The sequence below is a fragment of the Lithobates pipiens genome, unplaced genomic scaffold, assembly GCF_037356315.1.
Source record: "Lithobates pipiens isolate NorthernLeopardFrog02 unplaced genomic scaffold, aLitPip1_a1.2 Scaffold_30, whole genome shotgun sequence".
Lineage (NCBI taxonomy): Eukaryota > Metazoa > Chordata > Amphibia > Anura > Ranidae > Lithobates > Lithobates pipiens.
In genome coordinates, this window is record NW_027507791.1 from 1,204,167 (window position 1) to 1,276,255 (window position 72,089).

A 72,089-nucleotide genomic window follows, 5' to 3' on the forward strand; every position below is an offset into this window, starting at 1 on the left:
GGTCCATCGGCGGAGCGAGAGAAGATGATGAATGGACTTCGTGGGACATTTTTTATTTTTTTTTTTAAATAAAGGACTTGTCCCAAAGTGTGTCTTGTGGTTTTTTACCCCAAAACACCCTCCCAATGTTGAGGGCATGTGGTCTGGTATGGTTCAAAAGGTTTTTCTGCGGCCTGCCAGGTTGCGTGCTCGGATAAGGGTCTGGTATGGATTTTTGGGGGGACCCTCACACCATTTTTTTTTAATTTTGGCACGGGATTCCCCTTAAAATCATTTTTTTTTTTTAATTGGCACACGGTTCCCCTTAATATCCATACCAGACCTGAAGGGCCTGGTATGGAATTTGGGGGGACTCCCACACAACTTTTTTTTACATTTTGGTTCAGGGTTCCCCTTAATATTCATACCAGACCCAAAAGGCCCGGTAATGGACTGGGGGGGAACCTGTGCCATTTTTTTCAATGATTTTTATCTGTATTGCCGAGACCCGACAACTATAGCCACAATTACTTTTAAATACATTTTTTTCCTTTAGAAATTTCATTTTGTGAAGGGACTGTTCTAAACACGGTAAAAATGCACCACTTTACAGTCACTATAGACACCCTCCAGGTATGAAATTTAAAGGAATATTTCACGTTTATTGTTTCACTGTAAGCATTATTAAAATCGCTGCTCCCGAAAAAAAATGGCTGTCTTTAAAACTTTTTTTTGCATTGATACATGTCCCCTGGGGCAGTACCCAGGTCCGCAAACACTTTTTATGACAATAACTTGCATATTAACCCTTACAATTAGCACTTTTGATTTTTCACGTTCGTGTCCCATAGTCTTTAATGGTGTTCGCGAGTTTGGACTAATTTTTTGCATGTTCTGCTGCCAACTGAACCGGGGGTGTTTGGCCCATCCCTACAGGATTATATGTAATTCAATAAAAGTTTAATACATTATACGGATTGATCAATGTGCATCAAATTTATATACAGTATATGAGTCATATATACAGTGTACTTACCGAGCACATAACTGGGAACACTACTGTATACTAAATGTAGCGCACCCCCTAAGGAGCCGAGATGAACTGGGATACCCCACCCCGCACAGCCAGGCACCTAAGTTTCACAGTCCGTTTACAGTCAGGAAACAGTCCAGTACTTTGTTATTTTTGTTTTATTGAAGGGAAATAATTTGGATAGGGATTGGAAGAATTATGGGATGCCCACTCAACTTCAAACAACTTCAGGGACAACTTCTTTTATATACAGTCTATATACACTCCTCACTTCCTCTAGCACACTTGCTTGCACGATTCCAGCTGGCACACTGCTTGTGGATCTGACAAAGCACTTCATCAGATTTAGAGCAAAAGCCTGTTATAGCCAGGAAACCGAGGCCCCTAAGTGTGTAGCAAAATTGCAGTGGTCATCTTGATCACTCCTGTGGTTGCTGATCCTGGCACCACCTTATCAGGCACTGCCAGCCGCCTGCCTGCAGCTGCCCCTTTTACAAACCCTCTTGACTACTTCTCCCCAGTCCTCCCAGACTGACACTCTCCCAACACTCCTCCCAGGCTGATCACTCACCACCCCATCTGGCTGACTTCTCAGCATACCTCCTGGTCGTGGACATGCTGACCTGCTCTTGCTGTCCTCTCCTTGCTCCCGTGCCTCCAGAAAGAATCCTCCCTGTGTTGTAGAAAGTCCCTCCAGCACCCGAGCCCCAGGCCTGAGGTCACCCCTTCTCAGACTAGGGGGAACCCTCAAGGGCCAGTGACAGCCTCCTCAGCACTCCATCTCCTTCTTCCACCTGACTGCCCCTGCTGGCATGACTCTTGCTTATTTATGAAGGTGCCTGCCCCCCTGCCAGCTCATTTTCTGGCTGCTACATCTGGAAGCCTCTCCAAGGTTCCAGAAGGCGGGGGGGGGGGGGGGGTGTCAGAGCTCGGCTCAGCCCTATCTTCTCAGAACTGGCCGCTCAGCTGTCAGCTAATTGCCAGCTATTATCTCTCCACAGTTACTCAGCTGTTATGATATCCTGCTCATCAGTCCTGCCTACTTAAGCCGTTCATCCCAGTTGCTCTCTGCCTTCGCCTTGGTCAACATCACAGAAACTATCTCCTGCATTCCTGTATAAAGGCTTGCTTTGCTGACATCCCTTCTGGCTCCAGCTCCTGCTTGCTGTTCCACTACATTGATCTCTGACTTCTGGCTTGGCTGACTATCCATTTCGGTTACTGAACTTTGGCTATGTTTTGACTAAGTTTCTTCTTTTTTACTTTTATTATTAAACAAGTGTGATTTACCTGTACTTCCATCTTGGTCTGATTTCATGGTTTCTGACACAAGGTTTGACCAGAACTCCTGAAAAATTAGTGGAAGCAGCTAAAAAATGTGTACATTTCCCAATTGACTTGACTGTATTAGAGGACAGCTTGTGCAACTGTTCTAGTGACATCTGTTTTAGAAATGCCCACTCAAAGAAACCTGAACAGACAACAAACAGGCAGATTTATATGTAAATCTGAGAAGATTACACAACTATAAAATACATATATTTATTTATATATTTAATATATCAGATAGCTGCATTGATATCCAGCGCTTATCTGCAGATCCAAGCACTTTCCAGAGACAAGCGAGGAATACAGAGGGACAGGAAGTTATCATGCCCCTCCTCTCTCTGCATTCCTCCCACTTGTGTATGGAAAGTGCTTAAAACCAAAGATAAGTTCCAGCAATCAATGCAGCCACCTCCTTGCTAGCTGTGTTGTTGTTGGATGGCTGTGGGAGGAGCATCTTGTCTGACCACATAGCTAGCCTTCCACAGCACGTAGGTAGATGAAACAAAGTACTACATGTACTATGTCCCCTGGGAACAGAAATAAAAAATTGGACTTCTTCTTAACCACTTGCTGACTGTGCTTGTCACGGTACTACTTACAGTGAGCCCACAGGCGAGCAGGTGACACAGGATCCCCCAGGGCGTGGAGTCTAAGGGCCAGCCGGTATTCTGCCAGGGACCCCCTCACGAGGGTTTGGGCTTAGCTGCGTGCTGACCCCATTTCACGACCTCCAGGTTTACACTGCTCGCTAGGAAAGTACCAGAAGACACTGTTAGACAAAGATGGATGGATGGATGAAGCAAAGAAGAGCCGGATAGTGAGCCAAGGTTGGGGTGGGCTGCAGACAATGTAATCAGAACAAGCTGGGTCAGTACACAAAAGATCAGTTCACGAGAGGTCAGATAAAACAGGTTACATGAACGGAGCTCAGAAACAAATGTTGCTCAAGCAACCAGTAGCTGGTTTGAAAGGGATTTAAATAGAGAAGCACATGAGCGGCTGGACAGGAAGTAGCAGGAAGGAATAATATATTAGGCAACAGGTGAGGGGCGGCGACACCCATAGCTGCAGAGTGCACAGAGCTGAACACCAGCTAGTGGAACAACAGGTGCCAGTCGACCTACAGCAGTAAAGGTGAGACACAGATAAGCTCCACAGCTGATTTGTGACAGTGCTATAGCGGAATGACAGCTACAGTGCAGACAGCTAGTTCTGGGAGGCTGCCATATGACAGCCTCCCATGATTGCACCTGCTGCGGAGTGCGGGCGGTGTGCTCTGTGACCACAGTCCTGATTGTCCTGGTCCTGATCGTCAGTCCTGCCAATGTGTGCCCACCAGTGCTGCCAATCAGTGCCCATCAGTGCCATCTCATTAGTTTCACATATCATTGCAGCCTACCAGTGCCTATCAGTGCCGCCTACCAATGCCCTTCAGGGCCAGCTATCAGTGCCCATCAGTGCTACCTATCAGTGTCCATCAGTGCTGCCTATCAGTTCAGCCTTATCAGTGCCCACCAGTGCCTTGTTGTCAGTGCCCACCAGTACTGCCTCATCAGTGCAGCCTATCAGTGTACATCTATGCCCATCAGTGCCACCTTATCAGTGTCACCCAGTGTCCATCAGTGAAAGAGAAAATGATCAGTTTCCAAAATATTATAACAAATTAAAAGAACGTTTTTTGGGGTTTTTTTTCAAAATTTTCAGTCTTTGTTTATTTAGCAAAAAATAAAAAACCAAGTGGTGCTTAAATACCACCAATAGAAAAACTCTATTTGTGTGAAAAAAAAATGACAACAATTTTGTTTGGGTACATCGTTGCATGACCCTGCAATTGTCATTCAAAGTGCCACAGCGCTGAAAATTGGCCTGGTCAGAAAGCGGGTGAAAGTGCCCAGTAGGTAAGTGGTTAAAGGTCCTGCTGAAGACCAGACAACACAAAATGCCAATTGCCTTTTTTAGCCAGAAAAGTCCCCTCTGTATTTCTCTTTTAATTATAACACTTTGTTACAGAATAAAGCCCCAGCATCTGCCATTCACCGGTGCAATTGAAGTGTTCTAATTGACCACTAAGTCCCTGTCATTGGATGGGGATTGGACAGTTGGCAGGACTTACACCAGAAGTCAAAAAAAGTTGTATATACGTTTTTGAAGATAGTGTTTTATGTAAGATTCAAATCCTTGACAATTGCCAAGACTAGATGTTTTAGGGTTAGGTGGCGATTTAGAGACTTGGTAGACTTACTGATTGATTAGTTGACTCACTTCACAGGTACCAAGTATGTGCCCTATAAAGATCCTCTGAGGAGATGATAACATAAACTGAGAGCAAAATGAGTACGATAATATAATTCCAAACCGAGTAAGAAGTTAACTGAACAGTTCCCGAACACCTTCCGAAAACTATCACCAATCGCAAGATGGATTGTGGGCTGTAAATTACTTAATACATTTCACAAAGTGTTACTTTCTAATTTGCAAAATGTTAAGAAAGCAGCACGACATGCAAGGCGGGCGCATTGCTAAGAATTATAGTGCTTTTTGGGCAGGCATTTTTATTGCTTAATTAATATGAAAATTATTCTCGGCCTTTCCTTGGCAATGTGTCCTATAAAAATGAAAAACGACTTGTTGGGTTTATTAGGTGACAGAAGTGTAATCATCATAGGAGGAAAGCTATTACATATTAAGTAGGCAAAAGCCAAAATTGATCTCTCTTGCAAGCTGGTTGTGTGAACTTAGTGGCGCGTTTTGCTGATATAAATGTTTTCATTTTATTTAACAGCTTTTAATTGAAATTGAGGACTAGGACAACCTATATTACCTCCAGGGGTACTTACTATGGTTGCATTTTATTTACATAGTTGAAAGAAACACCCATTCTTTCAAAGTGCCAACATCTTCTGATAGCCCATTCCCCAAGCAAATTTAACTTACCAATCCATGCTCACCCACTGCCAACTGCAGGGGTCCACCGTGTAAGCTCTTGTGTTGGATAGTATTAGAGCCTACCCTCTTGGATGATGTCACTGCCACCTCCCACCTGACAGTGTTCGTGACGACCCATTGGACAATAGCCCTAGAAAACTGTCACATGTGCATAGCTCCCAACTGTCCCCCATTTCGAGGGACTGTCCCTGATTTGGAGCAATGTGCCTCTGTCCCTCATTCCTCCTCATGTGTCCCTCATTTTGGACTGATCTATATTGTTGTATATATAAAAACACTTTTTTATCTATCAAAAAGTGTTTTCCAGTGCTAAGCCTTTCATCTGATTTCTAAATTGCTGCATTTGTAATTTCCAAAAGCCAATATAAAGGAATAGTAGTGGTAAAAAAAGGCACTTGTGGGTTTAACCAATCTCCTTTTTTTTGTAAAATTCTCCTTTACGGGGTCGTGGTAATGGGCGTGTCCTATGCCTGCATACTTTTGTTGATAGGTGTCCCTCATTCCCATTTCAAAAAGTTGGGAGGTATGCATGTAGGAGGTCACATACTGCAAGCTCCGTTACGTTACAGCAATAAAGTGAGATTCTGTTGGAGTGGTGAGATGGCGAAGATACATGGATCTGGAAAGCCCCATACACACTATCAGATTTTCTGCTGATTTTTGTCTTCAGATTTACCAAAACCATGTAGTGCAAGGGCCTGGCCTGATTGCATACACATTGAAACTCCTAAGGTTTGACCTCATATTATATGGTTTTGGTAAATCTGAAGGAAAAAATCAGCAGAAAATCCGATGTGTGTATGGGGCTTAAGTTTCCCTTTCTGTAGACTAAAAGAAGGCACAGACATTCTACCCTTCATTGTATTCCTTTAATCCTTTCTCTGCCAGAGACAGCTTTGTATTTTTGTACACATGTCTATATAGCGATACCCTCACTTAAGAGGGCCGCAAGTTTGGTTTGGGCCCTGAGCACAACTCCGCCAACCCCCACCGGCAATCTGCTCTACCCACTCTGGCACAGTTAGTATCTAGCAATACACATTAAATCGCTTATACTCTAAATATGTGTGTGCGTGGGTGGATAACTCAAGCTCATAGACAATCTTTGAAAGTATATAACTGACTTTACTTGTTGTTTTATAAAAGGAATAACATGAATCGAACATTTGGTTTGCAACACATAATCAGGTCCCTGCAGTAACCAGTAATAAAGATAAACAGAGTAATCAGCATAATAAAGTATTGCTATGCAACTCTAGCGCTTCCCTTTTTCAGCTACTTCCCCGCATGGGTAAACTAACACCCAGCACTATCTACCTATGCAGTCAGGCCTGACTGATCTAGATGGAAGTCCAGTGAAACAATATTCGCTAGCAATCTTTCGGTGGTGCACTTGAAGAACAACTTTGTAATCCAAACGAATAATAAAGATAAAGTATCTGTCTTTAAACAGCTCTCACCACCCGGACAAGTCCAAGTCCGTTTCCTCCGCCGATTCGTCTAGGAACAGGAATCTACCGACCTCCGAGTCTTCAATCCTTCTGGTGTACTGCAGCAAGGATGAGAAAATGTCTCTCAGGTGCAGCTAGGCTGGCAGAGGGCTCTTTTGAAAAGAGCACAAGGCCCAGGCTTCAGGCCTTGTGCCTCCAGCAGTTCAGCACAGACCTCCTCTTGCTAGGAGCGGGGGGGGGTGTCCAAAAAACAACTAGGCCTCTCCCCCTCCTTATATGCCCTCCCTCATGAGTCTCTGGGGCATAACTCCAAACATCCTGGGAACCAGCGGGGTTCTGGGAACAGTAGTTTTATAGTCCTTAAAGAGACCCCGCTACATCTAAAAAACATTTTAGGCCTGAAGATTAGTAAAAAACCCCAACACATTATATATTTTCTGGGAAAAAAAAGAGACACTGGAGAATTAAATAGTGGTAGTTTCAGTTCTTTATGTCACACAATATTAGCGCAATGATTTATCATGCACACATTTTAACCACTTAAGGACCGCCTCACGCCGATATACATCGGCAGAATGGCACGGCTGGGCACAATCATGTACCGGTACGTGATTCTTTAAGTGCTCAGCCGTGGGTCGGGAGCGTGTCGCCAGCCCGGTCCTATGCTCCGTGACCGTGGCCGCGGGACCAGTGGACCCGATCAGCGCTGGCGATCGGGTCACAGAGCTGAAGAACGAGGAGAGGTCTGTGTAAACAAACCTGTCCCGTGCTTCCCTGCCTGTCTGTCACCGATCGTCTGCTCCCTTTTATAGGGAAGGGCGACCAGTGACGTCACAAGCCAGGCCACGCCCCCTACAATAAAAAAAAACACATCACGTTATACATAACCCCTACACTGCCCCTAGTGGTTAACTCCTTCACTGCCAGTGCCATTTACACAGGAATCAGTGCATTTAAATAGCACTGATTGTTTTATAAATGACAATGGTCCCAAAAATGTGTCAAAAATGTCCGATGTGTCCACCATATTGTCGCAGTCACAATAAAAATCGCTGATCGCCGCCATTACTAGTAAAAAAAATATATTAATGAAAATGCTATAAAACTATCCCCTATTTTGTAAACACTATAACTTTTGCACAAACCAATCAATAATCGCTAATTGTGATTTTTTTTCCAAAAATATGTAGAAGAATATATGTCGGCCTAAACTGAGGAAAAAAAAATGTTTTTTTATATATTTTTTGGGGATATTTATTATAGCAAAAAGTAAAAAAAAAAGCATTTTTTTCAAAATTGTAGCTCTATTTTTGCTTATAGCGAAAAAAAATTAAAACCGCAGGGGTGATCAAATACCACCAAAAGAAATCTCTATTTGTGGGAAATAGATGCCAAATTTGTTTGGGAGCCATGTCGCACGACTGTGCAATTGTCAGTTAAAGCGACACAGTACCGAATCGCAAAAAAGGGCCTGGTCCTTTGGCTGCAAATTGGCCCGGGGCTTAAGCGGTTAACCACTTCAATACTGGCCACTTTCACACCCTTCCTGCCCAGTCCAGTTCTCAGCTTTCAGCGCTGTCGCATTTTGAACGACAATTGCGCAGTCATGCAACACTGTACCCAAACAAAATTGTTATAATTTATTTCCCCACAAATAGAGCTTTCTTTTGGTGGTATCTGATCACCTCTGGGATTTAAATTTTTTGCGCTCCAAATAAAAACATACTGAAAATTTATAAAAAATATGTCACTAAGTATGTTTTCTCCTTCACTGATGAGGCTGCAGTGACAGTCATTGATGGGACAGTACTGATTGGCACTGATGAGGTGGCACTGATGATGGGCACTGATATGCAGCACTGATATGCTCTGATAGGCACTGATAGGCAGCACTGATGGGCACTCATAGGCAGCACTGATGGGCACTCATAGGTAGCACTGATAGGTGGCACTGGTAGGCACGTATAGACAGCACTGATGGGCGGCACTGATCGATGGTATTTATAGGCAGCACTTATTAAGAGGCACTGACAGGCATCACTGATGGGCCCTGATTGGCATCCCTGGTGGGCTCACCTGGTGGTCTCCAGTGGGCATCCCTGGTGGTCTCCAGTTGGCATCCCTGGTGGTCTCAAGTGGGCATCCTTGATTGGTCTGCCCTGATAATCAATGCGCAGACCCCCCCTTGCCAGGAGAGCAGCCGATCGGCTCTCCTCTACTCGTACCTGTCACTACGAGTAGAGGAAAGCTTATAAACAGCTCTTCCTGGTTACCATGTGATCAGCTGTGATTGGACACAGCTGATCACATGGTAAAGAGCCTACGTCATAGGCTCTTTACCTAGATCGGAGATACGGTGTGTCAGACTGACACACCACACCACGGATCACCACGCTAGTGGCTTATCCTTCTGGACATCATATGATGTCCAGTCAGGATAACTTAAAGTGGATTTAAACCCAAAATGTATTTTTTAAATTAAGGCTTGCACCTTGTACAGTACAGGATTTCTTGTCATCTGTACCCAGTCTTGCCACGAAGAGTTAAAGGGGTTGCAAACCTCTGTTTTTTCACCTTAATGCATCCTATTTATTAAGGTGAAAAAACACCTGGCAGTGACCGACCCCCCAGCCCCACCATTTTACTTACTTGAGCCCTGGAACTTGACCCACTGGGGACATGCAGTCCAGGGTTCTTGGCTCTTGATTGGATAGATTGATAGCAGTGCAGTCATTGGCTCCCGCTGCTGTCAATCAAATCCAATGACCCGGGGACAGGGTCAAGGCATACATTCAGCAGCTATGGATGCTGAATGCTGAACTCGGAAGTACGCCCCCTCAAGGTAACCCCCTCAGGGAAGCACTTCTCCTAGGGGGTTATTTGATGTGAGGCGGAGCCACAAGAGGGGACCCCAGAAGAGGATGTTCGAGGCCACTCTGTGCAAAATGAGCTGCACAGTGGAGGTAAGTATGATATGTTTGTTATTTTAAAATAAAATAAAAAAACCTTACAATCACTTTAATCCAGCTCTGAGCAGTCCTCTTATGTTTTTTCAGTGAGATAAAAACTGACAGACAGAGAAATAGGAGTCTGTTTCTCCCCCTTGCTATGAGTGACAGGTGATTTACATATCTCATGGACGAGCCTGAGAGAGACATTCTGTGTACTTCAGATCCCCTCAAACTTTCTTCTGCAGCTCTCTCAGGATTGGCACCTCAGCATGATTGGTCATGCTGAAGTCATGTGGTGACTTTTCTGGGTTTTGACTGGATGTTAGTGATCATAGCAGAAGTTCAGTTTAAGAAATACACAGGAGAAAATGCATGTTGACAAGAGGAGTGTAGAGGTGGACGGGGAGTCTACTGACATCACGACTACACCCACATAGTTCCGGACAACAGACCCACCCACAGGATCTGCTGTTTTTTGGGTCTCATAACAGACAGAGGGGAGACATTTGACAGGTAAGGATACATGCAGGAGGCATTGATATCCTTATAGATAACCACTATGGCAGTAGTTTAGAAAGGATGAAAGTGGGTTTACATTCACTTTAACCAATTTGCAGCTGTCATATTATATGGCGGGCGGGAACTGGTTAAGTAAAAAATACATTAAAGGGGTTTTAAACATCTGTCAGTCACTGGCCCCCCCAGCCCCCCGTTTTACTTACCCGAGCCCCATAATTCCTATGCCGGAGACGTGCTGTCCCTCTCTGCATGCGGTCCCGGCTCTTGATTGGATAGATTGATAGCAGGGCAGCAATTGGCTCCTGCTGCTGTCAATCAAATCCAATGACACAGGCACCAAGGGGCGGGGCCGAGTCCGGCCTTTGTGTCTATGGATGCAAATGCTGGACTCGGGAGCATGCACGCTTCTCCTAGGGGGTTATCTGAAGTGAGGAGGAGTGGCAAGACTCACTGAGGGACCCCAGAAGTCGAGGATCAGTGCCACTCTGTGCAAAACGAGCTGCGCAGTGAAGGTAAGTATGACATGTTTGTTATTTAAAAAAAAAAAAAAAAAGAGCTTGTACAATCACTTTGAGTTAACTTTAAGGCCAGACATACACAATACACCATATTACCCAAGAGAACACAAGAGGGTGCCCCTAAGTGTAGCAGTTTAAGAATTTTAAACTAAAAAAATAAATAATATCTACTCATATTTTGTAGAATAATAAAATACATATCATATAAACACAAGATTGTCATCTGTGGTCCTAGAAAATAAAAGACAGTGTCCGAGCAGTAAACTCCAAGATGTGGTATGGAACCAGAGGCAGCATAGACACTGAAGCAAAACTGTCAAAGATATGATCGCATGGGAACCTCTTGCATGACATTAGATGCTGGAGGCATGATGGGGTGACGTGGTAATGCTTTTCGAGGTGGTAATGCCTATTTGTCAAGCCTGCTCACCTTTATATCTTCCTCCCTGTAGCACCCTCTACCTTTTGGTGGGTACTAGAGTAGTGGGTGTTTGTGTATACTGCCAATGAAGGTAAATTTAGGCAGACCTAGCTGTGAGCTAGGCCTGTTTGTTTTTAATCTGGGGGCAGGGGAGTGGTTTAGTGTAGCAGCAGGTGACTGACTCTCTGGCACCTCCTTTGCTTCCAGTGAGAATGTTCTGGAAGAGAGGCAGGGCAGAGAGTGAGAGTGACATGGAGTGTATCTGTGAGCCCTGACCAATCCCGAACTAGGATTGGCAGGGGGCAGGCCTCCTATACTCAACGCCTGTTGTGGAAGGAGTTGTTGGGTGAAAGAACTGAGATGATGGCATGTTAGGCGGTGGTGGGCTTTGAGGGACCCCCTTTCTTTGTACCACAGGCCTGGAGCTCAGGAGCTGAGGGGACCCTTTCTTTACACAGTCATTGATAGGTTTCCTGGAACAGGAGCAGGAGGAAGACAGTGGGGAGCATGGCCAGCAAAAAGTCATTCAGGAGGGATCCATGCCGGGTTTGGTGAGTGAGAAGCACAGTGAGAAGCTCTAGGAGAGACATGCCAGGATTGGATGTGAAGCCAGAGGGAGAGACTGCAACCAGGAGGGTTGGCAGGATTTACATCAGACTTGCTGGGAGCAGTAGTCCACCAAGGATCAGTTAGCACAATTATCTTCTTCATCTAAAATGGTTGCTACTAGGAAAATGTTAGGACCCTTTTCAGAGTGAGGCCCAGCCATGTGCTAACGGTGACAGGAATATGGAACTGGACAGTAAGGACAGCAAGTGATCTCAAGTAGTGTGCTGGAGGAGATGCACCACCACCGATAAGAGAGGAGGTTTACCAGATGTAAGTGGGTCCAGCCGACACGTTTCAAATAATAAGTCATCATCTTGACCCCATCTGATAAGCCTCCTCTCTTATCGGTGGTGGTGCCATCAATCACATTGTCTCCATTTGAAATTTTACACCTGGGTTGGATGTTCCTGTCTGAGTCTTTTTTTGGATTATTCCTTACAATCTTGGACTTGACATATGTCTTTTATTTTGTAATAATTAAATGCACTTTGTTAATTTTGTGTGTTTATGGTTGTATATATATTTTTACACTCCAGTTAGCACTTTCACTTAGTGGTAATTCACTATTTAATCATCTTCATTGATAAACCACTCACTTGATAGAATATTAGCGCTACACATTTTTTTTATCTCTTTACATTGCTTTTTGTCTACAGCTGTGTTGGCAGCCATTATTCTTATATATTAATTTAGTCACAGCGTGGTATATCCTTTTTCTTTTTTATATAGTGAGCAATTGACTACTTGTCATCTATGTTTTTACAGCTCCTTCTACAACATGAGGCGTGCTTTCCGGTCCCGTGTTCCCTTGGGGAGATCTCAGCAGCTTGGCCCCTAAAGGTGTTGGTCTTGGTCTGGCGGTGGAAATTTACATGGTGGCCGCATTGGTATATTTGCTCTTGGTTTAATATGTAGCAGCATTTGCATTGTTCACATCTTTCCTCGCTCTTGATTGGTTAGTATGGATTTACCTACCTTAATCAGTTTGTAAACTCTCTGTAAATTGGATATATATATGGTACTTGTACATACTGTATGTCTTTACTTATAATTCAGATAACAATTTGAACCATCTTTAGACATCTCTGAAGAAGAGTTCTCGAAAAGTGTTAGATGCCATGTATTATGTTTAAACTACTCATACCGCTATGTCATTGTTATCATACTTATGTGTATATTGCCGCAAATTTGTATTATCAGATATGTTTTTTATCCTTTTGTATCAATAAATGTTACTTTATATTCACTATTTGATATTTTTTGGATAGTGCCAATATAGTCCCAACCCCAGAAGGTTATCCTTTGTAGTTATCAACACAACATGGTCAAGAGTAAACAGAAGAGCTGGACGCATCAGATTACAAAGCTGTAAGCAAATGTGAGCATCGGGGGAATGCGTAAGCACAAGGGGGTTGATTTACTAAAACTGGAAAGTGCTAAATCCGGTGCAGCTTTTTTCTTTTTTGTGAAAGCTTAATTGAACAAGCTAAAAGGTGACTGGCTACCATGCACAGCTGCACCAGACTTTGCCCTCTCCAGTTCTGGTAAATCAACCACACAGTGTGCAATATAGTAAATACATTAAAAAAAGATAATATAATATATTATATACACAATGCAGATTGCATATTAGTAAAACTTATGAAGCATATATGCTTGATACATGGTGTACTTAATTAATACATAATGCAAATGGATAATAGAAAAAAAATGTAATAAAAAGATAAATAAGCATGTTGCCACAACCAATAAATCTGCATAACTATGAAAAATGAATAGAAAAAATATATAAAACAGATAGGTTAAAAATATAAAATATAGAGAATGTAATAAATATAAAAATGGAGTGATACCAAATTAGTCCTACCAATCATAAATTGGGAGAAAAAAGTTTTCTTCATACAAAAAATACACATAGTAATAAATAGTAGATAAAAAGTGATGATGAATTTGTAGTGAAGATGGTGATAATAAACTCCTAGTGATGATAAATGTCCTCAAGAATTTCCAAATGGATTCAAGGATATGAACAGACAATATGCAAGATATTCATTCAGACTTTGCCTACCTGTATATAAATATAACTATAACTGATAACTGTCAAAGTAATGACCCAAAATGACCAACTATATGGGCAACATACATTAGGAGACAATGACAACAAGGCCAGTATTTATCCTTATAATGTTAAATCAAACAATAGTATTTATTATTTATTATTATCTATTATCTATTATTTAATATTATTATTATTACTATTATTTAGTATTTATGATATTTTATATCTCCTTATTGAAGCTGCCTGGGGACAAGGAATTGAGGGTGTATATCTAGTAGGTTTCCCTCTGTCAGAGTTTCTTAAAATGCTCTGCTGTGAGCAACTCAGAGATTGACTCGATCACCCAGACAATTAGGATTTGCAATGAAATCGGCCAAAGTGTCTAGGGACAGTGGGCTCCATTCACAGAACCATTGTGACCATGCACTCCTTGCGACGTCATCAAGCCAGCAAGCCACTGGTTGATGATTTCACACGGGGGCAGGGTCGCCCACTGATGTCATCAGCCAGCCCCGCCCCTTAGTTATTTAAGTACTGTCAGATGGCGGAGCTGGCAAATAGCGGGAGCCTTCGGTGAGAAAGGAGTTTATTTATTTATTTATATATTTATTTTATTTTATTTTTTTGGTTCAGATACTGCTTTGTGAATGTAGCCCAGTATGTTTCACACAAACAAGAGAAGGGGATTTGGGACTTTAAATGATGTAGTTGACTAGTAGAGGTAGATAGCATGAATTCATGTTTTAATAATGTAGTAAAATTGATAATTGCGTGTGCTGAGGGCACCCGCCCGATCCCCCCACCCCCTCCAGATAGAGAGAGAGAGGGGAAGGGGAGGGCGCACAGAGCGCATTGCTGCTTCCGGGAATCAGACAAACATGATGACCAAGCAAAACAACAACCATAAAACACCGCCGGAACTACTAGTAAAGCATGATTGATGCCACCAGGTTTAGGGACATGTGTTTGCACTATCCCATATATTTGGACCATACAGGTCCAACCACCAAGGACAAAATCCATACATAGATGGTAGGGAAGCACTGCCATATAAATCAAACTGCCTCCATCCCTAATACATATACACATATACCAAACCCAGATTTTCATACAGGAAAGTGTCCAATATAAAAAGGAAAAATTGCATCTAGTATAGTTCCCACTTGCCCCAAACCTAATGTTCACCTTGGGAACATGTTTGCTCATCTCATTGATATGTTTAGATGTAAAAAAAACTGTGTCTTACGTGTAAGCATGTGTCACATGTCCAGAGATTGTTTCAGGCCAATGCTTCCAAATCACATCCTTCCAAAGTTGTTTCTCATACTTTGTGATATACTGCCTGTCCTGTCCCTACGGACTTTGGTATAACAGAATTTTGCCCAGTTTGCACATTACTAAATAGCAGCCCATAGTGAAGATAGGGAGTGGGGCAGTGGTACATCACTTTCTTAATTCCAGGTGATTAAGTCTTGGCACGCTCTTTAGCCTTTGTAGTCGTACAGCTGAACAGGGGTAAATCCGTCACAAAAGCGCACATTACTTTTCAATTTCAATAAACGAATTCTGAAATATGTAATTCACCCCTATCCAATAAGACCCCAGATCTTTACTTTACCCTTGAAAGCATTAGATCAAAAAAAAAACATTGATCACTTCCAGCCTATACCCACGTGTGAGCTTCAATCTGGTTTACAGGTGTCCCGGAGCTTACTACATCTCCTGAAGCCCTGCTTGCCCATTACTGCACTTAGATGGCACTTCCCTGTCTTTCTTTGCTGGGTTCACACAGAAGTGGTGGTTGAAACCAAATGTGATTCGGATAGGAATCACACTGCATTTCTGTTCAAATCGTATGTGATTCTTTGCAGGGCGACTTGAGCCCATACATTTTGTATGGGCTCAAATCACACTGCAAAGGTATCAATTTCGGGTATCAGAGCATTTGCATGAGTACGAGTGTAAATACTCAGTGTTGGCACCAATACCGATATTGATATTGATTCCATCCTAGTTTGAACCATATGTCAACTTGCCCGTTAAGGGGTCCCTCAAGGTCCACCGACAGCCTCCCTCAACACCGTTTCTCCATCTTTCCATCTTCCACCCAAACTCCCTTGCTGGCATGGGTCATGTCTATTTAAGATCTTCTTTGGCTCTCTGCTAAGCCCCCAACCAGGAATTGGCCAAAGGCCCCTAAATATTTAGGGCAACCCCTCCTAGCATCCGCCCACTATTTTCTATAACGTTCTCCAACATTCTAGAAATGGGGGGGCACCAGAGACCTGCCAGGAAGAGTTATCTAGCCCTGGCCTCTAATAACCCTGACCCAGATTAAATGACTTACCGTAGGTTTATCCTAGAGACAGCCTATGTTTTACCTGCACTACACTTTTAGTAACAAACACTAGAGGGTGCAACAATAACAAATACTAGAGCATGGAGAGGAAAGGAGTGTCTACGAGTTATGAGCTGAATTAACTAATACAAAACAGAGGGGGCTAGAGTAGAGCATACTAAACACTAATAAAGGAGTAAAAAATTGGTCTCTGTGGCAGCACATGTAAGCAAACACATAGTCTATGTGGTTGATTTACTAATACTGGAGAGTGCAAAATCTGGGGCAATTTTGCATAGAAACCAATTTGCTTCCAGTTTTTTTTTTTTTTTTTTATACAGAAACTTAATTGAACAAGCTGAAGTTAGAAGCTGATGGCTAACATGCACAGCTGCACCAGATTCTGCACTCAGTTTTAGCAAATCAACCCCTTTGGCTTTGTCAACTTTGGACCCAGTAGCAGTGGCGGCCTAACCATATGGAGCGCAGGGGCGCTGTCCCCTTAGATCATGTGTCCCGCCCCCTAATCTACATGGGAGGCACCGGACGTATGGATTCCAATGGGTTTTTTTTTTTTAGAAGCACGTGATTAGAACCAGAGGCTCTAATAGGCTTCAAAAAAGGATGGGCCTGGGGTGCAGAGCACTGTGCCTCGAGCCCACCCAGTTGTGTGACAATAGCCAATTATTATTCACTATTGTCTTTCTGATTCCCCTCATGGCCAGTCAGGAAGTGGGTCCTGAGACTCGTCACCCGATTGACTGAGAGGAGAAGCGATCCCATTGGCTGCAGAGGAGGAGGAGGGAGGAGACACAGGGGAATCCACTGTGAAACACCAGGGGGAGGAGACGCCGCCCAGGAGGAAGCGCTGCCTGTGACCTAGATGGGGTAAGTGTGGGGCTGGTGACCGACTGAGGGGGAGTGCCTGTGGGTGGCTGGGTTGTTTGGTGGGTTGTTTGCCCCCTCCCCCTAAAAAAAAAATATATACCACCACCTGCCACTGCCCAGTAGTTAATTCAACTCCGGCTCTGTATTTTTCGACTTTGAAGGACCCTCTAAACGAGCATCATTACCAGTTTTATCAGATATCTTGTGATCTGAAGATGCTCTTAGTTTTGTGTCAATAATTATCACCTTTCAAATTGGAAAGTGCCATTTTTTAGCAGTCTGGCTTTAAAGTCACATTCCCGTTTTTACATATAACCATTTAATTAAACATATTTTGCAGCCTTGAGCTGTAGATTCAGTGGTGTTGTTTAATAGCCTCAATAAAACAAAAAAAAATCCTTTTTATGCAGGCAGCTAATTTGCTATTTGCTTAGTGAGACTCACTGCCGAAACAGATGGCATCACAATGTTTTTTGGCTGCGAACACTTGCCCATCTTTTATTGTTCTTTGTGAACTTCTGTCACCGAGCATGGGACTTGGCGGATAAACGCAAGCAGAGTTTAAAAAAAACGATAAAGGAAGCGATTCCCCAACGCCCGCTGCTTGCCATGCATTTCAAACTCAGCAGATAATTTATTAAAGTTTTACACAGAGCAAATATTAATCAGTTAACAGAGAGGGGGGAATGTAAAAACATAAAATAAATATTAGCACCATCACTGATTTTAATCAGGACTGATAGTAAATACAGAGAGTCTTAATTTTTAATAGCTTACAAATGGGAAAGGATAATGTCATTTAGCATTCCAAAATGACCCGCAGTGCTTAGTGAGATACCTATCAAATAACATTTGCTTGATTAGGACCAAATGAAATACGCAGTGAATAAGTTGCATGGTGATGTGATTAAAAAGTGCCTGATACTACTACAAAAAAAGAAAAGAAAAAGAGGATCTGTCATTAAAGAAAAACTGCTGAAGGTGTAACATGAAAAAAACCTAGAGATGCCTACATATACACAGCATGACTGATGCACCAACCATTATACCAACCTACACTAAATTATTAAAAGTATTGGGACACCTGCCTTTACACACATATGAACTTTAATGGCATCCCAGTCTTAGCCCTTGTACACACGGTCGGAGAATACGTCGGAATGTGTCCTATTGGACCGTGTCGTCGGATAATCCGACTGTGTGTGGTATGCATCGGACTGATTCCGTCGGAATATCCGTCGGACCCAATTTTCCAACATGTTGGAAATATTTCCCGACCAACTGGGCCGGTCGGACATACTCCGATCGTGTGTAGAGAATTTTGATTGGACCAAGTGCCACGCATGCTCAGATCAAATTCCTACATCAAAGCTATTGGCTACTAGCCTGAATGTAGTCCCATCGTAACGATGATCTGAAAGATCGGATTTTTCGCCAACTTTGTCCGACCGTGTGTATGCAACAGTTTCGGACAAGATCCGACGGACAAAATCCGACGGGCAAAATCCGACGGATTTGGTTGTGGAAATCTTCGACCGTGTGTACAGGGGCTTAGTCCGTAGGGTTCAATATTGAGTTGGCCCAACCTTTGCAGCTATAATGGCTTCAACTCTTCTGGGAAGGCTGTCCACAAGGTTTAGGAGTGTGTCTATGGGAATGTTTGACTGCTCTTCCAGAAGCACATTTGTGAGGTCAGGCACTGATATTGGACAAAAAGGCCTGTCTTGCAGTCTCCGCTCTAATTTAGGAGTGAGAATAAAAAGGAAAAACACTGCGCTACTCCAATGAAATCAGCAGCTAACACTCTAACAAAGTTAAGACGAATATGAGATAAATAGTGTAGCGCTAAGATTGTGAAAACAATTAGTATGTGTGAGAAACAAATGAAAAAATAAATGTAAACAATAAGAGCTGGGGGAAAGATCTCACAATTATTGTGCAATAAAGTGCAAATAGAATTGCATATTATAAGCAATTATTGTGCAATAAAGTGCAAATAGAATTGCATATTATAAGCAATTATTGTGCAATAAAGTGCAAATAGAATTGCATATTATAAGCAATTATTGTGCAATAAAGTGCAAATAGAATTGCATATTATAAGCAATTATTGTGCAATACAGTGCAAACGGAGCTGCATATCGTAAGTAATTGTTATGCAATACAGTACAAATGGGGCTGCATGTCAAAAATGCTAAAAGGAAACTGTTGGCAATTCATCAATCTGTAAGAATGTCCTCTTATCGTGCTAGACAAAAAAGCCCAATCTTCTCATCCAAAATATAACAAGAGGAGAGAGGAAAACCGGCAGCAACAACCTGTTTGTCTGAAGTAGTGTTTGTATGCACAACCTTCTATGGACACAAGATGGGTACTCTTACCACTGATGTTGGACCCACCTGTCGTACGATAGTTGGTCTGAAAGGCTTGTAATCACAGAATATTGTACTCTGGCCTTCAGTGAAATGGATCCCGGTATGCAGTCCTCATGTAACCGTCCCGGGTCACGGATAGAGGTAAGTTTTCCCGACAGCCACCGTCCGTTAATCTCCAAATTCCAGGAAGGATGGTGTTTCAGGGACCAGGCATATCTAAACTCAAATTGCAAGTAAGAGCTCGTATGAATGACATATGGAAAAAGAAAAAGCAAAAAGGGCTCCAGATGGTGAAGATAAAAAAAACTGTTGGTTTATTAAAAAATATATGATATACAAAATGAAAAAGTGATCACAAAATAAGACAGGTAAAAAGCAATGTGGGGTGCAAGTAATGCTGCCCAAAAGCTTTTTTCTTTTGCTTTTTCCATATGTCATTCATACGAGCTCTTACTTGAGATTGATGAACTGCCAACAGTTTCCTTTTAGCATTTATGACATGCAGCCCCATTTTTAATGTTTTGCATAACAATTACTTACGATATGCAGCTTCGCTTGCACTGTATTGCACAATAATTGCTAATAATATGCAATTCTATTTGCACTTTATTGCACAATAATTGTGAGATCTTTCCCCCAGCACTCATTGTTTACATTTATTTTTTCATTTGTTTCTCACACATACTAATTGTTTTCACAATCTTAGTGCTACACTATTTATCTCATCTACTCTAATTTATCCCAAAGGTGTTCTATCAGGTTGAGGTCAGGACTCTGGTCAGGCCAGTCAAGTTTCTCCACCCCAAACTCGCTCATCCATGTCTTTATGGACCTTGCATTGTGCACTGGTGCGCAGTCATGTTGGAACAGCAAGGGGCCATCTCCAAACTGTTCCCACAAAGTTGGGAGCATGAAATTGTCCAAAATGCCTTGGTGTGCTGATGCCTTAAGAATTCCCTTCACTGGAACTAAGGGTCCAAGCCAAACCCCTGAAAAACAACCCCCACACTATAATCCCCTCTCCAACAAATGATTTGAACCAGTGCACAAAGCAAGGTCCATAAAGATATGGATGAGCGAGTTTGGGGTAGAGAAACTTGACTGGCCTGCACACCATCCTGATCTCAACCTGATAGAACATCTTTGGAATGAATTAGAGTGGAAACTGCGAGCCAGGCCTTCTCATCCAAATCAGTGCCTGACCTCAGAAATACATTTCTGTAAGATGGTCAAACATTCCCATAGACACACTCCTAAACCTTGTGAACAGCCTTCCCAGAAGAGTTGAAGCTGTTAAAGCTGTAAAGGGTGGGCCAACTCAATATTGAAACCTAAGGACTAAGACTGGGATGCCAGTAAAGTTCATGTGTGGGTAAAGGTGTCCCAATACTTTTGCTATTATGCTATTTTGCTATTATGACCAGATGTATCTGGGCACCCCTTCACATTACTAAGTTCAGGTGTTTCCAGTTAAGATAAGTGTTAAACTGGTTGTAAGCCTGTGGCTTGAAAAATGAACAAATTATATCCTTTTATAGTGTGCCCTTGTCTCCATCCAAAGCACTGAGCATGATTTCTGTCTGCAGTCTGGTTCCTCTGCTATTTGCATGAGTAATTTATGACTGGCTGTGCTGACTCCAAGTGATCAGGGGGTTGGGGGGCCCCAACACACAGCCTGTGATTTACAGCCTCACCTGTGTATGTTTCCCTATGAGATTATGTAGAGGGGGTGTGTCCATGCACTCCACTCAGGTCTCATATTACACTCAGCTCTCCTCTCTGAGCTGTGCAGACCTCCCCCCCACCTCTGGAAGCTTAGAAAAGCTGTGTAATTTATGGATTTATGGACTTTAAATGGATATAAAGAAGAGACTGCTGCAGATAAACAGGTACAAGTTATGCAGAATGATTTATGTAATCTCTGTCTATCATCTGAGGCTAGTCACTTCACTGTAAGGGTTTACAACCACTTTAATGCTATCACAAACAGAGACATTTTAGACTGTTTACACTTTCAGCCTCATGGCAACATGTAAGCAGGGTTAGTGCTCCTTTATGATTTTTATCCGTCCTGTTCCCTAAATGACAGGCAGGACTTCCTCTCCCTGGCAAAGTTATAAAATCGGGAGGAGTTGGAGTTTTTGAGAACATGGGTAGCCATGGAGTACACCATTCGGAGGTGGTTATAGAAAATTGGGGGGTAAGCACACTGAGCTTCCCAGTAAATAGCTGTGCGGGGGCAAGATAAGTCTGATCAGTGGAAGAGAGCATACTGAGTTCCCAACATAGCTAGAGAACTGACCATGGCATGCTCTCCTGCTTAGTGTGGTCAGTTTTTAATAGGAAAGCAGAGGGATTGGCAGAACACCAGGCATTTCACATAAAGGAAGCAATACAAAGAGAACAGGAGACTTTCTCATACAAGTACATGGTACAGCAGCCACATATCAGGAATTGTTGGGGTAACAAACGCTTTAAAACAAATCTGATAACAACTGATATTGGGTTTCACTATCCCCAATTTTCCCACATTCTCCTTATATACTGTATACTCCAGTACTATTACAGTGATAGACAGCGTCTATATATAAAAGGCACTCTTAGAGATGGAATACTTGAGGGTTCAAAGAAGAGAAGAGAGGGGAGGGCATCGATCCTCTACGTGTTTTGCAGCTAACCAGGCCAGGATATATAATATCTTAGCCCCCGTACACACGGTCGGACAAAGTTGTCGTTCGGAACGTGATGACATTCGTTCGTTCCGTCGGGCCTACCTTCAGGCTAGTAGCCAAAAGCTTTGCTCTCGTACTTTGATCTGAGCATACGTGGCACTTTGTCCGATCGGAATTCTCTACAAACGATCGGAAAAAGTCAGATCAGATTTTGTTGTCGGAAAATTTGAGATCCTGCTCCTCTCGCATTCCCAAGCAGAGCGGAGAGTAGCCAAGTGTACTCGGCTCGGCTCACAGTCACGCCCAGTCCTTGTGTTATCTCCATCATAGGGCGGGACTGGGCATGACTGTGACTGGAGCCGAGTACACTCGGCTATGTATCTCAGCGGAGCCCACGGGGCCCCCTATTGGGCTGGGCCCATGGGCTTGAGCCCAGTCAAGCCCAATGGTAAGTCTGGCCCTGCTTATGGGATGAATTGGAATGCTGATTGCGAGCGAGGTCTTCTCAACCACCATTCGTCTTTGACCTCACGAATCCTCTTTTGGATGAATGCCCACACACTCCGGAATTTTGTAGAAAGCCAACTTAAAAGAGTGAAGGCAGTACTTGGTCAGTCACTCAGAAGTGAAAACAATGGGTGGCCTCACAAAATACAGTCAATTATGTAATAATAAATACCAAATGTACCATCATCCGAGTTTAGGTAGAATAGAAGTTTGGGAGTCTGGTCCCCAACCAAGACCCACCAAGAAAAACGAGCATGCGGACTATCTCGGTACAGATTGAATAATATACCACATAGTGGCATCACTAGGGTTGGTGTCACCCGGTGCGAAAAAAAATGGTGTCACCCCCACCAACTATAGTCCCCCCTCCACTAACTACAGACCCTCCCCCCGCAGTATAGATCCACCTCCCTCAATACAGACCACCCTCCATCAATATAGACCCCCCTCCCTCAGTATAAACCTCCCCCCTCAGTACAGACACCCCTTCAGTGCAGACCCCTCCATCAGTGCAGACACCCCCACCTCGGTGCAGACCCCCCATCAGTACAGACAACTCCACCTCAGTACAGACACCCCCATCTCAGTGCAGACACCCCCACCTCAGTGCAGACACCCCCATCTCAGTGCAGATACCCCTAGCATTACAGAACCCCCATCAGTGCAGACCCCCAGTGCAGACCCCCCTCAGTACAGACACCCCTCCTCAGTACAGACCCCCAACAGTACAGACACCCCCCTCAGTGCAGACCCCCCAGTGTAGATCCCCCCAACAGTGCAGACACCACCCGAGTGCAGACCCCTCTCAGTTACAGAACCCCTCTCAGTGCAGACCCCCCAGCAGTACAGACACCTCCTCAGTGCAGACCCCCTCAGTACAGACACCTCCCCAGTGCAGACACCCCCCTCCATGCAGACCCCCGTGCAGACCCCCCAGTAAAGACCCCCCAGCAGTACGGACACCCCCATCTCAGTGCAGTCACCCCCATCTCAGTGCAGTCACCCCCACCTCAGTGCAGACACCCCCATCTCAGTGCAGATACCCCTAGCATTACAGAAGCCCCCATCAGTGCAGACCCCCAGTGCATACCCCCCTCAGTACAGACACCCCCCTCAGTGCAGACCCCCCCAACAGTACAGACTCCCCCCCTCAGTGCAGACCCCCCAGTGTAGACCCCCCCAGTGCAGACCCCCCTCAGTTACAGAACCCCTCTCAGTGCAGACCCCCCAGCAGTACAGACACCTCCTCAGTGCAGACCCCCCTCAGTACAGACACCTCCCCAGTGCAGACACCCCCCCAGTGCAGACCCCCCCAGTGCAGACACCCCTCAGTATAGACCCCTCCTCCATGCAGACCCCCCAGCAGTACAGACACCTCCTCAGTGCAGACCCCCTCAGTACAGACACCTCCCCAGTGCAGACACCCCCCTTCCATGCAGACCCCCAGTGCAGACACCCTCCCTCCATGCAGACACCCTCCCAGTACATACACCCCAGTGCAGACACCTCCCCAGTGCAGACACCCCCCCAGTGCAGACCCCCCCAGTGCAGACACCCCTCAGTACAGACCCCCCTCCATGCAGACCCCCCCAGTGCAGACACCCCCCAGTAAAGACCCCCCCAGTAAAGACCACCCTCCGTGCAGACCCCTGTGCAGACACCCCACCAGTGCAGACCCCCCACCAGTGCAGACACCCCCCTTACACTCCTCAGAACAGCAGACAATCATACACACACACAGCGGTGTGTGTCCCTCGAGCTCGGCTCCTCCTCCTCTGTGGATGTAAATAGAGAGGAGGGGGAGGCGGCTTTGTTCCGCTCTGCGCTGAGGGACACAGCCGTGGCACGGGACAGTGCAGCGGGCATTTTTAGTGGTGGCGCTACGCACAGGTGTCACCCCTCTGGCAGGTGTCACCCAGGTGCAGCTCGCACCCCCCGCACCCGCCTAGCAACCCCACTGATACCACACCATGTGGAATTTTAGAAATTAATTGTGTTTTTTTTTCTACTAATACATTTTTGCTTAACTTTTTATGTCTGTCCACATATTCATTTGTACATATTTTTCAATCTGTACCAAGATAGTCCACATGCTCCTTTTTCTTGGTGGGTCTTAGTTGGGGACCAGACTCCCAAACTTCTATTCAGTCACTCAGAAGTCATAAAGGTGGTGGCGGTTGGGGGGGGGGGGGGGCTAATGCATATCAATGCCTATGGTTTTCAAGTGGGATGTCCAACAAGCTCATATAGGGGGATGTTATTTTAAGAAGTTCTTGGTTATAAGGGAGAAGATTTACTAAAACTGGAACACTTAGAATCTGGTGCAGCTGTGTATGGTAGCCAAACAGCATCTAACTTCAACGTGTTCAATTAAGCTTTGGCAATAAAAACTGGAAGCTGATTGGTTTCTTTACACAGCTGCACCAGATTTTGCATGCTACAGTTTTAGTAAATCCCCTCTATAGTGTACATTCAGCAGACTCTAATACTTTGCTTTTACTGCTTTTACACACCTTCTTGCCTCCTGCAAATTTCTATGGGTTAGTGAGGCATCTCATTCCTGATGGATCAATGAGAATGTAAGGAGGCCACACACAATTAATCTGCCTGGTAATAGAAGTGCAAAAACAGCTTTAGCTATTCCTTTCTAATGCCGGGCCAACTGACATGTTTCACCTTCCTATGGGCTTCATCATAGAGTTGACCACCTCTATGATGAAGCCTGTGGGAGGGTGAAATGCTTGCCATAAGGTGTTTGGCATGTGAGAAGACTAACTAAAGATGTTTTTTTACACTTCTTTTCCTGTGTGCGGCTTCACATTTGGTTTTTACACTTCTATTACCGGGCAGATTGATTGTGTGCAAATTCACATTCCTTATTGTAAGATAGCGACATTGAGCTGGATGGGCCTTCTAGATGCCTGCACCTCACAGTGGTTGGAGTGGCCAGGTGGATACACGCAGTCGCTTGGAGTGGCACAGTTTATTATGGAGGCTGGAGGTCATTGTAAACTCTGCACTTATGTGGGAGGTAACATGGCAGCATTCAATGGGGAAAACTGGGCCTCTGGAGACACACTAGAAGAGGAATTTTGGTTAATTTGTTGAGCACCAGTAATTCTTTTTCTAAGCCAGATAGTTCATATTTAGATAAAGAGCTCTTTTTTTCTCTATATGCCCTATTTGTGCAGATTTACAGCTGCATGCACTTGTGGTTATTGCTTTAAATAAAAGGTGAAATGTCCTTTTTTACAAGTGCCATGTTTTGATTCTGGCTAGCAAGCATTCTGAAATGCATTTACAGTCGACTTCCCCCTTTTGAACTGCATTTACAGTCAGAAGATGTCAGCTATCCCTTTTCCGTAGATGTGAATGCTCACCCAGCTACTCTCCTGATTACCGCTATTGATCTCCTCTGATTTTCTTAATGCAGTTTGCCTGTAATGAAGGTTGTAGGAGAGCCAATTTGCTTCTCCTTTGTTTAAAACAAGGAGACGCGTGACATTAATCACGCCTCACGTCCTGATCCCCACGAATGACTGATAACTTTGATGAGCGAGTTCATTATTTCCTCATTTCAGTCTCACAATAAATAAAGTACAAAATGAGCATGCCGCAAGAGGAACCTTGGGACCCATATTAAAAAAAAAAAAAAAGATTTAGCTTTTAGTCTCCAAAGTAAACTGAGGTTCTAAGAACCCTTTGTTCAACCCATCTATTACACATAAAACATCCATAAATTAGTCCCGTAGAAAAGAGAAATCCTGAAACTTGTGTAATTTTTTTGTTGTAAAACTCATAAAATGGGTATGTCAGTCAAACTTAATTTTCAAGCTTTCAGCAGTAAAACTCAGTCTATAAATAAAGTCTACATTCCCCGATTCCCAAAACACATACAATAGGTACATCAGTTAACCCAAATCTTCAAGTTTTTAGCAGAAAAAATAAGTCTACTAATAGGGTTACATAATTACATAGTGGGTGAGGTTGAAAAAAGACACAAGTCCATCAAGTCCAACCTATGTTTGTGATTATATGTCAGTATTACATTGTATATCCCTGTATATTGCGGTCGTTGAGGTGCTTATCTAATCGTTTTTTAAAACTCTCGATGCTCCCTGCTGAGATCACCGCCTGCGGAAGGGAATTTCACATCTTTGCCGCTCTTACAGTAAAGATCAAAAATGAACCCCCTTAATGGGACTTTGTCAGACCACCAACACAACCAAATGTAAGAATAAAGAGTAGTTTTATTCATACAAAATAATAAAAGAGACAAAAAACTTGTGTTTCAGATAAAAGTATACACTACACAGCAGAGAACAAACAATAAACCATATACAGAGACCACTTGTACTCTCATGGGGAATGGATATCCCATAACCCGACGCGTTTCCAGTTTTGTTACAGAACTTTCATCAGGGGTGGAGAGTAAGAAACAGTAATATGTTGATAACTCATATTAGAACCGTTCCTCCATAAAGGGTGGAAACATAAGTAAATACCAAGGCAGCTTAGCCACAATAACAGATCTCTAATTGAGATTATGGATAGTGGCGCATTCTTCCATAAACAAGATACTTCAAAATAAATATTGCGGGTTCTACATCCACTGTCCCCAAATGATATTAGGGGGTAAAAATAGCCTCCATGGCAACGTGGCTTCCAGCCCAAAATAAGGCTCCTAAGGGTCTCCTAGTGAATATGGATCCTTTAATAAAGGTATCAGGAAGAACAAAGGTGTGTGGTCTGATGTCCCTTGTGGCTAACAGTGTAGAACCCTCTATGTAGTTTAAGGTTAAACCTCTTTTCTTCTCATTTTAATGAGTGGCCACGTGTCTTGTTAAACTCCCTTCTGCAAAAAAGTTTTATCCCTATTTTGGGGTCACCAGTATGGTATTTATGAATTTAAATCATATCCCCTCTCAAGCGTCTCTTCTCCAGAGAGAATAAGTTCAGTGCTTGCAACATTTCCTCATAACTAATATCCTCCAGACCCTTTATTAGCTTAGTTGCCCTTTTTGTACTCGCTCCATTTCCAGTACATCCGTCCTGAGGACTGGTGGACAGCATACTCTAGATGCATCCGGACCAGAGTCTTGCTGAGTGGGAGAATTATCATTTTATCTCTGGAGTTGATCCCCTTTTTAATGCATGCCAATATTCTGTTTGCTTTGTTAGCAGCAGCTTGGCATTGCATGTCATCGCTGAGCCAATCATGTCCTAGGACCCCCAGGTCCTTTTCCATCCTAGATTCCCACAGAGGTTCTCCCCCCAGTGTATAAATTGCATTCATATTTTTGCCACCCAAATGCATTATTTTACATTTTTCTACATTAAACCTCATTTGCCATGTAGTTGCCCACCCCATTCATTTGTTCATATCTTTTTGCAAGGTTTCCACTTCCTGCGGAGAAGTTATTGTCCTGCTTAGCTTAATATCGTCCGCAAATACAGAGATTGAACTATTTACCCCATCCAAGTCATTTATGAACAAATAAATAGGATCCTGGAGGACCCCACTACCCACCTCTGACCATTCCGCGTACTCCCCATTTTTCACCACCCTCTGACCTCGTCTTTGTAGCCAGTTTTCAATCCATGTACTCACCCTATGGTCCATGCCAACAGACCTTATTTTGTACAGTAAACATTTATAGGGAACTGTGTCAAATGCTTTTGAAAAATCCAGATACACCACGTCTACGAGCCTTCCTTTATCTAGTTGGCAACTCACCTCCTCATAGATGGTTAATAGATTGGTTTGGCAAGAACGAATCTTCATGAATCCATGCTGATTACTGCTAATGATACTGTTATCATTACTAAAATCTTGTATATAGTCCCTTATCATCCCTTCCAAGAGCTTGCATACTATCGATGTTAGGCTAACTTGTCTGTAATTCCCAGGGATGTATTTTGGGCCCTTTTTAAATATTGATGCCGCACTGGCTTTTCTCCAATCACCTGGTACAATTCCAGTCAGTAGACCCTATACATTCCTTGATTCCTAGCCCAACCCTAACCTTTAGCCCCTCCAACTTAGACTGCAACACTCACCATTTTATTGTATTATTTATTTATTTCAGGTACTTCTATAGCGCCATCAATTTACGCAGTGCTTTACATATACAGTATATTGATCATTCACATAAGTCTCTGCCCCCAAGGAGCTTACAATTCAAGGCCCCCTAACTCACATTCATACATACACATACTAGGGCCAATTTAGACTGGAGCCAATTAACCTACCAGCATGTCTTTGGAGCTGTTTTCTGCAGTACCTCTTCTTCATTTCTAGATGTTCTTCCAAATGGAATGATGCCCAGCATCACTCAGCAAAGGAAGGATACTGAAAAAACACTGTGAGTACATGCCATCATGGCTCTGCACATGTTATCAAGTCAGAACTTCTACATGCATCATCCAGGACCATCCACCACTGGGGAATGACAGAAGTGGATGAGAACCTAATTTACTATAACTATGACAAAATCTAGTACAAAATCTGGTACAGTTCTGCATAGAAACTAATCAGCTTCCAATTTTTTTTTTTTTTTTGTCAAAGCTTAACTGAACAACCTACCAAGTTAGAAGCTGATTGGCTACCATGCACAGCTGCACCAGATTTTCAATCTCCAGATTTAGTAAATCAACCTCAGTGAGTCACGGGACTGGCTAGAAGATAGCATAACAAGGTATATATGTAGCACCCTCTAGTAGTGCTAGGTTGTTATTGTAGCTGTTAGTGAAGGAAATTTTAAGTTTAGCTCAGGGTTAAGCCTGAGCTATGAATCTGGGTCATGGTTTAGTGACTCAGGGCTGGGTGACTCATCCTAGCAGCTTCTCTGGTGCCCCCCCCCCCCCTGTTTTCTGAGATGTTGGAGAATGTTCTAGACTTAGATCCCATACACACTATTAGATTTTCTGCAGATTTTTGTCTTCAGATTTACCAAAACCATATAATATGAGGTCAAACCTTAAGAGTTTTAATTTGTATGCAATCAGGCAGGCCCTTGCACTACATGGTTTTGGTAAATCTGAAGACAAAAATCTGTGGGTGGAGGTTAGGAGGAGCAGCTTTGAATATTTATGAAGGCCACCCTCAGCCAATCCCCAGTAAAAGGCTGGCAGGGGGCAGGCCACCTCATAAATAGGCATGAGTTACGACAGGGGGAGTCTGGTGGAAGATAGACATGAAATGCCGAGGAGGCTGTTGTGGCCCTTGAAGGTGCCCCCTAGTCTGGGGGGGGTGACCTCAGGCCGGGGCCTACCAAAATACATGGAGGAAGCCCTTCCTGGAGGCATGCGAGCAAGGAGAGAGGCTACCAGGAGCAGCTCTACATGTCTGGGAGATCTCCAGAGAGTCAGCCGGTGAGTGTCAGTCTGGGGGACTGTGGGGAGAAGTTAGCCTGGAGGGCTAGTGAAAGGGGCAGCTGCAGTCAGATAGGTTGGCAGTGCCTGAAGAGGTGGTGCTGTGATCAGCAGCCACAGTGATGCAAGCTAGACACTGAAATTCTACTATACAAGCAAGAGGCCTCGTGTTCCTACCTATAATGGGCCATTTCTTTAATCTGACTGAGTGACTGTCAGATATTCACAGTGTTCCTGCTGGGTTCTGCAAGCAAATGAATGCAGGAGGAAGACGTGGAGCTGTATATAGAGACTGTATGGGGACGGCAGGGATTTTCCTGAAGTTTTTGTTGAAGTCAAATGGGCATCCCGTAATTTCTCATCCCTATCTAAGTTGTTACTCTCAATAAATAACAAAAAAAACAAAGTCACGGACTGTTCTCTGACTCCGAAGTGCCTGTGGAAATTTGATGTACCTGGCTGTACAGGGTTGGGATCCCAGTCTACTTGCGGCTCCTTAGGGGGTGCGCTACATATAAATACAAAAAAAAAAGTAAATGGAGAAGAGAACTGTTGGGGGGAGCACAATGTTAGACTTCGATGATTCCCCCCACCTTAGACCCCAAGTCTACTCTAAGGTCTATGTCATCTCTTAACAAGCCAAAACTTTCATTTTAGCTTTGGGTAGACTAGAGAAGGGTCGGCAATGGAGAATTCAAGAGCCAAAAAATCTGTCCAAAAGTCCATATAGCTTCTATTCCTTAGGAGAAACGATCACCAATACATTTCAAGTGCCAAGAAATCCCCCTTCATCAGGACTGAGGTTCTGGTTGCTAGGGATTCTGATAATGACTGTACTAGTAATGTCACAGCACAGCATTGAGTTCTGCAAGTTTTCAGCCTGAGATATTCATTTGGCATCTTGTAAAACAGTCCATATCAGAATCTCTAAGCCCTTGTACACACAGTCGGACATTCCAACAACAAAATCAGTCGGATTTTGTCTGACGGATTTTGTCCGAAACTGGTGTTGCATACACGCGGTCGGACAAAGTTGTCGGAAAATCCGATCGTTCGTAATGTGATGACTTTATTTAGTTACGACGGGACTACGTTCAGGCTAGTAGCCAATAGCTTTGGTCTAGGAATTTGATCCGAGCATGTGTGGCACTTTGTTTGATCGGAATTCTTTACAAACGATCGGACAAAGTCCTATCGGATCATGTTGTCGGAAAATTTTTATGTCCAGCTCTCAAACTTTGTTGGTCGGATATTCCAACAAAAAAAGTCAGATGAAGCCCACACACGGTCAGATTATCCGATAACAGGGACTGATCGGACATTTCCCGTCAGAATGTCCGACCGTGTGTACAAGGGATAACAACTAAAGCATCAGCCTTGATGAAGGGGGATTTCTTATCCTCCCCAAACAGGTTGGCTATTGTTTCTCTTGTCATGTAGAAATGAACAGGCTGCACACCAGGATGCCATCACCAAAGTAAAATCATCTATAATATAATAAACAGAGCATTTACAAAAAATTCTGAAAAATCCACACTCGGTCATATATTAGAATCTGCTACATGGACTACTGCCGTTCACAGAGGGAACACTGTCTAGAAGAAGGGACTTTGTTCGGGACTTGAACTAGAAGCTGGTGGGTTGAACCTCCTCAACATCATGGGGACGTGGCAAGGTTAGATTTGTCATAAATTGCGGAAATGACAAGTGACCACTGCTGGACACGTTATTTTTTACTAGGACACTATGGCAGGAGAATGGACACTCTATTAATCAGCTTTTTTCAGGCTTTCTGAGGGGACCTCAAGCAAGTCACTCTATAGGATCTGTGATCCATTGATGGCCGCTCTCCCCCTTGGATTTTCAGCTGCATTTGCCTGTTTGACCATAACTTATGGTCCTGCAAATCTGGTAAGAGGCATGCCTAGGAGGGTGCTGCTGGTGACAGATCCTTTTACCTGTTTACATATGCACGCAGCACTTTCTGGATGGATTGATTTACTTCACTTATAGACTTTTCACTAATTATGGACTGCTCATTGTTGATTTTCTGATGATTGCTGGTTATTATTTTTGTGCTGCATACTTATCATTAGCACATGGATATGCTTGCACTTTATTATACACCTGTTTTTTTTTTTTTTTTTTTTTTTTTTATGTTTTCTTTTTTATTAAAATAATTACAGGACCATCATCTATATACAGAAATAGAAGGGACAATGTAAATTAAACAGTGTGTTTACAACCGCTGGCAAAAAGTATGGAATCATCACTTTAACCACTTCCCACCCGGCCAATGCACATATACGGCCGGGTGGGAGCCGTCTACTCCTGATAGGACGTTCAGGAACGTCCATCAGAAGTAGCGGGATCGCGCGCGCGCGTGCCCGCGCAGCGGCGCGATCCCGATGCGCCCGTGTCACCCGGACACGCCGCATCTCAGATCGGCAGGAGGGCTCTGTGATTGGCCCTCCTGATCACATGACGGCCGTGTCCATTCACGGCCATCATGTGATGTAAACAAACAGCCGGTTGCTAGGCAATCGGCTCCTCCTCTCCTCACACAGAAGTCATCGCTGAGGAGAGGAGAGCGGATCGCTGCATCCGGCTGATGATCAGTGAGTATGAGCTGTTTTTTACAGCTTTTTACTCACTGATCATCAGTCTAGTGTACACACAAATCACCACACAGTAAACACACCACACAGTATAAACACAATGTCCCCACACATGTCCCCAAAACATACATGTCCCCAAATAATAAAAACACATGTCCCTAATAATAAAAACACATGTCCCCCACATATGTCCCACTAAAATCACATGTCCCAATGATTATCTGCACACATATGTACGTGATCACCTGCACACATATGTACATGATCATTTGCGTACATATGTCCGTGATCACACAAACCAATTATTATACACTTAAGGGTCCTTTCACACGGGGCGGATCAGTTCTGATCCGCCCCGTGGATATCCGTTTGCTCAGTGGGGATCACTCCGCCGATCCCCGCTGAGCAGGGAGATGACAGCTCCGTCTCTGCACACTGCGCAGGGACGGACCTGTCACAGCGCCGCTCTCCCCTATGGGAGATCGGATGATGACGGACCGCAGTGCCCGTCGTCACCCGATCCGATCCGAAGACGGATGGAAAAATAGCTTTTTCCTCCGTTACACTTTTTCGGATCGGAGCGGGTCGGATGTCAGCGGACATGTCACCGCTGACATCCGACGCTCCATAGAGCTCTATGGAGCACCCGTTCAGGTCCGCCTGAAAAACTGACAGGCGGGCCTGAACGGGACGTCAGTGTGAAAGAGGCCTAACGGAATTTTTTTTACCAAAAACATGTAGCAGAATACATTTTGGCTTAAATTTATGACAAAATTTGATTTTATTGGATTTCTTTTAAAATAGAAAAAAGAAAATATAGTTTTTTTTTCCAAATTTCCGCTTTTTTGCGCTTATATCGCAAAAAATAAAAAACGGAGTCGTGAATAAATACCACCAAAATAAAGCTCTATTTGTGCAAACAAAATGATAAAAATTTCATTTGGGTACAGTGTAGCATGACTGCGCAATTGTCACTGAAAGCGCTAGAGCACTGAAAGCTGAAAATTGGGCTGGGAAGGAAGGGGGCGAAAGTGCCCTGTATTGAAGTGGTTAATTGTGTAGAAAAAAAGATAACCATAGACATGCCTCAAAACTATTTTCATTCAACAGTCCAACCTTCTGGCTTTAAGAAACACTTAAAAAAAATTTAAAAAAAGGAAAGAAAACTGTAGTCAATTGCAACTGTTTTTGCAGATCAAGCAGAGGAAAAAAAATATGCTATCACTCAATTCTGAGGAAAATATTATGGAATCATGAAAAACAAACAAAAAAAACACTACAGTACACCACTAGTACTTTTTTGCACCACCTCTGGCTTTTATAACAGCTTGAATTCTCTGAAGCATGGATTTAAATATCGACAAACAGTATTCATCAATCCGGCTCCAACTTTCTCTTATGGCAGTTGCCAGATCAGCTTTGCAGGTTGGAGCCTTGTCATGGACCAATTTGTATTTATTTCCACCATAGATTTTCTTTTCAAATGTTTTTATTGAGATTTTTAGCAGAGTTAGTTACAACAAGGGTTACAAAACAAAAAAATAAATAATATATAGTAATAAAAGTAACATAACACAGTATAATGTAGTGACAGGGTTTTCTCAGCATAATATAGCATAGAAACAAATAATCCACAATAAAGAATAAGTAGTATTCCTAAGTATCTAATATTCATAGTCATAAAGGGACTCGAACAAGAGTAAGTCTCTTAAAATTTGTATAATAAAGTCTGTAATATAATTATTGTAAGATTTATAAATAGCGATATGGATAATGGCCACTTCTGGACCCCAAGACACCCCTCACAGGGATCTATCTGTGTCTTGGAGTACCTAGGCCAACATCCTAAAGGAAATTCAAACACAGTAGTTATCTTTTATGAAGGAAAATAAAGATCTATTCTTACTCCGCAGCTCAATTCAGATAAACAAATATGTGATATATTTGTCACTTTGCTATGAAATTATTTTTAAAGCCATCCAAAAAAAAAATATTAAAACGCACAGGAGTTCTTTCTTCTATATGATTAAAGAATCAGCATTATCTAAATTGTGGAAGTATAATTTTTGTACCATGTACTCCAAGGTTCCCATAGTTGTTGTTCCTTAATATATAGGGATTTGTCATTAGGAAATAACAATTCATAGGAGTGGTGGAGTTGGGTTAATTCTATAACTTCTGTCATAGTAGGAAGAGAGTCAGTTTTCCATTTTCTAGTTATGGATAGTCTCGCAGCTAAAAGTATATGTGTTACTACTTTACGATATTGTTTGGGAATCGTATGTAAATTCATATTCAGAATGGCTAGTTCTGGTGAAAGTTGAAGGACAATACCTGTTACGGAAGTGAGTAAATGGGAGATTGCCTGCCAGTAGTTATGTAAGCTTGGGCAGTCCCACATAATATGAAATAGGGTCCCCAATTGGGTACAATTTCTCCAGCAATTAGGTGACGAGTTCCCCTTGAATTTTGCTAGGATATGTGGAGTCAGGTATTGTCTTTGAACAATTTTTTGTGCCAGTTCCTATAGTGTAACACATGCAGTGGCCCTATATATGCTTCGTAGGGAAGCCATCCATTGTTTAATTGAAAAGTCTTGCCCCAAATCTTGTTCCCATTTAAGGAAGGAAGGTAGTTTGCTGGGTATGTTTTTTTCCCCTAGAATTGGGTATATTGTAGCTACTCCTTTCTGTGAGGTGGCATGGTTATTGAGGAAAGACCATATTTTAACCGGGATTGAAGCTCTGAGTTGTGGATTGTGTAGCAGACACTTTTCTATTTGAATATATGTAGATCGCTCAGAATTCGGAAGCTGTAATTCATTACTTAACTGAGAAAAAGACTTTAATGAGCCCTGTTGGAAGAAGGAACCAAGTTTGATATCCCCACCCAAATTCCAGTTGTGTATTTGTACGCCAGGAATTAATGTTGGTATAATTGTTAGAGGAGGGTTTAACACCGTGATTGGAGTTTTATCCCATTTGTATGTGATGATTCTCTGCCAAGAGTGTAGCGTCGCTTTCACCGTTGGTGGGTATTGAGCTGTAATTGTGGACTTAATTTTCCTACTAAGTAACCAGAATTGCATATTAGGCTGTCGTGTGATGTCTTTCTCAATTTGTCCCCATAAAGTTTTAGGAGTAGGCAAGAACCATTCTTGCAATTGGGTCAAAAGAGTTGCGTCATAATAATCCTGTAGATCAGGTACGGTCGCACCACCTATATTTCTATGTTTAATTAGTATATGGTATGCGCAACGGGATTTTTTGCCATTCCATAGATATTTTCCCAAACTGCTTTGTAAGGATTTAAAGTAGTATTTAGGGATACATATTGGAAGGGACCTGAGTTGATATAATAATTTTGGTAAGGTCATCATTTTGAAAGCTGCCAGGCGACCAGCCCAGGTAAATTCGAATTTACTAAGTGTTGTCAGATCTGTTTCAAAATGTTTCTTAAATGGTAAAAAGTTTGTTTTAAATAACTGTTTCGTTTTGTTAGTGAGAGTGATTCCTAAGTAAGAAATCCCCTCGTCTTTCTAGTGGTAGGGGTATTTATTAGACAATAACTGCCTGGTTGTGTTATCTAATCCTAGGTCTAAAATATTGGACTTAGTTTCATTGATTTTATAATATGATGCTGCTCCAAATGTCGTTAGTATATTTTGGAGATTCGGGAGAGATGAAATAGGATCAGACACTATAAGCACTATGTCATCTGCGAACAGACTTATTTTATTATCTATTTGCCCAATTTTTATACCAGATAGTTTTGTGTCAGATCGTATACGTTCTGCTAGAGGTTCGATGGCTAAATTAAATATTAAAGGAGATAAGGGGCAACCTTGTCGTGTTCCATTCGAGATGCCAAAGGGCCTAGACATCATATCATTTGTGTATACTCTCGCTGAGGGGCCCTTATACAGTGCAAAAATTGCCGATAAAATATTTCCACGAAAGCCAAATTTTAAAAGCACTGACTGTAAATAGCCCCAATGGACCCTATCAAACGCCTTCTCTGCATCCAAAGAAAGGAGCAGAGAAGGCGTTTGATGTCTCTCAGTAAAGTGTATAATATCAATCAGACGTCTTGTTGCATCTGAAGATTGTCGACCTTTAGTAAAGCCAGATTGATCTTTGTGAATGAGGTCTGGTATGTAGTTCATCAGTCGATTCGCTATTGCTTTGGCGTATATATTTTGATGTCAATGTTCAATAATGAAATCGGTCTGAAATTTTGGGGAGCATTGGGATCTTTGCCTGATTTCGGAAGTGTTATGATCAAGGCCTGAAGCATCTCAGCCGGAAATTCTGATTTGGATGCCGCTTCGTTAAAAAGTGAGCATAAGTGGGGAGCCAGTATATCTCGAAGTAATTTATAGTATTCTCCTATCATTCTATCTGGGCCCGGAGATTTATTGTTGGGCAGGGAGTCTATAGTTCTAGCAATTTCTTCCACTGAAAATGGGACGTTAAGATCAGAGATTTGATCAGTAGTTAATGATGGGAGACTAATAGTATCTAAGAAATCACTTATTATCTTTGGGGTGGGTGTGGGAGTTTGAGAATCATCTTTAACCACTTGCCGACCGCCGCACGACGATGTACGTCGACAGAATGGCATGGGCAGGCATAAGGGCTTACATGTACGTCCTTGCCTGCCCGCGGGTCGGGGGCCCGATCGGGCCCCCGCCCGGTGCCTGCGGCGGTCGGTATTCGTTCGGGAGCGATCCCGGACGAGGGGACGGCCATTCATTCATGGCCACCCCCTCGCGATCGCTCCCGACGAATGAAAATGTCCGGTGACATCACTTCCTCTCCTGTAATGTAAACACAGGAGAGGAAGTGATGTATTCTCTCCTCCGTGTCGGTATTTTTCGTTCCGGCACCGAGGAGAGAGCATCGGTGAGTTGCACAAGCACTACACTACACAGTAGAACATGCCAGGCACACTCACACCCCCCCTTTACCCCCCGATCACCCCCCAATTACCCCTGCCCCCCAGTCACAGTGACACCAATTGCTTTTTTTTTTTTTTTTTGCATTGGTGTCATTTGTGACTGTAATAACTGTTAGGGCAGTTAGGGTTAGCCCCCTTTAGTTCTAATGTGCCCCCCTAACCCCCCCAATAAAGGTTTAACCCCGTGATCACCCCCCTCGCCAGTGTCACTAAGGCTGGGTTCACATTGCAGCGGTTTATGAGAACGGATGTGATTCGCACCGCACTGCAGTGCAAATCACATCCGATCTCTGTGCGATTCGAGTTCAGCCATACAGATAGTATGGCTGAATTCGTGTCGCATCCGCCGCAAACTCGCACGGGACCCTTTTTTTGGTCCGCAGCAGAATCGGATCGCATGGGTGTTCACACCATGCGATCCGAGTTTGCAGATCGCACTGCCATATGCGAACTGATCTGGGGGTGTCATTAACATTTCACTGACACTCCCAGCAGTTCGCATAGGGCAGTGTGAACTGCCGCCGGGAGGCATGTGATGCGGGAACCCGCCGCGCATTCGTGGCGTTCCCACATCGCTCCAGTGTGAACCCAGCCTAATAAGCGATCGTTTTTCTGATCACTGTATTAGTGTCACAGGTGACGCTAGTTAGGCAGGTAGGTATTTAGGTTCGCCGCAGCTTTTTATAGCGCCAGGGACCCCCATATACTACCGCATAAAGCCCCCTGATTGCCCCCTAGTTAACCCTTTCACCAGTGATCACCATATAACTGTTACAGGTGACGCTGGTTGGTTAGTTATTTTTTTTATAGTTTCAGGGCACCCGCCATTTATTACCTAGTCTCACTAGTGTACCCCTAAATTTAGGGGTGTCTACTTTCCAAAATGGGGTCATTTGGGGGGGGTTTGTGCCATATTGGCATTTTATGGCCTTCAAAACTGTAACGCCCTTAGAAAGCCTGAAGGCGGTGCTTGGTTTTCGGGGCCCCGTACGCGGCTAGGCTCCCAAAAAGTCCCACATATGGGGTATCCCCGTACTCAGGAGAAGCAGCAGAATTTATTTTGGGGTGTCATTTCACATATGCCCATGGCATGCGTGAGCAATATATCATTTAGTGACAACTTTGTGAAAAAAAAAAAAAAAGTTTGTAATTTTCCCGCAACTTGTGGCAAAATATAAAATATTCCATGGACTCAACATGCCTCTCAGCAAATAGCTTGGGGTGTCTACTTTCTAAAATGGGGTCATTTGTGGGGGTTTTGTACCATCTTGGCATTTTATGGCCTTCAAAACTGTAATAGGTAGTGAGGAGTGAAGTCAAATATTTACGCCCTTAGAAAACCTGAAGGCGGTTCTTGGTTTTCGGGGCCCCGTACGTGGCTAGGCTCCCAAAAAGTCCCACATATGGGGTATCCCCGTACTCAGGAGAAGCAGCAGAATTTATTTTGGGGTGTCATTTCACATATGCCCATAGCATGTGTGAGCAATATATCATTTAGTGACAACTTTGTGAAAAAAAAAAAAAAAAAAAATTAAAGTTTGTAATTTTCCCGCAACTTGTGGCAAAATATAAAATATTCCATGGACTCAAAATGCCTCTCAGCAAATAGCTTGGGGTGTCTACTTTCTAAAATGGGGTCATTTGTGGGGGTTTTGTGCCATCTTGGCATTTTATGGCCTTCAAAACTGTAATAGGTAGTGAGAAGTGAAATCAAAAATTTACGCCCTTAGAAAGCCTGAAGGCGGTGCTTGGATTTCGGGGCCCCGTACGCGGCTAGGCTCCCAAAAAGTCCCACATATGTGGTATCCCCGCACTCAGGAGAAGCAGCAGAATTTATTTTGGGGTGTCATTTCACATATGCCCATAGCATGTGTGAGCAATATATCATTTAGTGACAACTTTGTGTAAAAAAAAAAAAATAAATTATTTTTTGTCATTATTCAATCGCTTGAGGCAAAAAAATAAAATATTCAATGGGCTCAACATGCCACTTATCAATTTCCTTAGGGTGTCTACTTTCCAAAATGGGGTCATTTGGGGGGGTTTTGTACTGCCCTGCCATTTTAGCACCTCAAGAAATGAGATAGGCAGTCGTAAACTAAAAGCTGCGTAAATTCCAGAAAACGTACCTTAGTTTGTAGATGTGACAACTTTTGCGCAAACCAATAAATATACAATTATTGACTTTTTTTTTACCAAAGACATGTGGCTGAATACATTTTGGCCTAAATGTATGACTAAAATTGAGTTTATTGGATTTTTCTAATAACAAAAAGTAGAAAATATCATTTTTTTTCAAAATTTGCGGTCTTTTTACGTTTATATCGCAAAAAATAAAAATCGCAGAGGCAATCAAATACCATCAAAAGAAAGCTCTATTTGTGGGAAGAAAAGGACGCAAATTTTGTTTGGGTACAACATTGCATGACCGCGCAATTACCAGTTAAAGCAGCGCAGTGCCAAATTGTAAAAAGACCTCTGGTCATTTACCAGCAAAATGGTCCGGTCTGAAGGTGGTTAAGATTGTAAAGGGAGCTATAATAACAGCTAAATGCATTCGCTATGTCTTGGGGGTCTTGCAATTTTTCTCTAGTAATAGGGTGGTATAGATATGGAATCTTTGATTTGGAATATCTGCCTTTGATCCTAAGTGCCATGTTTTTTCCTGCTTTGTTGCTAGTATGGTAATATTTAGCTTTAAGTTTTCTAGTATGTTTTTCAAATGTATCCAATAAAGTCGTTCTGAGTTCCTGTCGTAATATTTGTAGTTTCGTTTTCAGTTGTTGTGATGGGTGAGATTGGTTTTGGGAATCTAATGTTTTAATGTCAGCAGTAAGTTTCTCAATGAGTTTCGTTTTATTTTTCCTGAATTGAGCATTCAGTTGCATTAGGATTCCCCTACTAAATGCTTTATGAGCACCCCATAGGGTGGCGGAGTCTGACACCGATCCCACATTATATTTAAAGAATTCAGTTATCTGGTTTTGTATAGCTGTAGCATAGGTAGGCATTTTGATAAGATATGCATTTGTTCTCCATAGAAAATGGGTCGTTTGAGAGTGTTTAGGTAGAATAGTCATACTAATTGGGGCATGATCAGTCCAAGTGATGGGTGCAATGCCAGACTCCCTCACCCGCTGCAATAACCACTTATCCGTAAAAATATAATCGATACGAGTATAGGTATTATGTACCAGGGAATGATATGTGTATTCACGATCTCCAGGATGATGGCATCTCCATACATAATAGAGATCGCTTTTATTCAAAAAAGTTTTAAGTGCACAGTTGGTTCTGGTTTTGGGATTAGAAGTGTCTAGTTCTTGTTCATGTATTGTGTTGAAGTCTCCACAAATTATTAAGGCACCTTTTCGGCATTTACCTATTTTTCTCATCAGGCCATTCAGAAAATGGGATTGCCTTTTATTAGGCGCATACACATTTACCAATGTAGTAAGTGTATTATCAATGGTACATATTAATATGAGGTATCGTCCATTGGTATCTACAATAGATTCATGCAATTGAAAATTAACTGAATGATGTATGGCAATAAGTACTCCTCTTTTTTTCTGTTGGCCTGATGCTGTAAATATGTGAGGAAAGTTCTTATGGGTGCAAGTGGGAGTAGCGCCTGTTTTGAAATGGGTTTCTTGTATACACAATATTTGACATCGCTGGGTGTTAGCCATTTGCCACATCAATGCTCTTTTTGCTGGATGGTTAAGACCATTAGTATTTAAAGATATTAACTTTATACTCATAAAAGGATATTAATAAGATGGAAAAAGTAAGTACATACTACCCTGATAATAGCTTTAAATTCTACTTCCATGTGAACAATCTGTAGTCTGAAATGACTATGAATGTCCAAAAATTTAGTGACTGAAAAGTTTTGATTCAAATTTTGTAGGTTCACAACATACCTGTCCCTTTGAATGCTATGAGTTGTGTATAGGATACTGTGAAGAAAAAAATAAAAGTAAAAGCACAAACAAAAATATAACCAAACATTAAACTTAACTTGCAGTGGTAAACATTTCAATGTATACTGCAACATTAGAATGGGGAATTAGTTCAAAGGTCAGCTGTTCCAAAGATTTAGTATTGCACGGCACGGCGGGCAAGCTGATAGATCGGTTTCCTATAGATAGGATTGTATTTTGACCGGATCTAGTCAATGAAAGCTAATGCCATTGTGGCGTAAGTTTCTCCAGATTCTTCTTAGCTCCGATAGGTGGATTTGGCTGGGGATAATACCCCATGCGTGAAGTAACTTAATGCCTTGTTCCACAGAAGTGATTGTATGGTAGGTGTCGTTCTTCTGTATCAGTAGTTTAGATGGTTGTTTCCAACGGTATTCAATTTTATGATTACGCAGAGCTTTTGTAATCGTGGAAAGTTGTCTTCTCATATCTAGAGTATGTTTAGACAAGTCAGCATAAATCTGGATTGTATTATATGGTTGTGGAAGTTGTCCTAGATGTCGCACTTTATATAGGATTTGTTCTTTAACATGGTAGAAGTGTACTCTAAGTAGTACATCACGTGGTATCTGTGGAGGAAGAAATGACGGTTTCGGAATCCGATGGATACGATCAATTGTGAGCTCTAAGGCTGGTATAGCTGGCAGCAAGTTGGAGAATAAGTCAGTGGCATATTTTTTAAGATCAGACTGCTGTATATTTTCAGGGATACCCCTGATTTTGAGATTGTTCTTCCTTGAGCGGTCTTCTAAATCTGCGATTTTAAATTTAAGCCACTCTTTTTCAGCTTTATTTTCTTCATGAGCATCTATTAAATCATTAATAGTATTGGTCATGTCTCCCATAGAGTTCTCAATAGTGTGTACTCTTTCACCTAAGGAGTTCACTGCTTTGGAGAATTGATTTGTGAGTTGTAAAATATCCGTATGAAGCAAAGTATGTAAAGTTAATAGCATTTCTTTTAATTGGGTGTCCAGAATAGGCTGGTTATTAGTGGGGAATGCGGCTATAGGTGAAGCTATAGGAGTTATGACTGTGTTATCTTGACTAATATGAGGTATTTTATAGCTTACCTCCTGGCCTGTGAAATCCAGTTTGATACGAGTTTTAGCCGGGCTGCGACATGTAGGACTGAGGTAATCTTCCTCATGAGGAGATTCCAGATATGTTTTCTGAGGTGATTCCTCTAGAGCAGCATCAGGCCTGTCAGTGTATTGCGCTCTCCCTGAGGAGGCTGTTGCTGGTACAGCAGCTGTGAGAGGATCTGTGCCATCTTTTTTTCTCCCTCCCGCTGACTGAGAGGAGAATGTCGTTAGTTTTTTCATTTTCCGTTCGTCTTTCCGCTTTTTTGACATCACCTTCGGATTCAGGAACTCTTCCGTTGTCTGTTCGTATCTTTTTTACCGATATTCGCTGTGAATTGTCGCTAATATGCCCGTTCATGTCACAGAGCTCTCTCACAGAGCTTCCATTCAGCTCATGCGCTGGCCACGCCCCCACACCTGGTTGTTTTTAAATGCAATATACGACGCCTTTTTAAAAGGCGTTTCTTGCACTTTATATGGTTTTCATTTGAGTTTTGTTTGCACAATCTTTGAGCGTCACTTATATATTATTTTTTATTACAAAATATAGTCACCTGTCCACCTCCCACTCCAATGCGTTTCACATCACAAAGGGCAAAGGGCCAGTTTCTCTACTATTTGTTGCTTCGGGGTAAGATTGCGCTATATTAAGATACCTCTCAACTCAACTCAACTCATTGTCAAGAATAAAGGATAGCAAAAGATGACCGCTTCTGTCGAAACGCGTCGGGAGCATTACTTGCACCCTTATATTGCTTTTTGTCTTATCCAATTTACTTTTTTGTGATCACTTTTTATATTTGTACATTATGTATATTTTTAATGACCTGCACCATCTGGAGCCCTCTTTTTTTCTTTTATCTTTTTCCCGTTATATGTCATCCGCATTGGCCCTGATTTCGAAACTTGAATACACTGGGCCTCGGTGATACAATCACCCTCGAATATGGGAAAACATTGGCCGACACTCTCTGGCCTCACCTACCTTCATCTGGGACCTCACTTACTTCCATCCGGGACCAAGGATGCCTATAGGAGGATTCCATACTGCGACTCATCCCATGAGACGTTGGAACAGACCCTTTTTGAGACTACAAGCTCTTTAGACCCACTGCTGTAGGGCATGCGGGTCCAACATTTCCGGTAAGAGTGCCTACCTTACATCTATAGAGTGTCGCAGAGATTGCTACAGACAAACAGATTGCTGTTGCTGGTGTCCATGCTGTCTTGGTTTCTATAGAGGACTGGCCATTTTTATCTTATATAAGGAGACCTACGTATATACTGATGAACCGATAATAGTTTGCCCAGACAGGACTCATGTTATGTGACTCCACTGTTATCATATTATTTATGCACAGTTTTTTTTTAAAGTTTTCTCACATTGCACTAGTCCACATATTATGTGTATGATGTTGTTTAAACTCATTGTATATTGAGTCTAAAATCTTCTTTTTCAAACATAGGTTGTTCACATTCACCTATAATTTCACTTTTTAGCGCTACATTTTTTTTCCCCGCAAGAATAAAGGATAAACTATGGTGCTTAATTTCTTCTTTCAAAAAGAAAGAGAAAAAAAGGTGGGAGTTTAACCACTTACAGACCGGAAGATTTCCCCCCTAATGACCAAGCCATTTTTTTAAGGGCTGGCGCAGCCCTTCCTTCTCACAGCCGGTCGCTCAACTATCGGCTAATTGCCAGCTCCTATCTCTCCACAGTGACTCACCTGTTGATGATATACTGCTCATTAGTCCTGCCTACTTAAGCCGTCCAGCCCAGATGATCTCTGCCTTCACCTTGGTCACGCTCTCCTGTGTTCCTGTTAAAGACTTGCTTGGTTAACATTCCTTCTGGCTCCAGATCCTGCTTGCTGTTCTACTACACTCATCACTTGCTCCCTGATGTTTTGGCTTGTCTGGCTATCCTTTCCGGTTCCTGAACTCTGGCTATGTTTTAACTACATTTACTCTGTTTATCTTTTTTTAATTATTATTAAACAAGTGAGATTTAACTGCACTTCTGTCTCAGTCTGATTCATGGTTTCTGACACATTTTTTGCGACACGACACTGCGTCGATATAACTGACAATTGCGTGGTCATGCAGCGCTATACCCAAACAAAATTGACATCCTGACATATTTGATAACCTCTGTGGGTTTTTATTTTTTGCGCTATAAACAAAAAAAAGAGCAACAATTTTGAAAACATTTTTTTTTATATTTTTTACTTTTTTCTATAACAAATATCCCAAAAATGTAAAAAAACAAATTTCTTCATCAGTTTAGGCCAATATGTATTTTTCTACATATTTTTGGTTAAAAAAAAATGCAATAAGCGTATATTGATTGCTTTGTGCAAAACTTATAGCATTTACAAAATAGGGAATAAATTTATGGCATTTTTTTTTACTAGTAATGGCAGTGATCTGCGATTTTTCGCAAGACGGCGGACACATCGGACACTTTTGACACTTTTTTGGAACCATTGACATTTATACAGCGATCAGTGCTACAAAAATGCACTGATTACTTTGTAAATGTCACTGGCAGGGAAGGGATTAACACTAGGGGACGATCAAAGGGTTAAATGTGTTCCCTGGGATTTGTTTCTAACTTTGGGGGGTCGGACTGACTAGAGGAAGAGAGAGATTGCTGTTCCTGATCACTAGGAACAGCAGGTCTCTCTCTTCCTCACTGTCGGAATGGGGATCTGTCTGTTTACATGGTCAGATCCCCGTTCTCATATCTCCCAACTTTTTGAGATGGGAATGAGGGACACCTATTAGCAAATGTATTTAGGTATAGGACACCCCTGCCACACCCCCTTAAAGGACAATTAAACAAAAAGGTTTTACTTAAACCCACTAGTGTTTTTTTTTTGTTTTTTTTTTACCACTACCCTTTTACCATCTTTATATTAGCTTTTGATGCAAATGCTACAATTTAGAAATTGTATGAAATGTTTAGCACTGGGAAAAACTTTTTGAAAGATACAAAAAGTGCATTTTATATACAACTATATAGATCAGACCACAATGAGGGACAAATGAGGAGGAATGAGGGACATTGCTCCAAATCAGGGACAGTCCTTCGAAATCAGGGACAGTTGGGAGCCATGCCTTCTGGCTCTCTTTCCCACAATCACGGGTTGCTGGTGGATATCGCAGTCACCAGCCACGTGCTTTGGGTCCCTTGCTGTGCAGCGAGGGCACATGCCCACGCCTGCTATGGCTCTTAAAGAGGAAGTAAAGGCACCTTTTTTTTTTTTTTTATAAAAAATGCAACCTGCAAGGCAAAGGCAAATGCATAATGAGCTAGTATGCATAGCATGTTCATTATGAATAACTTATCTGAGAATGAAGCCCCCGAAGCGGTCCTCCCCCTTTATCTTCACCGCTGCCATGTATCCCAGAGTGACTTCCAGGTCTTGCTGATGACATCACTCCCGCGCATGTGCACGGGAGCCGACACGAGCGGCATATTGCCGTGATCTGTGGCGTGCTCAGTGTGCCTGCGCTCCGCTGTCTACGGCGCATGCGCCGTAGACAGCGGTGCCTGTCTTTTTGTAAATATCTATTATAATACCTATACGGTTTAGGAGATATTTCTTTGACCTAAAGGTGAGCCTTAATCTAGGCTTACCTATAGGTCAAAGTGGTTTGTAAGGGTTTACAACCACTTTAAGTGAGCCGACCTACAGCTATGGCGATTTGCAGGAAAGAGCCGACCTGACGCAGTATAATGACGGCGGCTGGTCGGCAAGTGGTTAAAGGTGTTAAAACCTCCTCTCAGTTTAATTCAGGCAAAGGAAACAGCCAGATCACTGTGTGCAGAGGTAATAAACTGTGATTGGCCACAGCTGATCAGCAGATACATAGCCAAAGGCTATTGGCTGAAACCCGGTGACAAACTCATGGTGTGTCCAATCACAGCACAGGTCAGCAGCACCTGAAACCCCCGAAAACTGTGGCCATACAGGTGCGTTGCCTAGCCTGTACAGTAGCTGCCGTCCGCCTACAGTAAATGTACTTTTGGCAGGTGGCAAGTGGTTAAAAAAATAAATAAAAAAAAAAGCAGGCAAAAATAACATGGCATTTAATGATACACTTTAAAAGATCTTTGAAATGCTCTGTTGTTTCAAATATTCTGATACACAGCGTGAGGTCATCATCATTTTTTCAAATGGAAAAAAATTTCATCTTCATTCAGGACAGCACCCAATTTAACCTAACTTCTTTCGGCCGACTTTGCGACTCATGCGGCGCTTCGGGAATCTAAATAGGGATTGTGCACTTAGTTTTCACAGCGGTCACCCCTGGTGTCAGCAGCTAATACCGCGGTGCGTGAGACACCTGGAGATTCCACCCATCTATCTGAGCCGCAGAAAATCATTTCTCTGTTTACAATGAGGGCATTACTTTCTCCCACACACCAGTTTACAGAATAGCCGAGGCGCTTTGTGAATGCTTTTCAAATGATAAATAAGCTGCAGGTCACTTGAGAAGACATAAAAAAAAAAGAAATGAAAAGGATTATATATTTTCTTTTTTTCTTTTTTTTTTTGAGCAGAAGGCATGTAACTTGAAAGGTCTTTTAAATCACGAGAAGCTTGTAGATTTTCACTCAGCGGTACAGAATATATTGTTTTAAAAGGCTATAGGCTGTGAATTACTTGCAGAGAGGTGATATGATTTGTACGCTAGATAATGTGTTTTGTTGTCAACAAGCAAAATTACATTCTCTGCCTAATAGCCGTCAACTAAAGTGGGCTTACATATTTAAAGGTTAACCTAAAGCTATGTACTGTTGGAAAGGAATTAATACAGAGCAACTGATGGCCTGAAATAACTTTCCTGGGGGAAATGCTGCTCTGTGTTCCCTTCAGTGTTGCTTTTATAACTTAAAGTCTAGGCACCTGCCATACACCGATCAGCTGTAGCTTTATGACCACTCCCTAATATTGAGTAAGTCCCCCTTTTTCCTACAAAAACAGCCCCTCTGAAGGCATACTGTGGTATCTGGCACCAAGCCATCCATAACAGATGCTTCAAGTTCTTTAAGTTGGGAGGATGGGGCCGCCATGGATTACACTTGTTTTTCCAGCACATCCCAAAGATGGTTGATTGGATTTAGATCTGGAGGATTTGGAAGCCAAGTTTGCATCTCAAACTCGTTGTTGTGTTCCTCAAACCATTTTTGAACCATTTTTGCAGTGTGGCAGGGCACATTATCTTTCTGGAAGAGGTCACTGCCAACAGAGAATAACAGAACAGATCCTTCAAGTTCAATAACAGAACAGATCCTTCAAGTTCTGTAAGTTGCGAGGGTGGTGCCACTATGGATTAGACTTGTTTTTCCAGCACATCCCAAAGATGGTTGATTGGATTTAGATCTGGTGGATTTGGAAGCCAAGTTTGCATCTCAAACTCGTTGTTGTGTTCCTCAAACCATTCTTGAACCATTTTTGCAGTGTGGCAGGGCACATTATCTTCCTGGAAGAGGTCACTGCCAACAGAGAATAGGGATGAGCTTCGTGTTCGAGTCGAACATACGTTCGACTCGAACATCGGCTGTTCGCCCGTTCGGCGAAGTCCAAACGTTTTGATCCGTTCGCGCCAAATTCGTGTGGAGCTCACGGCCCACAATGAACTGCGATGGCGCAGTGCATTGCTGGCTCATGATTGGCCAAGCATGCACTGTGACCCCGCATGCTTGGCCAATCGCAGCGCCAGCAGCAAGGAGAGCCATGATTGGCCACAGGCAGGATGCCTGTGGCCAATCATAGCTCAGGCTGTGTAGTGCACGCCCCACACTATATAAGGCCCCCAGCGCGGCGGCCTTGTGTAGTGTGTTGGCGTCTGAAGCAGTGGGTGTTCTGTGTACCTTCAACACAGTACACACCGATCGTTTTCGGCCGATTTTCAATCTTGCTTTTGTGTAGTGGTTGTTGTCTGCGTGCCCTGACCGCAGTATACACCGCTATATTCACCTCACCTATATAGCTAGTGATCTATCTTTTATAATAGAGCTTGCAGTCAGTAGTGTTAGGAGCTTGTGCGTGCTGTCTGCGTGCTCTGTACCCAGTACATACCGCTATATCCACCTACATATCTCTTCTCTATTTGAGCCCACTTGCCATCTGCAGGAGTTATTTATTGGAAGTTGTGTGTGCCTCCAGCACAGCACAGCACAGTATACATCTGTATATACCCCTTTATCTCTGGTGTTCTATATTAAAGGCATCTGCAGGAGTTAGTGGGTGTTCTGTGTACCTTCAACACAGTACACACCGATCGTTTTTGGACGATTTTCGATCTTGCTGTTGTGTAGTGGTTGTTGTCTGCGTGCCCTGACCGCAGTATACACCGCTATATTCACCTCACCTATATAGCTAGTGATCTATCTTTTATAATAGAGCTTGCAGTCAGTAGTGTTAGGAGCTTGTGCGTGCTGTCTGCGTGCTCTGTACCCAGTACATACCGCTATATCCACCTACATAGCTCTTCTCTATTTGAGCCCACTTGCCATCTGCAGGAGTTATTGGAAGTTGTGTGTGCCTCCAGCACAGCACAGCACAGTATACATCTGTATATACCCCTTTATCTCTGGTGTTCTATAATAAAGGCATCTGCAGGAGTTAGTGGGTGTTGTGTGCCTCTAGCACAATATACACTACCCAACTGCTTTTTTACCCAACTCCCTTCAGGCCATTACCATGTCTGGAAGGCCAGCAAGGAGAGGCAGACAGGCGCAAGCCGATAAAAGAGGGCAAGCGGGCTCTGTGTCTAGAGACAACAGTGCTGGTCGTGGACGCGGTGCATTGTCATCAGCACGTGGCCATGGGACACGCTTGTCCTTCTATTCGGCAGCTGGACATGTTGAGCCGCAACATGCCAACGACTTGGTAGAGTGGATGACCAAGCCCTCTTCATCCTCCTCATCCTCTCTCACCCAGTCTCAGGGTACTAGCAAAGCAGCTGCCAACGCATCGTCTTCCCTCCTCTCAATGTCATCATCAGTGACTCCTTCCCTAGACCCACCACGTCCTCCTGAGGAGTCTCCTGAACTCTTTGAGCGCAGTGTTGGGTACATGCTCCAGGAGGATGCCCAGTGTTTTGTAGCCTCTGATGATGACACTCAGCTAGAGGAAGGCAGTAGCGTGAATGCAGAGAGAGGGGATGCTCAAGAAGGACAGCAATCTGGCAGGCATGTTCCACAAGCTGCAGCATACTGCCAGGTTTGCTACAGCGATGAAGAGGGAGGGGATGATGAGGGCACTGACTCCACGTGGGTGCCTGGTAGGAGAGAGGAGGAGGAGGAGGAGGAAGAGGAGGAGGCACATGTCCAACGAGGCAGGATGCCCTCTGGGGGCCAGCTTAGGGGCAGCACACCGACTGAATCACACCGCAGAGCTCCGCCTGTGCAGGGCGCTGCCTCTGCACGTTATTCTAAAAGTTCTTTGGTGGGGGCCTTTTTTGAGACGAGTGCATCAGATCGCACCACTGCTATTTGCAACATATGTCTCAAGCGTATCTCGCGTGGCCAAAACATCAGCCGCTTGGGCACCACATGCTTGACCAGACATATGTTGACCTGCCATGCAGCTCGTTGGCAAGCGTACCTCAAAGACCCACACCAAAGAACAAAGCGGCCCTCTCCTTGCTCCTCATCAGCTGGCATCTCCAACCCCACTAGACCTTCAGTCCTCTCTGAAACCTGCTCTGAGAGGAATGAAGGTGTAGAATTAGGTGTGTCACAGCCAAGTGCTTCCGGGCACTCTGCTAGCAGTACACCCATGTCCGATTATAGCAGGCAAATGTCCCTGCCCCAGCTGCTGGACCGGCGAAAGAAGTTCACTCCCAGCCATCCACATGCCCAGCGGTTGAATGCTAGCTTGGCTAAATTGCTAGCACTTCAACTGCTGCCTTTTCAGTTGGTAGACTCGGCCCCCTTCCGTGAGTTTGTACAATGTGCGGTTCCTCAGTGGCAGGTCCCCAAACGCCACTTTTTCTCACGGAAGGCGATTCCGGCTCTCTACCGGCATGTGGAAGGCAATGTCCTTGCCTCGCTGGACAGGGCGGTCAGCGGTAAGGTGCATATTACTGCTGACTTATGGTCCAGCAGGCATGGACAGGGACGTTACCTGTCTTTCACGGCCCATTGGGTCCGTTTCTGGCAGCTCGGAAGGATGCAGGACAAGGTGCAGTAGTGTTGGAGGTTGTTCCGCCACCACGCCTCCAAAATGCTACTATTGGTTGTGACACACCTCTCTCCTCCACCCCCTCCTCTTCTTCTTCCTCCATGGCCTCTTCCAGTGCTCTGTCCTCAGAACCAGCGGTGCTCCGTAGACGTTCCAGGGGCTACGCAAGTACGCAGGCAAAACGATGCCATGCCGTGCTTGCGCTGGTTTGTTTGGGGGACAGGAGCCACACTGGGGCGGAGGTTTTGTCAGCTCTGCAGGGGCAGGCCGAGAGGTGGTTGACGCCATGCCAGCTTAAGCCAGGAATGGTGGTTTGCGACAATGGCACCAACCTCCTCTCCGCCCTCCGACAGGGACAACTGACCCATGTGCCCTGTGTAGCTCACGTCCTTAACCTGGTGGTGCAGCGGTTCTTGGGCAGGTACCCCGGCTTACAGGATGTCCTGAAGCAGGCCAGGAAAGTCTGTGTGCATTTCCGCTGATCATTTAATGCCTGTGTTCGGCTGGCTGAGCTCCAAAAGGAGTTGAACCTGCCCAAGAACCGCCTTATATGTGACATGCCCACCAGGTGGAACTCAACGTTGGCCATGCTGCAGCGGCTGCACACGCAGCAGAGGGCCATCAATGAGTACCTGTGTGACTACGGCACCAGGACAGGGTCAGGGGAGCTCGGTTTTTTCTCACCACGCCAATGGGGCATGATCAGGGATGCATGCACTGTCCTGTCACCGTTTGAGGAGGCCACAAGGATGGTGAGCAGTGACAGTGCATGCATCAGTGACACTGTACCTCTTGTCCACCTCTTGGAGCATACGCTGCGTGGAATAATGGACAGGGCACTTGAGGCAGAACAGAGGCAGGAAGAGGAGGACTTCCTTGCCTCTCAAGGCCCCCTTTATCCAGACAGTGTTCCTGCTGTGCCACCCATCACACAGGAAGAGGATGAGGAGGAGGAAGAGGAGGAGGAGGATGAATGTGTTAGCATGGAGGTGGAGGCTGGCACTCAGCATCAGCAGCAGCAGCAGCAGCAGCAGTCTTGTAGGGATGATTTACAGTCCCAAGAAACACGTGGACTTGTACGTGGCTGGGAGGAGGTAGCTGCGGATCATGTTGTCCTTAGTGACCCAGAGGACTCCGGACCGAATGCCTCAGCTAACCTACGCTGCATGGCCTCCCTGATCCTGCAAAGCCTGCGGAAGGATCCTCGTATTCTTCGGATCAAGGAGAGGGACCATTACTGGCTGGCCACTCTCCTTGATCCACGGTACAAGGGTAAGGTTGCCGACCTTATCTTGCCATCGCAGAGGGAGCAGAGGATGAGACATCTCCGGGAGGCCTTGCAGAAAGGTCTGTGCAATGCGTTCCCAGAGACTAGGAGGTTACAAACTCCTGGTCCTGGACAACGTGTTGCTGAGGCATCGGTCAGAAGGAGCGGTGGAGAAGGTGGCCGTCTGACTGATGCTTTTAGACAATTTTTTAGTCCGCAGCCCCAAGGTATGATCGGTTCCAGCAACAATCGCCAGCGTCTGATTTACATGGTGCAGGAATACCTAGGGGCAAGGTCAGACTTGGACACCTTTCCCACTGAAAATCCTCTGGCTTACTGGGTCTTGAGGATGGATCACTGGCCAGAGCTTGCACAGTATGCAATTGAGCTACTGGCCTGTCCTGCATCCAGCATTCTTTCGGAACGCACCTTCAGTGCTGCTGGTGGCTTTGTTACCGATCACAGGGTGCGGCTGTCTACCAAATCAGTTGATCGACTGACCTTCATCAAGATGAATCAGTCTTGGATCACCCACAGCTACCAAGCACCTGAAGCTGATGTAACCGAATAATTTTTTTTGAAATATCACATCCCTTCAAGACTGCCTATGCTGATGCTGAGTGACTGTCCTGTTATGTTGATTGTCTATCCTCTTCCTCCTCCGATGATATGTTGGAAGAACATTTCTGTTTCTGGGTGATGCCATCAGCCCAATTTTTCTGCCCCTGTTTAACAGGGGCGTTTAAGTACAATTTTTGATGCAATGCTTTGCAGCAGGGCTAATTCCTACAATAAAACAAGAGTATATGGGAGAGGTTGCAGTGTCGTGGCACCAGCACCAGTGCCTAAGGCCCAATTTTTCTGCCCCTGTTTAACAGGGGCGTTTAAGTACAATTTTTGATGCAATGCTTTGCAGCATGGCTAATTCCTGCAATAAAACAAGAGTATATGGGAGAGGTTGCAGTGTCGTGGCACCAGCACCAGTGCCTAAGGCCCAATTTTTCTGCCCCTGTTTAACAGGGGCGTTTAAGTACAATTTTTGATGCAATGCTTTGCAGCAGGGCTAATTCCTGCAATAAAACTAAAGTATATGGGAGAGGTTGCAGTGTCGTGGTACCAGAACCAGTGCCTAAAGCCCAATTTTTCTGCCCCTGTTTAACAGGGGCGTTTAATTACAATTTTTGATGCAATGCTTTGCAGCAGGGCTAATTCCTGCAATAAAACTAGAGTATATGGGAGAGATGGCAGTGTCGTGGCACCAGCACCAGTGCCTAAGGCCCAATTTTTCTGCCCCTGTTTAACAGGGACATGTAATTACAATTCTTGATATAATATTTCACAGGAGGGCCCGTTCCTGTGCCCACCCAGAGTAACTGTGAGGACTTATAGTGTTGTGGCACCAGCACCACAACCACCAAAGGTCAATTTTTCTACCACTGTTCAACAATGGCATGTAATTACAATTCTTGATATAATCGTTCACAGCAGGGCGCTCCAGCGCCCACCAAGAGTCACTTTGAGGGCTTACAATGTTGTGGCAAAACCAACACCTTGTTCCGCCATTTCTGCAGAGCATATAGGGCAGGCCCCTACTTTCAAACATCCAACTTACAAACACCTCCTACTTGCAAACGGAAGGAGACAACAGCAAGTGAGATGAAAAAAGATGGACGACAAAACAAATTATACAGGGGTGATAACCCTTCCCTATGTTTTCCAAAAAGCTTAAAAAATGTTTTTTTGACTGGAGCTACACTTTAAAAATGTACCAGTTGAAAATTACAAACAGATTCAACTTAACACAACAAACCTACACAGTCCCTGTCTTGTTTGCACCGCCTGTATACTGCTGTTCTGAGTATATAGGGCCTGGGGGCCACACGCATTTCCTTTTTTTAATATGGGTACGGGGTTCCCCTTAATATGCGTACAAGACCCAAAGGGGCTGGTAATGGGCAGGGAGGGCTACCCATGCCATTTTTCTCAATGATTTTCAACCATATTGCAGGAACCAGATATAACATTAAAACCGCAAGCAGCTTTAAATGACGTTATTTCCGTTAAATGTCATTTTGTGCAGGGACTGTTATAAACACGGGAAACACGTGGCACTTCACAGGCATACTACAGACACCCCCCAGGCACCATATTTAAAGGAATATTTCACATTTTTTTCCACTTTGATCGTCATTAAAATCAGTGCTCCCGCCAAAACGGCCGTTTTTAAAACTTTATTTTGCATTGACCCATGTCCTCTGGGGCAGGAGCCAGGTCCCCAAACCCTTTTTAGGACAGTATCTTGCATATTAGCCGTTAAAATTAGCACTTTTAATTTCGAACGTTCGAGTCCCATAGACTTCAATGGGGTTCTAACGTTCGTACGAATTTGGGGTCCGTTCGAAAGTTCTGGTGCGAACCGAACCGGGGGGTGTTCGGCTCATCCCTAACAGAGAATAACAGAACAGATCCTTCAAGTTCAATAACAGAACAGATCCTTCAAGTTCTGTAAGTTGCGAGGGTGGTGCCACCATGGATTAGAATTGTTTTTCCAGCACATCCCAAAGATGGTTGATTGGATTTAGATCTGGAGGATTTGGAAGCCAAGTTTTTCATCTCTTTTCTTTTCTTTTTCAAATGTTTTTATTGAGATTTTTAGCAGAGTTAGTTACAACAAGGGTTACAAAACAAAAAAAAAAATAATATATAGTAATAAAAGTAACATAACACAGTATAATGTAGTGACAGGGTTTTCTCAGCATAATATAGCATAGAAACAAATAATCCACAATAAAGAATAAAGTAGTATTCCTAAGTATCTAATATTCATAGTCATAAAGGGACTCGAACAAGAGTAAGTCTCTTAAAATTTGTATAATAAAGTCTGTAATATAATTATTGTAAGATTTATAAATAGCGATATGGATAATGGCCACTTCTGGACCCCAAGACACCCCTCACAGGGATCTATCTGTGTCTTGGAGTACCTAGGCCAACATCCTAAAGGAAATTCAAACACAGTAGTTATCTTTTATGAAGGAAAATAAAGATCTATTCTTACTCCGCAGCTCAATTCAGATAAACAAATATGTGATATATTTGTCACTTTGCTATGAAACTATTTTTAAAGCCATCCAAAAAAAAAATATTAAAACGCACAGGAGTTCTTTCTTCTATATGATTAAAGAATCAGCATTATCTAAATTGTGGAAGTATAATTTTTGTACCATGTACTCCAAGGTTCCCATAGTTGTTGTTCCTTAATATATAGGGATTTGTCATTAGGAAATAACAATTCATAGGAGTGGTGGAGTTGGGTTAATTCTATAACTTCTGTCATAGTAGGAAGAGAGTCAGTTTTCCATTTTCTAGTTATGGATAGTCTCGCAGCTAAAAGTATATGTGTTACTACTTTACGATATTGTTTGGGAATCGTATGTAAATTCATATTCAGAATGGCTAGTTCTGGTGAAAGTTGAAGGACAATACCTGTTACGGAAGTGAGTAAATGGGAGATTGCCTGCCAGTAGTTATGTAAGCTTGGGCAGTCCCACATAATATGAAATAGGGTCCCCAATTGGGTACAATTTCTCCAGCAATTAGGTGACGAGTTCCCCTTGAATTTTGCTAGGATATGTGGAGTCAGGTATTGTCTTTGAACAATTTTTTGTGCCAGTTCCCATAGTGTAACACATGCAGTGGCCCTATATATGCTTCGTAGGGAAGCCATCCATTGTTTAATTGAAAAGTCTTGCCCCAAATCTTGTTCCCATTTAAGGAAGGAAGGTAGTTTGCTGGGTATGTTTTTTTCCCCTAGAATTGGGTATATTGTAGCTACTCCTTTCTGTGAGGTGGCATGGTTATTGAGGAAAGACCATATTTTAACCGGGATTGAAGCTCTGAGTTGTGGATTGTGTAGCAGACACTTTTCTATTTGAATATATGTAGATCGCTCAGAATTCGGAAGCTGTAATTCATTACTTAACTGAGAAAAAGACTTTAATGAGCCCTGTTGGAAGAAGGAACCAAGTTTGATATCCCCACCCAAATTCCAGTCGTGTATTTGTACGCCAGGAATTAATGTTGGTATAATTGTTAGAGGAGGGTTTAACACCGTGATTGGAGTTTTATCCCATTTGTATGTGATGATTCTCTGCCAAGAGTGTAGCGTCGCTTTCACCGTTGGTGGGTATTGAGCTGTAATTGTGGACTTAATTTTCCTACTAAGTAACCAGAATTGCATATTAGGCTGTCGTGTGATGTCTTTCTCAATTTGTCCCCATAAAGTTTTAGGAGTAGGCAAGAACCATTCTTGCAATTGGGTCAAAAGAGTTGCGTCATAATAATCCTGTAGATCAGGTACGGTCGCACCACCTATATTTCTATGTTTAATTAGTATATGGTATGCGCAACGGGATTTTTTGCCATTCCATAGATATTTTCCCAAACTGCTTTGTAAGGATTTAAAGTAGTATTTAGGGATACATATTGGAAGGGACCTGAGTTGATATAATAATTTTGGTAAGGTCATCATTTTGAAAGCTGCCAGGCGACCAGCCCATGTAAATTCGAATTTACTAAGTGTTGTCAGATCTGTTTCAAAATGTTTCTTAAATGGTAAAAAGTTTGTTTTAAATAACTGTTTTGTTTTGTTAGTGAGAGTGATTCCTAAGTAAGAAATCCCCTCGTCTTTCCAGTGGTAGGGGTATTTATTAGACAATAACTGCCTGGTTGTGTTATCTAATCCTAGGTCTAAAATATTGGACTTAGTTTCATTGATTTTATAATATGATGCTGCTCCAAATGTCGTTAGTATATTTTGGAGATTCGGGAGAGATGAAATAGGATCAGACACTATAAGCACTATGTCATCTGCGAACAGACTTATTTTATTATCTATTTGCCCAATTTTTATACCAGATAGTTTTGTGTCAGATCGTATACGTTCTGCTAGAGGTTCGATGGCTAAATTAAATATTAAAGGAGATAAGGGGCAACCTTGTCGTGTTCCATTCGAGATGCCAAAGGGCCTAGACACCATATCATTTGTGTATACTCTCGCTGAGGGGCCCTTATACAGTGCAAAAATTGCCGATAAAATATTTCCACGAAAGCCAAATTTTAAAAGCACTGACTGTAAATAGCCCCAATGGACCCTATCAAACGCCTTCTCTGCATCCAAAGAAAGGAGCAGAGAAGGCGTTTGATGTCTCTCAGTGAAGTGTATAATATCAATCAGACGTCTTGTTGCATCTGAAGATTGTCGACCTTTAGTAAAGCCAGATTGATCTTTGTGAATGAGGTCTGGTATGTAGTTCATCAGTCGATTCGCTATTGCTTTGGTGTATATTTTGATGTCAATGTTCAATAATGAAATCGGTCTGAAATTTTGGGGAGCATTGGGATCTGTCAGGGAAATAGGCGTAACCTCGCGCGGTACGATCGCGTTAACGCGCGTCAGCAAACAAGAAGGCGCTATATGGTTCCGAGACGAACGTCCCAAGCTGCGTCTGATCGAGTGCGAGTACGCGGTGTAGGACGAACGCATTCCATTACACGTCATAGGCGTACGAACGCTACGGCGCGCACACGACGTAACCCAGCCACCCTGCCTATTTAAACGTTCACCTGACAGAGCCTCATCGCTGGATTATCGTCAGCTTCTCCTGAGTACCTGTGCCCGTGATTCCTGCTGTCTGATCTCCCGTTCACCGACCCGGCTCGTTTGACCTGCTTCTGTTGATTCTCCTGGCTCCGACCTCTGGCTTACATCTGACGCTCCCTGTCTGCTCCCAGTATCCGACCTCGGCTTGGCTTGACCTCCGCTCTCCGGCTCTCAGCTTGGGACCTGTTGTTCTGACCTCTGGACTGATCTTCCGTGTTGACCCTCGGCCTGGCCTTGACCCTGCCATTGGACTTCCTTGCACAGTTGCCCCAAGACTGATCATCGGCTACTGCTACCTGGCAACCTGTGCTACTGTGGGCACTGCATCCCTGTGTCACCTTCAGGGTTGTACTGCACTCGGCCGCAAGGGGAGCCCTCTCAGCATCTCGGCCTCCCTACCCGGACGTGACAGTATAATCCAGCCAATGTCCGAGGCCGACAGAGGCGACTCCCCGATGGAGGCCATCCTACAGGAAGTTATGGCTCTTACTCCAGCAATTAAGAGACTCCAAGAAAAGTACCTCCGGCTGGAAGAACATCTGCAGCACTCCTCCTGCCAACGTGTTACCACTATAACTACAACCTCGCCGGAGCCACGAGTCCCTGCACCAGAGTATTTTCAGGGGGACCGAAGGAAATTTAGATCCTTCCGGCGCTCATGTTATTTATACTTTTCCTTACAACCCCAGACTTTTGCTTCCGAAGTAACCAAAGTGGGTTTCACCATCTCCCTGCAAAGGGACGATCCCCAGACGTGGGCCCACGGCCTACTAGAACAACGCAGCTCCTTCGTCAGTACGTTGGACCAGTTTTTTCAAGCCATGGCTCGCCTATACGACGACCCCTTTCGGACAGCAACAGCCGAAGCAACCTTGTATTCCCTGCGTCAAGGTGAGCGGCCTGCGGAGGACTACACAGTGGAGTTCCAGACATGGTCTGCAGATTCTGGCTGGAATGAGGCAGCTCTGAAATATCAATACCGGATGGGGTTGTCTGAAGTCCTCAAGGATGAGCTAGCCAGAGTAGAGGTTCCCCCTACACTTGAGGATCTTACCCGACTTACCATTCGGCTGGATAGGCGTCTACGGGAACGCCAGTCTGAACGCGCTCGGACCCTTTCTCCTATCCTGGCGCCACCTTCGGTCTGCCCCTCGGCAACCTCCGCTCCGAAAGGCCTGCTTCGTTCCCCCTTAACCTCCGAGGAAAGACTTTACCGCCGACAGGCACACCTTTGCTTCTACTGTGGAGAGCCAGGACATCTTATAAACAATTGTCCCACAAGACCAAGCAAACCAATCCTCTATCCTCCACTTCACCTCCAAGTAACGAAGCCCGCCTCGGCCCATATCACCCTTCCTGTCACATTGATGGTGGCAGGTCGGGAAGTTCACTTACAGGCAATACTCGATTCTGGGGCCTGTAGCTGTTTTCTGGACTTAACCTTAGCTAAGAATCTCGCTCTCCCACTACTCCTCAAGAAACAAAGACTGACCGTCCGTCTGGCCGATGGCTCCCTACCTAGCTCTGGCCATGTCACCAGGGAAACAAGACCCATTCTAACGACCACAGACTCGGGTCATCGGGAGTTCCTTAAGTTTGATGTCCTATGTTCTCCTATGTTTCCCGTTATCCTAGGAATCCCATGGCTGCAGGCACACAACCCTCGGATTGATTGGCCTAAGAAGGAGATATCCTTTACTTCCGCCTACTGCCAACAATATTGTCTGGATCCCGAATCTAAGGACTTGTCCAGTTGCCTGACCGTTCAACCCATACCCAGTCCAGCCCCCAACATACCAGCTGCCTACCAGGAATTCAGAGATGTATTCGACAAGAAGAAAGCAGATGTCCTACCACCACATCGCCCTTATGACTGCCCCATCGAGTTATTACCAGGGGCTCCCATTCCCTTTGGCCGGATATTTCCTCTTTCCGAAACCGAGCTTGGGGCCCTAAGACAGTATATAGACGAGAACCTGGCCAAGGGATTCATTCGTCCCTCTTCGTCCCCTGCCGGTGCAGGCATCTTCTTCGTAGAAAAGAAGGACAAAACTTTAAGACCATGTGTAGACTATAGGGAATTAAACAATGTCACCGTTATCCACTCCCGCTCATCCCCGAACTTCTCCAGAGGTTCCATACTTCACGTATTTTTACCAAGCTCGACCTACGTGGAGCCTATAACCTTGTCCGCATCCGGGAGGGGGACGAGTGGAAGACGGCATTTAGGACGAGGTTTGGACATTTCGAATATTTAGTCATGCCCTTCGGATTGTGCAATGCCCCAGCAACTTTCCAGCATTTTATTAACGACATTTTCCGGGAGTATTTAGACCACTTCGTTGTCGCCTATCTTGACGACATTCTCATCTTCTCAACCACTCTGGAACTCCACAGAATACATGTTAGGAAAGTATTATGCATTCTCAGGACTCATGGATTATTCGTTAAAGCCGAGAAGTGTGACTTCGAAAAAGAATCCATCCAGTTCTTGGGGCTCATCATCACCACAGGCGGAATTGCCATGGACCCCCAGAAAGTGAAGTCTATCCTAGACTGGCCCGCTCCTTCTGATAAGAAGGGTGTCCAGAGATTTATTGGCTTCGCAAACTTCTACCGAAGATTTATAAGAAACTTTTCCACTATTGTAGCACCCATTACTCAGACCACTCGCCAGCATACCAAGTTCCTTTGGTCCCCAGCAGCTCAGTCCGCCTTTGACCAGCTCAAGACCCTCTTCACCACCGCACCAATTCTGCAACATCCAGATCCCGCCTTACCCTATGTGCTGGAGGTTGATGCCTCAGAGGTAGCCACAGGAGCGATTCTATCCCAACGCCAAGGCCCCAAGGCACTACTACATCCTGTAGCTTTTTTCTCACGAAGGATGAGCGCTCCGGAGAAAAATTACGATGTGGGGGACCGGGAACTTCTGGCGATCAAGACCGCCCTCGAAGAGTGGAGATATCTCCTGGAAGGTGCCGCTCACCCCATTCTGGTTTTTACCGATCATAAAAACCTAGAATACCTCCGCACGGCCAAACGCCTAAGACCCCGACAGGCCCGATGGGCTTTATTCTTCTCGAGGTTCAACTTTCACGTAACTTATCGCCCAGGATCAAAAAATGGTAAGGCCGATGCTCTGTCCCGAATGTTCCCAGATTCCCCAGAGAGAATCCCACCCAGTACAATCCTGTCTCCTCAAAACTTCCTGCTCATCCAACCGGATCTAAGAGCTTCATTAGTGCAGGCCGCCAGCCAATGTACGGAAACAGAAGCTTCTTCCCTGAGAAGCCAAGAGGGGCTTCTATGGCATCAGAATAAAATTTTTGTTCCTCAGCAAGCCAGGTTACTCGTGTTAAGGACCTTTCACGATCATCAATTAGCCGGCCACTTTGGGGTCCGAAAGACTATTGACCTGGTGCAGCGGTCCTTATGGTGGCCTACCCTAAGATCTGACTGTAAGAAGTATGTTGACTCCTGTTCAATCTGCCAGCGTAACAAAGGGTCGAACGCCAGACCCTGGGGCCTGTTAAGGCCGCTACCAGTCCCAGAAAAACCTTGGAAGGAAATCTCCATGGATTTCATTGTAGAATTACCTCCTTCTGAAGAATATACTACCATCTTAGTGGTGGTGGACCGTTTATCCAAGATGGCGCATTTTCTGCCAATGAAAGGGACCCCCTCTGCCTTGGATACTGCTAAGATCTTTGTAAAAGAGATTGTCCGACTACATGGTGTACCTGACAGCATTGTGTCAGATAGAGGGGTACAATTCACCTCCAGGTTTTGGAAGGAACTCTGTAAGTTGCTGTCAATTAAGTTATGTCTATCCTCGGCCTATCACCCACAGAGCAATGGCCAAACGGAAAGAACCAATCAGACGCTTGAGCAATACCTCCGATGCTTCTGTTCTTTCTCCCAGGATGATTGGGTCTCTTTGCTGCCCTGTGCGGAATTCGCATATAACAATTCAATGCACGCCTCTACCAACCAATCACCCTTTTGGGCAAATTACGGGTTCCATCCTTCATTTTTACCAAATACCATTCCTGAATCTACCGTCCCAGCTGTTCAAGATAGGGTAAGCTTCATTCAAGCAAATTATCAAATGCTCCAGGATACTATGAAGAAAGCCCAGGAGGAATATAAGAGGCACTATGACAAGAAGAAGAGGAGTAACCCCACCTTTAGGATAGGGGATAAAGTGTGGCTCTCAGCAGCAAATCTGAAATTGTCATGTCCATCTCGGAAGTTGGGACCCAAGTTCCTGGGTCCTTTTGAGATCAAACGTGAAATTAACCCTGTGGCATTTGAACTTACCTTGCCTAAATCTTTCAGAATCCATCCTGTGTTTCATGTCTCTCTTCTCAAACATGTAACTGTCAGTCCTTTTTCAGGAAGAGAAGAAGCGCCCCCGCCTCCGATTCAGGTTGGTGATGATACGGAATTCGAAGTTGAGTCTATCCTTGACTGTCGTCGGAGAGGTAGGACAATCCAATTCTTAATTAAGTGGAAGGGGTATTCTGTCGAGGAAAACTCTTGGGAACCCGCAAGTTTTGTACACGCCCCTAGGCTCATACACAGGTTTCGCAACCTTCACCCTGAAAAATGGGCTCGTTTAGGCATCCGGAGGCTGCCCCTTGGGGGGGGGGCACTGTCAGGGAAATAGGCGTAACCTCGCGCGGTACGATCGCGTTAACGCGCGTCAGCAAACAAGAAGGCGCTATATGGTTCCGAGACGAACGTCCCAATCTGCGTCTGATCGAGTGCGAGTACGCGGTGTAGGACGAACGCATTCCATTACACGTCGTAGGCGTACGAACGCTACGGTGCGCACACGACGTAACCCAGCCACCCTGCCTATTTAAACGTTCACCTGACAGAGCCTCATCGCTGGATTATCGTCAGCTTCTCCTGAGTACCTGTGCCCGTGATTCCTGCTGTCTGATCTCCCGTTCACCGACCCGGCTCGTTTGACCTGCTTCTGTTGATTCTCCTGGCTCCGACCTCTGGCTTACATCTGACGCTCCCTGTCTGCTCCCTGTCTGCTCCCAGTATCCGACCTCGGCTTGGCTTGACCTCCGCTCTCCGGCTCTCAGCTTGGGACCTGTTGTTCTGACCTCTGGACTGATCTTCCGTGTTGACCCTCGGCCTGGCCTTGACCCTGCCATTGGACTTCCTTGCACAGTTGCCCCAAGACTGATCATCGGCTACTGCTACCTGGCAACCTGTGCTACTGTGGGCACTGCATCCCTGTGTCACCTTCAGGGTTGTACTGCACTCGGCCGCAAGGGGAGCCCTCTCAGCATCTCGGCCTCCCTACCCGGACGTGACAGGATCTTTGCCTGGTTTCGGCAGTGTTATGATCAAGGCCTGAAGCATCTCAGCCGGAAATTCTGATTTGGATGCCGCTTCGTTAAAAAGTGAGCATAAGTGGGGAGCCAGTATATCTCGAAGTAATTTATAGTATTCTCCTATCATTCTATCTGGGCCCGGAGATTTATTGTTGGGCAGGGAGTCTATAGTTCTAGCAATTTCTTCCACTGAAAATGGGACGTTAAGATCAGAGATTTGATCAGTAGTTAATGATGGGAGACTAATAGTATCTAAGAAATCACTTATTATCTTTGGGGTAGGTGTGGGAGTTTGAGAATCATCTTTAAGATTGTAAAGGGAGCTATAATAACAGCTAAATGCATTCGCTATGTCTTGGGGGTCTTGCAATTTTTCTCTAGTAATAGGGTGGTATAGATATGGAATCTTTGATTTGGAATATCTGCCTTTGATCCGAAGTGCCATGTTTTCCTGCTTTGTTGCTAGTATGGTAATATTTAGCTTTAAGTTTTCTAGTATGTTTTTCAAATGTATCCAATAAAGTCGTTCTGAGTTCCTGTCGTAATATTTGTAGTTTCGTTTTCAGTTGTTGTGATGGGTGAGATTGGTTTTGGGAATCTAATGTTTTAATGTCAGCAGTAAGTTTCTCAATGAGTTTCGTTTTATTTTTCCTGAATTGAGCATTCAGTTGCATTAGGATTCCCCTACTAAATGCTTTATGAGCACCCCATAGGGTGGCGGAGTCTGACACCGATCCCACATTATATTTAAAGAATTCAGTTATCTGGTTTTGTATAGCTGTAGCATAGGTAGGCATTTTGATAAGATATGCATTTGTTCTCCATAGAAAATGGGTCGTTTGAGAGTGTTTAGGTAGAATAGTCATACTAATTGGGGCATGATCAGTCCAAGTGATGGGTGCAATGTCAGACTCCCTCACCCGCTGCAATAACCACTTATCCGTAAAAATATAATCGATACGAGTATAGGTGTCAGGAAAGGTTCCCTCCGCTGGTAATATCAATCATTTGGCATGCAGTACTGCGATCCACCAGCAGGTGTCTCCTGCTGGAATTATGTCATCTTTGGTCCGCAGTACTGGTGTCCACCAGCGGAGGGATCCTGGCAGTATGGAGCAGGTATTGCCTTCTGCAGTCAGGCGTCACATGACTGACAGCAGCCATTATAAATACCCGGCAGGTGCACACACACCTCGCCTTGGTATTGTTCCTTGTGCCCTGACCTGCTGCTTGTGATCCTGATTCTGTACCTATTCCTGTGCCCTGAACCTGTGACCCGTGGTTCTTTTCCTGTTTCCCTGTCCTGGTCCCTACCCTGTCCCACCTGTTACCATTATCCCTGTCCTGCAGTCTGATCCGTCCATCCTCTCCCTGTCCTGTGTTCCTTACCCCATTTGCTGATCTCCCGTGTATGACCTTGGCCTGGCATGTGACTCTGATTCTGGACTGCCCTTGTTTATCTGCTGATCTCCCTGTGTATGACCCTGGCCTGCCTATCGTTTACGGTCCTTGCATTTCCCATTTATTGTACATATCTGTCTGTTGTTGTTTGGGGGTCTTTGTTGGTTGGTTTATTGCACTGTGTGGTTGTATTTATATTATTCACTTTCTTTAATAAATCATATTTCACTTATACACGTTTGGGTTTCCTCTGTTGCAGTCCACACAGTTCTGGTCTTATCTGATACGTGACAGAATACCAAGGCCATCCCTGACCAGAAGTGGCTACACAGAGGAACCATCTTGGTTCAGGTTGCTTACAGAAATGAATTTAGAAGTGATTCGTTATTATGCTTTGTTGGCGTCTGAGAGTGGTGACTATCTCCGCCAGACACTGAAAGGGTGGACCAGTGATCAGCTGTTGGAAACCATTCGTTTAGCTCACTCCTGGGTTGATCAGGGCTGTATGTTGTTTGGGGATGTTCAGCCGTTAATTCAAATCTGCACAGAGCTGGCCCTGCCCTGCATCCCAGGGGGCCAGGATGATTTTTCTCCCCCTTTCAGTATTAATCAAGTCACATCACTGGTATGGCTTCTGGAAGATGATTCCCCTTACTTTTTTGAGCATTACACAGCCTGTTCCCAACAGATGATAATAGAATGTGTTGATTCCGTACAATCCCTTGTCAGACAGGCAGTATGTAACCCGCAGTTTGTGCAACCACTACTTTTAGCATGGTCTGGTATTTTGCAATCAGCCACAGCCAGCCCACAACAAACCATCTCTGCTACCAAACACCTGCCTGCCCAAGAAACTCTTCCTCCATCACCTATGGCAACCTCAGTTTCAGCCCAATATACTCTACTCCCCACCAAATATCAATACCCTGTTTCTTCCTGCTGCACATATCCTGCCTTTAATCCAACTGCCTCTTTCCCATGGCCCACTATCCCTCAAGAACTTCCCCCAGCCACTGTTACCTCTTCTCTGCCATATTCCAACCCTTCTCTCCAGTTTGCTTCATCCCCTACCTATAGATCTGCAGCTACCTACAGGCCTTCAGTAGCTAAATCTAAAAAGAGACGGAAGTTCTTTCCTACCCATTTGATCCTGCCAGTAACGCAACCTGCCTCCACATCAATCAACCTGCTCCAGCCAGACGCCTTGCAGCCTGATGTCCCGGCCTTCCAGCCAGACGCCTTGCAGCCTGATGTCCCGGCCTTCCAGCCAGACGCCTTGCAGCCTGATGTCCCGGCCTTCCAGCCAGACGCCTTGCAGCCTGATGTCCCGGCCTTCCAGCCAGACGCCTTGCAGCCTGATGTCCCGGCCTTCCAGCCAGACGCCTTGCAGCCTGATGTCCCGGCCTTCCAGCCAGACGCCTTGCAGCCTGATGTCCCGGCCTTCCAGCCAGACGCCTTGCAGCCTGATGTCCCGGCCTTCCAGCCAGATGCCTTGCAGCCTGATGTCCCGGCCTTCCAGCCAGACGCCTTGCAGCCTGATGTCCCGGCCTTCCAGCCAGACGCCTTGCAGCCTGATGTCCCGGCCTTCCAGCCAGACGCCTTCCAGCCTGATGTCCCGGCCTTCCAGCCAGACGCCTTCCAGCCTGATGTCCCGGCCTTCCAGTCTGATGTCCCGGCCTTCCAGTCTGATGTCTTGCAGTCTGATGTCCCGGCCTTCCAGTCTGATGTCTTGCAGTCTGATGTCCCGGCCTTCCAGTCTGATGTCTTGCAGTCTGATGTCCCGGCCTTCCAGTCTGATGTCTTGCAGTCTGATGTCCTGCCCAAGAAACTCTTCCTCCATCACCTATGGCAACCTCAGTTTCAGCCCAATATACTCTACTCCCCACCAAATATCAATACCCTGTTTCTTCCTGCTGCACATATCCTGGCTTTAATCCAACTGCCTCTTTCCCATGGCCCACTATCCCTCAAGAACTTCCCCCAGCCACTGTTACCTCTTCTCTGCCATATTCCAACCCTTCTCTCCAGTTTGCTTCATCCCCTACCTATAGATCTGCAGCTACCTACAGGCCTTCAGTAGCTAAATCTAAAAAGAGACGGAAGTTCTTTCCTACCCATTTGATCCTGCCAGTAACGCAACCTGCCTCCACATCAATCAACCTGCTCCAGCCAGACGCCTTGCAGCCTGAGGTCCCGGCCTTCCAGCCAGACGCCTTGCAGCCTGATGTCCCGGCCTTCCAGCCAGACGCCTTGCAGCCTGATGTCCCGGCCTTCCAGCCAGACGCCTTGCAGCCTGATGTCCCGGCCTTCCAGCCAGACGCCTTGCAGCCTGATGTCCCGGCCTTCCAGCCAGACGCCTTGCAGCCTGATGTCCCGGCCTTCCAGCCAGACGCCTTGCAGCCTGATGTCCCGGCCTTCCAGCCAGACGCCTTGCAGCCTGATGTCCCGGCCTTCCAGCCAGACGCCTTGCAGCCTGATGTCCCGGCCTTCCAGCCAGACGCCTTGCAGCCTGATGTCCTGGCCTTCCAGCCAGACGCCTTGCAGCCTGATGTCCCGGCCTTCCAGTCTGATGTCTTGCAGTCTGATGTCCCGGCCTTCCAGTCTGATGTCTTGCAGTCTGATGTCCCGGCCTTCCAGTCTGATGTCTTGCAGTCTGATGTCCCGGCCTTCCAGTCTGATGTCTTGCAGTCTGATGTCCCGGCCTTCCAGTCTGATGTCTTGCAGTCTGATGGCCCGGCCTTCCAGTCTGATGTCTTGCAGTCTGATGTCCCGGCCTTCCAGTCTGATGTCTTGCAGTCTGATGTCCCGGCCTTCCAGTCTGATGTCTTGCAGTCTGATGTCCCGGCCTTCCAGTCTGATGTCTTGCAGTCTGATGTCCCGGCCTTCCAGTCTGATGTCTTGCAGTCTGATGTCCCGGCCTTCCAGTCTGATGTCTTGCAGTCTGATGTCCCGGCCTTCCAGTCTGATGTCTTGCAGTCTGATGTCCCGGCCTTCCAGTCTGATGTCTTGCAGTCTGATGTCCCGGCCTTCCAGTTTGATGTCTTGCAGTCTGATGTCCCGGCCTTCCAGTTTGATGTCTTGCAGTCTGATGTCCCGGCCTTCCAGTCTGATGCCTTGCAGTCTGATGTCCCGGCCTTCTAGTCCGATGCCTTGCAGTCTGATGTCCTGGCCTTCAGGTCCGATGCCTTCCAGTCTGATGCCCCGGCCTTCCAGTCTGATGCCCCGGCCTTCCAGTCTGATGCCTTCCAGTCTGATGTCCCGGCCTTCCAGTCTGATGCCTTCCAGTCTGATGTCCCGGCCTTCCAGTCTGATGCCTTCCAGTCTGATGTCCTGGCCTTCCAGTCTGATGCCTTTCAGTCTGATGTCCTGGCCTTCCAGTCTGATGCCTTCCAGTCTGATGTCCTGGCCTTCCAGTCTGATGCCCCGGCCTTGCAGTCTGATGCCTTGCAGTCTGATGCCTTGCAGTCTGATGTCCCGGCCTTGCAGTCTGATGCCTTGCAGTCTGATGTCCCGGCCTCGCAGTCTGATGTCCCGGCCTCGCAGTCTGATGTCCCGGCCTCGCAGTCTGATGTCCCGGCCTCGCAGTCTGATGTCCCGGCCTCGCAGTCCGATGTCCCGGCCTCGCAGTCCGATGTCCCGGCCTCGCAGTCCGATGTCCCGGCCTCGCAGTCCGATGTCCCGGCCTCGCAGTCCGATGTCCCGGCCTCGCAGTCTGATTCCTTCCAGTCTGATGTCCCGGCCTCGCAGTCTGATTCCTTCCAGTCTGATGTCCTGGCCTCGCAGTCTGATTCCTTCCAGTCTGATGTCCCGGCCTCGCAGTCTGATTCCTTCCAGTCTGATGTCCCGGCCTCACAGTCCGGTTCCTTCCAGTCTGTTGTCCCGGCCTTGCAGTCCGATTCCTTCCAGTCTGATGTCCCGGCCTTGCAGTCCGATTCCTTCCAGTTCGATGTCCCGGCCTTGCAGTCCGACGCCTTCCAGTCTGATGTCCCGGCCTTGCAGTCCGATGCCTTCCAGTCTGATGTGCCTGACATCTCAGTGCCCGCCTTCCAGCCTGACCTGTTGTTGCCTGCCTTCCAGCCCGATGTGCCAGCTTCCCGGTCCGATGTGCTTCTGTCTGCTGCCCTGCTTGAAGTGCCCGTTACCCAACCTGATGTGACTTTGCTCATAGCCCAGCTTGACGCAATGGACTTTCCCCAGCAACTGCTAGTTGGAGCGTCCGGAGGTCGCTCCTTTGAGGGGGGGTACTGTCAGGAAAGGTTCCCTCCGCTGGTAATATCAATCATTTGGCATGCAGTACTGCGATCCACCAGCAGGTGTCTCCTGCTGAATTATGTCATCTTTGGTCCGCAGTACTGGTGTCCACCAGCGGAGGGATCCTGGCAGTATGGAGCAGGTATTGCCTTCTGCAGTCAGGCGTCACATGACTGACAGCAGCCATTATAAATACCCGGCAGGTGCACACACACCTCGCCTTGGTATTGTTCCTTGTGCCCTGACCTGCTGCTTGTGATCCTGATTCTGTACCTATTCCTGTGCCCTGAACCTGTGACCCGTGGTTCTTTTCCTGTTTCCCTGTCCTGGTCCCTACCCTGTCCCACCTGTTACCATTATCCCTGTCCTGCAGTCTGATCCGTCCATCCTCTCCCTGTCCTGTGTTCCTTACCCCATTTGCTGATCTCCCGTGTATGACCTTGGCCTGGCTTGTGACTCTGATTCTGGACTGCCCTTGTTTATCTGCTGATCTCCCTGTGTATGACCCTGGCCTGCCTATCGTTTACGGTCCTTGCATTTCCCATTTATTGTACATATCTGTCTGTTGTTGTTTGGGGGTCTTTGTTGGTTGGTTTATTGCACTGTGTGGTTGTATTTATATTATTCACTTTCTTTAATAAATCATATTTCACTTATACACGTTTGGGTTTCCTCTGTTGCAGTCCACACAGTTCTGGTCTTATCTGATACGTGACAATAGGTATTATGTACCAGGGAATGATATGTGTATTCACGATCTCCAGGATGATGGCATCTCCATACATAATAGAGATCGCTTTTATTCAAAAAAGTTTTAAGTGCACAGTTGGTTCTGGTTTTGGGATTAGAAGTGTCTAGTTCTTGTTCATGTATTGTGTTGAAGTCTCCACAAATTATTAAGGCACCTTTTCGGCATTTACCTATTTTTCTCATCAGGCCATTCAGAAAATGGGATTGCCTTTTATTAGGCGCATACACATTTACCAATGTAGTAAGTGTATTATCAATGGTACATATTAATATGAGGTATCGTCCATTGGTATCTACAATAGATTCATGCAATTGAAAATTAACTGAATGATGTATGGCAATAAGTACTCCTCTTTTTTTCTGTTGGCCTGATGCTGTAAATATGTGAGGAAAGTTCTTATGGGTGCAAGTGGGAGTAGCGCCTGTTTTGAAATGGGTTTCTTGTATACACAATATTTGACATCGCTGGGTGTTAGCCATTTGCCACATCGACGCTCTTTTTGCTGGATGGTTAAGACCATTAGTATTTAAAGATATTAACTTTATACTCATAAAAGGATATTAATAAGATGGAAAAAGTAAGTACATACTACCCTGATAATAGCTTTAAATTCTACTTCCATGTGAACAATCTGTAGTCTGAAATGACTATGAATGTCCAAAAATTTAGTGACTGAAAAGTTTTGATTCAAATTTTGTAGGTTCACAACATACCTGTCCCTTTGAATGCTATGAGTTGTGTATAGGATACTGTGAAGAAAAAAATAAAAGTAAAAGCACAAACAAAAATATAACCAAACATTAAACTTAACTTGCAGTGGTAAACATTTCAATGTATACTGCAACATTAGAATGGGGAATTAGTTCAAAGGTCAGCTGTTCCAAAGATTTAGTATTGCACGGCACGGCGGGCAAGCTGATAGATCGGTTTCCTATAGATAGGATTGTATTTTGACCGGATCTAGTCAATGAAAGCTAATGCCATTGTGGCGTAAGTTTCTCCAGATTCTTCTTAGCTCCGATAGGTGGAGTTGGTTCGGGGATAATACCCCATGCGTGAAGTAACTTAATGCCTTGTTCCACAGAAGTGATTGTATGGTAGGTGTCGTTCTTCTGTATCAGTAGTTTAGATGGTTGTTTCCAACGGTATTCAATTTTATGATTACGCAGAGCTTTTGTAATCGTGGAAAGTTGTCTTCTCATATCTAGAGTATGTTTAGACAAGTCAGCATAAATCTGGATTGTATTATATGGTTGTGGAAGTTGTCCTAGATGTCGCACTTTATATAGGATTTGTTCTTTAACATGGTAGAAGTGTACTCTAAGTAGTACATCACGTGGTATCTGTGGAGGGAGAAGTGACGGTTTCGGAATCCGATGGATACGATCAATTGTGAGCTCTAAGGCTGGTATAGCTGGCAGCAAGTTGGAGAATAAGTCAGTGGCATATTTTTTAAGATCAGACTGCTGTATATTTTCAGGGATACCCCTGATTTTGAGATTGTTCTTCCTTGAGCGGTCTTCTAAATCTGCGATTTTAAATTTAAGCCACTCTTTTTCAGCTTTATTTTCTTCATGAGCATCTATTAAATCATTAATAGTATTGGTCATGTCTCCCATAGAGTTCTCAATAGTGTGTACTCTTTCACCTAAGGAGTTCACTGCTTTGGAGAATTGATTTGTGAGTTGTAAAATATCCGTATGAAGCGAAGTATGTAAAGTTAATAGCATTTCTTTTAATTGGGTGTCCAGAATAGGCTGGTTATTAGTGGGGAATGCGGCTATAGGTGAAGCTATAGGAGTTATGACTGTGTTATCTTGACTAATATGAGGTATTTTATAGCTTACCTCCTGGCCTGTGAAATCCAGTTTGATACGAGTTTTAGCCGGGCTGCGACATGTAGGACTGAGGTAATCTTCCTCATGAGGAGATTCCAGATATGTTTTCTGAGGTGATTCCTCTAGAGCAGCATCAGGCCTGTCAGTGTATTGCGCTCTCCCTGAGGAGGCTGTTGCTGGTACAGCAGCTGTGAGAGGATCTGTGCCATCTTTTTTTCTCCCTCCCGCTGACTGAGAGGAGAATGTCGTTAGTTTTTTCATTTTCCGTTCGTCTTTCCGCTTTTTTGACATCACCTTCGGATTCAGGAACTCTTCCGTTGTCTGTTCGTATCTTTTTTACCGATATTCGCTGTGAATTGTCGCTAATATGCCCGTTCGTGTCACAGAGCTCTCTCACAGAGCTTCCATTCAGCTCATGCACTGGCCACGCCCCCCCCAAGTTTTTCATCTCAAACTCGTTGTGTTCCTCAAACCTTTTTTAAACCATTTTTGCAGTGTGGCAGGGCACATTATGTTCCTGGAAGAGGTCACTGCCAACAGAGAATACTGTTTCTCTGAAGGGGTGTACTTGGATAGCCACAATGTTAAGGTAGGTGGTATGGGTCAAGTAACATTCATATGAATGGCGGGACTCAAGGTTTCCAAGCAGAACATAGGCCAAAATACCACACTGCCTTCATGGTCTTCTTTCCACACTGCATCCTGGTGCCATCTCTTCCCCAGGTAAGTGGCACACAAGTGCCC